The sequence below is a fragment of the Theropithecus gelada genome, chromosome 3, assembly GCF_003255815.1.
Source record: "Theropithecus gelada isolate Dixy chromosome 3, Tgel_1.0, whole genome shotgun sequence".
NCBI lineage: Eukaryota > Metazoa > Chordata > Mammalia > Primates > Cercopithecidae > Theropithecus > Theropithecus gelada.
Window position 1 is genome coordinate 174,682,714 of NC_037670.1, and position 69,297 is coordinate 174,752,010.

A 69,297-nucleotide genomic window follows, 5' to 3' on the forward strand; every position below is an offset into this window, starting at 1 on the left:
ACTCTCCCTCAGCCCTTGATTCTGTCACATTTATTTTGGGTCCTTAGTTGCAAGACTGCCTTATTTTATCCATTATTTGTGACCTGTGCATCGTCTTATCCCTCCAACGACGCTGAGCTTGTTTCTTCTCAACAGTGTTCTCCGCACTGTGCACATGGAAGGGGCACCATGATGAACTGTACCGCTGAGTTGAGATGAGATCAAATGGGAAGGGCAGGGAGGGAAGGGCTGACAGTTTCCCGTCTGTGAGAAAGCAAGGCTGCTGTCGCACTGACTGCCGCAGCAAGCAACATGCTCTGGAGATCCCTTTTTATGTCGGACTCCATGGCCTCAGTTTCCTTTATGAGTTTATACTCACTGACAAAGGCAGGCGGTGTAAGGTAAGAAGTGCTGGTCTGGAGCATGGTCCCTCCTCCCTGGGCTGCCCCACAGTCTAGCCAAGACCCATTCCTGGACACATGGTCACCTGGGCCAGCTCTGTCACAGCCCAGTGTCCATCCACTTCCCATCACATCCTCTACATCCAGGTTTTCTGACTGAAGCCTCAGACCCTCAGAGCCAGGCTCCCTCCTCCTTCCAGAGCCACCTCATTTATAGAAAAGCTGCCTCAGGTGACTGAGATGACACCAACTCTGCTACCATCTCCTTTCCCTTTGGGAACCAAGATGCCTAAAGAGAGCTTGTGAGCTCTGGGCCTTTGGGTGTGGGAGACAAGACACCAACATCATGAATAAAAGCACAGAAAAGACAATGAAAGATGAATGGGACATTCTAGACAATTCTCTCAGGGGCTGTTTCAGGTTATAGGCTAACAGGTGGGGGTTCTCACGACAAAGCCCCTGGACAGATTCCATGATGTCCTGATCCCTGAACAGGGGGTCTTCTCTTCTCCCTAAAAATATCTGTATGTGGGCCAGGCGCAGTGGCTCACGTCTGTAATCCCAGCACTTTGGGGAGCTGAGGTGGGGGGAACACGAGGTCAGGAGATCGAGATCATCCTGGCTAACACGGTGAAACCCTGTCTCTACTAAAAATACAAAAAAAATTAGTTGTGCGTGGTGATGGGTGCCTGTAGTCCCAGCTACTCGGGAGGCTGAGGCAGGAGAATGGCGTGAACCCGGAGGCAGAGCTTGTAGTGAGCTGAGATTGTGCCACTGCACTCCAGCCTGGACAACAGAGTGAGACTCCGTCTCAAAAGAAAAAAAAAGAAAAGAAAAGAAAAAGAAAAAAAAACTGTATGTTACAATTTTTTTGAATTTAAATTGCTTCTCTGGGGTTTGGAATTCATATATTGCCATGTTGCAGATGTGACGATAATAATTATCAACAGTGTCATCTTTATCCTCTTCTGAATTCTCTCTATGAAGCAATTTATCATCTTTAAAGTTCTCTTATCTCTATTGTTTTAGCATGCCCTCTAACATCCCTCTGATATCGTCTAAATAGATATTAAAATCTGCTTTTAAAATATTCAAAAACTGAGCATCACAAGATGTGTTAAAGCCATACAGTTGGTTATGAAGCCAGTATGTTCTTAATAAAAAATCCATTCTAAATAATATTTGCAATGAGGTATACTAAGGAGATAACACAAAACAAGATTGACAAGATGAACCCTTGCACTAAAACCAGCTAGATAATTATTTTGAAAATTCTTAAGTGATAGTTTTTCTAACAATAAATCTTAGAAGAATAGACTGGAGGCATTCTAAATAGGATAATTTCCATGGAAAATAACCTGGAGCTTTTGGCTGAGCCAAAATCAATAAGAACGAATGGTGCAAAAAACCTGTCACCAAAAAAGCCCCTTTAGCTCATGCTTTCTTAACAGAAGCCCTGGATCCAACAGGAAATAATATTCCCAACTCTCTGTAAGTTTAACAGAAACATAGATCGATTCCAGAGACTAGACTATAGGAAATATTGGCAATTTGGAGTGTTCAGTGGAGTGTAGCAAAGAATATGAAGGGAGTTTGTAAAATAATTATATATTATTATACAGTACACAGAAAATAGTGAATGAACTAAATAAAGACTTCAGAAAAAAGCTGCTTGGCAGTTATACAGATCTGAAGAAATTTGCTATCTGTTGATATGCAAAGCAGAAAACAGACAAATGGGTACATGTTTCAGAAATTTCTTCACCATGAAAGGAAATCTAAATAAGATATCCAAAGATGAAAGTGCGTAATGACAGCAAGAGAAGACTAGTGTTTGAAAACAGAACTTAGAAAGCTTGATAACTTTGCCATAAAGCTTGATGATTTCAACCACGAGTAAAACAGAAGTTAGAGTTCATGCAGGAGAGTGACGTGAGGTGAGCTAATGTACCTTCCCATTTTACTAGTTGGGAATTCTGACTTTTGATCTCACTGTAGGTCATCTGCAGGATTGGGACCACATAAAAACTTCCATGCGGTTTTTGAGAGCAAATTTTTAAATCTGCCCCCTTCACCCTCGGAAGTATCTCCTCCAGGAATCTACTCCAGTGCTTACATTTCAAACTCTTGGGATTTAGGGTTTTATTAATCAAGACTCTGTAAAACCTGTGGTTTAGCCCACATGAAACTATTCACTAACACCTGAAGCATGGACATGGGAGGCGATGTGAGTATCAGGGAGAGAGAAACGGGCTTGAGAAAGTGCATGCACATGAGCAGGTCAGGGTTGAATCTCCAGGCAGCAGAGACAGTACAGCCATCTCTCCCACCCTCTCCCCAAGGAGACCTTGCAAAGGCATTATCCTTCCCAGCCAGTCTTGACCTATAGGGTGGAGGGTTGAGTAGCGAGCTATCGCATGGGAAAATCGTGCAGTACAGCCTCACCTGACGGTATGATTTTAAGGATGTATGTAGGCCTCTGTGAATTCAGTTTTCAGATCTTCCAGTGGCATTTCTCCATTTTTGCTCATGTGTTTAGCATTTGCCCAGTTTTGCACTGTGTCATTTCACAAAGATCAAATGGGATGTGAAAAGGACAATAAAATTATTTAAATGATTAAATAATATAAAGAATAATTCAAAGACATGCTGAAGAAATAGCTATTTTCCAAACGTCCAGTAATCTTTCAGCAACTTGACTGGCAGATTTCACTCTAAACACCTCACATGAGCAGTTGATGGGACACATTTACCAACCGTGCCCACTGTTAGCAACCTTGCCCAAAACCTAAATTCAGTCTGTTCTAGTCCACACCTTAAGCCCATTTTCTCCTCTCCTTTAGTTGTGCAATGAATGATATTAAGGTATTCCTTGTGCCCCACCTAAGGATTTATTATTTTCTCTTAGGCTGGTCTCCAGCTCCTTGTGGGCCAGTCCCTGGGTCCCCATGATGACTCATGAGCTCCAATAAAGAATCACTGGCGATAGGTCTTGTATTAATTCCAAACATTATTTTCATTAGATGGAGAGTTTGCCTGAGGTCAGAGATTCATGACTATCTTGTGGACATGTGATTTGCAGAGCCCAGCAGAGTAAACACAAAAAAATTATTAAGTAAATAAATTGTTACATACCCTTTACACAGAAAAATTATTTTCCCTAGCAGAAAAATTGAGTAAATAAAATTTATTCCATAGCCTTTAAACACAAAAAAAACCCTATCTTTTCCACAGTGTAAATAGGTCTATGCAGAGGTTTTTTTTGTTTGTTTTTTTTTTGTTTGCTTTTTAAAACTTTGTTTCAATATAACTATGCTTACAGAAATACACTCATATTGGTTAATAGAATGCAATTTAAGTTTAACTTATCTTACACAATTTGGATCAAAAACCTGGTACATGGTTTAAGATTTTAAAAAAGGATTTGCAATCTGGTTTATTTTTATCTAGTACAAATGTATAAAAGATCCTCAATACAATGCTGCTAAACAAGGCAGCAAGAACCTTGAGAAATTTACCTTTGGTTTGCTTCAGAAAAATAACATGTATTGCACTGCCTAAGTTTATAAAATTGGTGCAACGAAACATTGTCGTATGCCAAAGACATTGTTTCAATGCCAGTTTAGAACGTTCAATAACTAGTGGGTATGGAAGGGACTGGGAGAGAACCTATGTACACATGTGAAACTATAAAAGCTATCTGATTTAGTTAGTATTGCACGTAGATTGTAAATTTACACAAACCAAAATTCAGATAATTTCTAAAAGCAGAACTACCATCCAACCCTGAAATCTCATTACTTGGTATATACCCAGAGGCATATAAATCATTCTACCATACAGACACATGCACACATATGTTTATTGCCGCACTATTTACAATAGCAAAGACTTGGAACCAACCCAAATGTCCATCAGTGATAGACTGGATAAAGAAAATGTGGCCATATGCACCATGGAATACCATGCAGCCATAACAAGGAACAAGTTCATGCCCTTTGCAGGCACATGGATGGGCTGGAGGCCACTATCATCATCAAACTAACACAGGGACAGAAAACCAAATACCGCATGTCCATACTTATAAATGGGAGCTGAACAATGAGAATACATGGACACAGGGAGGGGAACAACACACACTGGGGCCTGTGGGTGGGGCAGTGGGAGAGAGAACACCAGGATAAACAGCTAATGCATGTTGGGCTTAATACCTAGGTGATGGGTTGATAGGTGCAGCAAACTACCATGGCACACATTTACCTATGTAACAAACCTGCATGCCTGCACATATATCCTGAAACAAAAAATAAAATAAAATAAAATAAAATAAGAAAGAATGTAGGTTATCATTGCTTCCAAATAGGCAGTAAATCTAAAACTAAAACTGTCAGCAGTTTAGGCTTTCAGAACTCAGTTGTCAGATTCCTGCATGGCAGGTTAGGGCAGAGGCACATGCTTCAACTAAGTGGTCATCTTGCCTACTCCTGAGGAAGTCAGAAATGGTCATTGTTGTGTCTGTCTGAATGAGGCCATGTGTGGGTCTGCAGACTCAGAGAAAAACTCTCCTGTCACCCTTGGGTCAGCACCAGCCTGAGGAGGGTCTACAGAGGGGCCTGAGCACAATTCCCCAAGATTTCCATGGAGAGACTCCTCCTCATCCCAGTCTGGCCTTCCAGTCATCCAGGGCACATCCCATGTGCAGGGAGGGAACAGGGGCCCCAATTCTAACTCTGTCCTGTGTGGAAACCACACTGTATGTGAAGGCTAAGACAATAGATGGAGGAGGTGAGACAGGAAATGGCTGTTGCAGCCACAGGAAGTAGTGTTGCTGCATACACAGGTAAATTTACAATAAATAGTCTTGCTTTCACATCTTGAGAAGGTTCTGGGAAATGGGCTGACATCAGTTGTAGACCACAGACTTCCTGGGGACAGGCTGAGATGCACAAGAACAAAAAAACCCATACACTGTATAATAAAGAGGTACAAGCTTCTGCAAATGGTGGGTAACACTGGTTTAAGAAAAATGCTACATTGCCAAAGCAAAGGAAGAACTGAAACTAGGAGGAGACATTGTCCAAACCTAAGTGCAAAGCCCTTGGGGTGGAGGCGATCCTGACTCTTGAGGCCTTTTCTTGCTGTCCTGACCCTCCTGGGCACACTTTGCTCCCCCCATGATATTGAGGAATAGGTCAGAAACCAGGGGCTTTCAAGGGAACAGTATGGTTTGTGGTGAGGTGAGATAGGGATTGGAACATGAGGAAATGGGGGCTGAGTGCCCATGTCTCTCAGCACAACCTACCTCCTTGGTTATTTTGCACCAAGACAGGGACAAAGCCGACATACTGGCCCCTCAGTCTCTGCAAGTCAACACTGTGTGGAACCAAAGGGGTCAGACCCCAGGACTTCATGGCTTTTATGAACATAGCTTCCTGGACAAGGCACTCTACTCCACACCTCCCAGGGTTGGCATTGTCACTCTCCTGGTCTGGTCACCAGGTATAGTCTCCATTAGGGATCACAGGTCCTCAGAACCAGCCCTGTGCAGTTCAGCTGTGTTCCCACAGCTCTCTGAGAACTGAGTCTGTGTTGATGGGTCATTTGGCCGGGCTGTGCTAATGGGTAAATAGAATTTCATGCTCACTGGGTAAGGTCAGAAACATCAGAGAACTTTGGATGTTGATGTGGGAAGAGAACTTAGATCATGTCCTGCAATTCTCACTTTAACCATAAAACAAGCATCCTACCCACCACCTTCATCTCCTGACGCCCGGGCTGCTGCTCTTTCCACAAGGTGGTGAACTTGTCAGTGGGAGGCACAGGTGCTAGAGCGCTAATGGCAAAGTCCATGCTGATGGGCTCCAGTGGAAAACCAGGGCCTCCATGCCAGTGAGGAGCCCTACTGATGCAAACACAGTCCTGATGGGTGCTACTGTGCCACTCAGAGAAGGAAAAAATGAATGTGTCAATGCACCGCAGCAGAGACAATGCCGGGGGAGGCAGGGGGAGAAACTCCCTACGTAATTTAATGCAGTACAACGAGGGTTTTTGGAATTGATACCCTTCCCTTTGTTAATGTCAATAAAATTCTCTTGGTAGGAAGTTCCAGTTTCTGTCACAGTATGAGAATGTCTCATGACCATGAGTCATGCTTACAGGCAAAGGGGCTTTGCAACCATCTCTGAATGCTCTAGCCTGGTAGTCTGCCTATGCCCTGAAATGTTCTCCACCACTCAGAGACAGAAATCATTGCCTATTCTCCAGATTAAATGAACTCCTAAAGCATTTTTCCCATAGAGATGCTAAACTCAGAAAGGATAAGACCTAAAAGTTGGAGAAGCTGGGAGGGGGCTGGGCCCTGCCATGGTGTGTACACATGTGCTCTCTGGGTGGAGGCAGAGCGGGCTCTAAGAGCAGACAGGCAGGGTCTGGAGTGGCCTTTTCGGGAAAGCCAGTGTCTCTGCTCTACTTTGTGACCTTCAGAACCCACTAATTCTGGGTGCAGGGTGGGACTGAGGGATGGGTGTCCCATAAGGTTGAATATTGCCTAAGGTAGTGGGGCTAGGAGCTGGGATCAGGATTAACAGGACACCACGCAAGAAAGACAGAGGAAAGAGGGAGGAGCAGTGAGACAGAAAGAGGCACAAACTGACAGTGGGAGAGTGAAGTATAGGGTTTAGGGAGCAAAGGAGAGGCAGGAAAGGGGGAAGAACAAGGAGACTTTCTGTAGCCAGAAAGAACTTCTCTCTTCACTTCTCTAATTAGTCTGCATCCAACAGATCAAGATTATGTAGCTCAGACCTACCATGTGTGTTTCTCAAGAGGCCATGATCACCTAGGTTACAGTTCACACTTCTTGGCCTGAAATTGACAGTTTTTATATCAGGCTGCAAACTTTCTTCACAGCCCCCTTGCTTCTATTCTACTACCTTATGAGCGTCACAGCAAGGGGCGTGGGGTAGACAGATGGGGTAGAATGGGGTAGAATGGAGTAGAGATGGGGTAGAATCCATCTCTGATTCTACACTCATTCTCTGAGTAACATTGGTCGAGTTACTCATCTTTCTGAGCCTTATTTTTACTTCTTTAGAAATGGAGATGATAATTTCTACTTCCTACTGTTACTGTAAGCATTAGAGAAGGAGATATAAAACCCAGGGCTGAGCCAGAAAGAATTAAGTGGTAGCTGTATCAGCTCTATGCCCGTTTACTGGCAGTCTGCCTATGCTTATTTTTACCTTAAAGGCAATGCTTATTTTTACCTTAAAGACATTCACACTATTTCCTTCCACCTATTTGTCTGTCCCCAAAGTTCTCCACATTTCCAAATCCTCCCTTCCTCTAGTGCAAAACTCCTGCATGAAAACCTCCACAACTTGAGAGTTTTGATCCTCTGCTGTCTGTCAATCAGACAATGTCTCTTGGACTCCATTTCTCCATGTGTGCTGGTTTCATTTCCTCAGCAACATGGGAAGACATCTGTAGAAATGATGCCGGGTTGGTTTCTTCTTCTTTTCCCCCTTGCTCCACCCTCTGCCACATGACAGACACTTCAGAGATTTTAAACCTTACTTGGAGTTCATGTAAATGGCCCAGGCATTCTAATGGTCCCCAGGGGTGCTAGTTTATTGTATTAGCTCCTTTTCAGACTTACTGTGTATTAGACTAGTGGTTCTCAAAATGTGGGCCATGGATCAGCAGCATCAGTATGAACTGGAAACTTGTTAGGAAGTATGGGCTCCATCCTTAACTCACTGAATCAGAAACTCTGGGGATGGAGTCCAGCAATCTAAGTTTCAGTAAACCCCCCAAGTGAGTCTGATGCCTGCTAAAGTCTGAGAACCACTGAGCTAAAGCTTTGTCTGTTAAAGGACTCTCACCTATGATTAAATCAGCTGAAATGGAGATCGTAAGAGAGTTTTTAAAAGAACATCTGAAATGTAAAAGTTTTAGGTGAGAAAAGTCAACATAAGACCCTCTCATCTAAGATCATCCTACAGGAAACAAAATGGAGAGGTGCTTTAGGCCATCAGGAAACAGCCTAAATGTCCCTGAAAGTTGAGATGCCTCAGAAATAAACCTCCAACTTTTATTTGTAGCTGGGCACAGGCCCCAATTCCACCAGTCATGGCAGTGGCCCAACTTCAACAGCGCAAATGATACAGCAATGCCCAAGAGCAGTGGTTCTCAAAGTGAGGTTCCCAAACTACTGGGAATTGTCAGAAATGCTATTTTCAGGCTCCATTCAAAACCTAGTAATACAGAAATTCCAGGGATGTTGACTAGCCATTTGTATTTTAATAAACTCTTTAGGTGATTCTGATGCAGGCTAAGGCTTGAAAACCTCTTTGCTAGCCACTGGGAATTCATCCTTTACAAGCACTTTTCCATGTAATTCAGACAATTCTACTGGATAGTTTAAATTGTTCCCATGTTAAGATGAAGGAAATTAGGCTCGAGTTTGAGTAAGGACACTTAGCTAGTTAGTGGCCCAGTAAGAATTGGAACTCAGTTCTAATTCCAGAACCCCAGTGAGAATGTGGAGGATGTATTTTGGGTATATGTGATCACTGATGGACTGAGCAGTTAAAAATTTATGTGGGAGAACTTCAGGGCAGGATGAAGAAGGTAGAGAAAGGCAAATAGAGCAGTCTCTGCTATTTTAATGGATGATCAAGCCCCAGATCTGTAGCAAGTTAAAACTATAGAGGTCATCTCTTTTACAAGATGTGGCCAAGATAACGGGCAACAGACTACATCAAAGAAACCTTCCACTGGAACCCCAGCATTTAAGGACTTGATTTTTTTGTTTGTTTGTTTTGAGGCAGAGTCTTGCTCTGTCACCCAGGCTAGAATGCAATGGCATGGTCTCAGCTCACTGCAACCTCTGCCTCCCAGATTCAAGCAATTATCTTGTCTCAGCCTCCCAAGTGGCTGGGATTATAGGCACCCACCACCACGTCTGGCTAATTTTTTGTATTTTTAGTAGAGATGGGGTTTCACCATGTTGGCCAGGCTGGTCTCAAACTCCTGACCTCATGATCTGCCCACCTTAGCCTCCCAAAGTGCTGGAATTACAGGCATGAGCCACGGTGCCCAGCCAAGGGCTTGAATTGTTAACTCTTCACTTGAGCTATTAATATTTGATCTGTATTCAGCTCCTTTGACTTCCTTATCAGTATCTCCCTGTGCATTATTTTCTCCTTACCTAACTGCTGTCCTGATAGAAAACATTTACCTCTGAGAGAGGAATGACAGCTCCAGATCAATGGGGTGCATGTTTTACAGAGGGGAATTTCAGCCCCTTCAGATCACACAGGATAAGACGGTTATCTACCCTCTCTGAGGACAGCTTGCTGCTATAGCAGCCCTGGGTCTTGTGGTTTCCTTTCACACACTGAAGTTATTTTTCACACTCGACAAAACATCTAGAAACCAAATGCCTCTGAATACTCAGGGAGATGAAACTCAGGAAGGACAGCAAGTGAAAATGAAAAGATACTATGGGAGAGTTTTTGGAAAGGAAATGGGGTAGGGGCTGACAGGTTTATGAGCAAAGGAAACAGAATGGGCTGGTGACTCCAGTGGGTTCACCTCAAAGTTTACAGCCAGGGTTCCTCTATGCTCGCTTTGACTCACTTGTTCTGTTTCCATGCACTGAGTGGGTGGGGTTGGTGGGAGGCAGAGCAAGTGGAAGAGGATCACAATTAAAGCAACTGAAATTCAGATCATATAAAGCCTGATGAGGGAGAAGGTTTTGAATTCATAATTCACACAGCCCACAATTACACATATCTGACTGTGACATACCCACATTCAAGACTGGAGTGTTTTTCCATTTTCCATAATAAAACATTCAGAATACAAACTTAGTTATGAGTTTCTGTAAAACATCATCTGCTCGAATCACCAGCCTCATTTCTACACAATTTGACTTCCCACCTCGAGGATCTAGCCATCCTTGGCTTTCTTTGATTAACTGAGAGCTCCAGGTTTTCACTTACCTTGGAATATGCATTATCTTCTTCCTGAAAATACTTCTAATCTCTTTCCCTAACTTCTACTCACTATTCAATTTCAGCTCAAACAATGTTGCTTTTTCTAAGAATTTTTTTCTGACTACTCCCACTATTGGTTTAGCAGATCCTCTATACACTCTTAAAACATCCTAGTGTTCTCCTTAATAACATTCATTATCCTACAGTTTTTGTTAACTGTCATGTTTGCCTGAGAAAGGAGGTAGTGATAGGGAAAAGGTGGTGATGGTAAAAATAGAAGAGGGAGGATTTTATAGGATGGGCACAGAAGGAAGTAAAATATTTGATTGATTCTAATTACACCGTTACCTTATTTGGTCTTCCCTGTTGTAAAGTCCATAGTTATGTTTGTTGGCTACTTCTATTAGTTGAGCTTAAGGTCTGCTTTTATTTAATATTAAACATTTACAAGAAATAGCTCAAGTTAAGTCTTGCTTATCTTTGCAAATCAAGCAAGGTTGAGGTCATTTGTAAGGCCTAACTGCTTTTGTCCGCTCAGGGATTCTCCGGGTCTGGTCTCCATTTTAACTTACTTTAACAAAAAGAGATGAGACCCTGAAACCAGGTCCAGCTAGAACTAGGGCAATTGAAGAGAGAATTGCTCTTAGAAATAGATAAGATTACTTAGGAATAGCAAGTCAAAAATCCTGAATTAGCTATTAACAAATAGAATCAAGCAATGCCTTGTATGATTAAGATTTGTCAAAGTATGCAAAGAATTCAATATTAGGAAATATTTTTATATAATGTAATGTATTACAAAGTTATGGAGCAACATAATCTGATCACCTCCTTAGCTGCTGAAAGGTAATTTGGTAAAATTAGATGTCTAATAATTGGTTCCTTTTCCCCATAATAAAATTTTCCATCTCAACCTCAAAGTCTGCATCTAGTTTAATGGTAAACATTGAGATATTGCCACAAAAGTTAAGAACAAGCTAAGGAAGCCTACCACCATTGTGATTACTTACTTAACATTCTCTTAGATACTAGCCACAATAAATTAACAGTGAAAGAAATGAGAAGTTGTTTTATTAAAAAATTCAAAAAAAAGAAGGTAAATTATCGTTTTTGACCCCATAAAGAACTTTTACAAATCAATATCAAAATTATTCCCATCATAATTGAAACATGGGCAATAAATATATAAGACAGATATCAATAAAAATATAGTTCTTTCTTTAATAAATAGACATATGACAAATGACTCAATCATATTCCCATTGAGTAATGTGTATGAAAATCACACTAATATCATCTTTCAGCTATCCGTTTGGCACAGATAAAATTATGAGCAATAATATCAGAAACTAATAAAATGCTGGTGAAACTAATTTGATCAAAACTTTTATTGTAAGCAATTCAGTAATATCTGTCAAAATTACAAATGCATGTACCAATTGTATAGCAATTCTCCTTGTAGGAACCCACTCAGGTGATCTGATTATCTGTTGCTGCATAAGAAACTACTCCAAAACTCAGCGGCTTAAAACAACATGTTTTCGTGTGTTAAGAATTTGGGCAGAGCACAGTGGGTACAACTTGACTTCACTCCTTGCAGACTGGGCCTCAGTTGGAGTGGCTCAAATGACTCAAGATGGGGTGGGGGACAGATCAATGAGGGCCACATGTGGGAGCCTCTGGTTGTCAACTGTGTCCCTAGCTTCTTCTCCACGTTGCACCTGCTGAGCCTAGAATATCCCAAATGGCTTCTACCCTCCTTCACCAAAGTAACAGACTCTTCTCCTGGTGGTTTTACTTTCCCAGGTTCATCATAGAATTGTAAAGTCAGCAGAACTTAAAGGTACTATTGATCAGCTTTATTCACTGTTTGACTCATAATAGCTAGGAAAACAGATTGTGTGCACAAAGCAGGCTCTCAGATGCTCAGAGATCTTTATAGAGCCCTGACTCACCCAAAACTCTTTTCCTTCATGGCCTGCTGAGTCTTTTACAATCCCACCCCATTACATCTCATAGTAGAGGAATCCCTTGCTCCAAATGTTATACATCCCCAAAAAAAGTTACATAGCAAAATTCCACCATAGGGGCTCTATATTTCATCATTTAAAGGGGAAAAGCTGCAATACATTTCTAGCCCATCCAAAAACCCCAACAATTTCCTCCAGATATCACTAAAACACTCTTAAACAATCAAAGCAATATAACAGTCAACAATGATATCTGCAAAATGGAAGGCCATTAAATGCCAATCAGATCATTGTTTAGCTGATTATTTGCCAGTTATTTAACACTACACTCATGTCTGTCTGCAGTGAGCAGTAATATCAATGCAAACATTCTTCTCTACTACACCTCTACAAGAATTCAGAAAAATTGATCAAATATAAAAATAGGTTCATATAGATAACAAATTCAAATTTCACTCACAAATTTAAAAAAAGTTTATTTACTAATTAGAATTGCCTAAAAGAGGTTTAGAGGAGAGGAGAGGGAGATCAGAGTCCTCACAGTGGCTGCTCAGTGGGATGAGTGTGTGAGATGAGCTGATGAAGGATGAGGTGGAATTGTTCATGCCTGGGGTTTGTCCATATCCAGTTCCAAGGGACTGGGAATTGTCTTTACAGCACTTGACCCTCCAGAAGGAGATGACTGTGGTTTGAATTAGTTCTCTGGCTGTAAGTCCTTTGCTATGTAAGGCTCATAGTTCTTCACATTTTTCACTGTACATGTCACCAATTCAGACCTCTTCAAAAAGATCCAAGAAGGGTTTTTCTGTTGGCGGTGTTGGTGTTGGTGTTGTTATTGTGTTGCTTTGCAGTCATCACTTCATGAAACTTTGGAAATCAGCAATAAATTGTCCCTTTCTCGTAGAATAAACTTTCACTTAATAATATGAAGAAAATGATTCTAACAATTAAAAACCAATTTAGACAACGTGGGAACAAGACAGGATCCTGTCAAGAAACAGCTGAGATATGACTGCAGTTCACTTCACTTTCACCCTACAGACTCAAGGGCAATATCAGTGTTTTACTGGTGTGCACAATCAGATTTCCTTCAGTGGAGTTTCAATTCAAATAATGAATTTTGGGTGAAATCAGTGGAAAGTTATTTATGGCAAATATTTAAATTTTGGGAGTTTAAATAGTGAGGGAGAGTTTGAGGTTAAAGAGCTCCTGAATTCTTAGTTATCCCAAAATATAATGATGAATTGAAAACTGCCTAGTAAGTCAGGAAGCTAAACAAGCCTAAAAGAAGTCACCATAATTTTTAAACTCATAGTAACAAGGCTCCCCACTCCATGTTTTGAAATTTGGGGATGTTAAATCCAATTGTTCCTTTTGTTTTGAAATTTCTCATTATATCTTTACCTGTGCACTCTTCTCCTTTCACAAACACAATGTTTTGTATCATCTTATTAAGAATGATATACTCTATAACTGCACTGTTCAGAACAGTAACCACTAGCCACATGTGGCCATTTAATTATATGATTTAAAATTAAAATGTAAAATTCAGTTTCTCCATCACATTAGCCACCTTGCAAGTGCTCAACAGCCACATGTGCTAGTGGCTGCCATGTTGGACAGGGCAGACAGTAAACATTTCCATCACAGAATTCTCTATTGAACAGTACTGCTTTATAAATAAACCCTTTACAAGAAATCACAGAACAATTGTCAAATACATCTCAATATCACTGCAGAAAATCTGTGGTCCATTCTTTTGTCTTGACCTATTGTCCAAAATTGCCTTGAACCATGGGAATAAAATGAATTTTAAAATGTCACAGTACTCTAAAACATGCACCTTTACTCAGCCACTGCCCTCTCCTTCCTCACCTCCTCCCAACATCTATCTTACCCCTAATTTAAGGCTGTACTCACATCACTTACTAGAAGCATGGGATGTAGGGGAAATGTTCCATGTATGCTCATGTTCAGAAGGGACAGCAGTGAGAAGGCTTGAACAAGAAGTTTAATCATGGAGATATTTAAAACTATGCTTGGAAGTCTCTACAGATGGTCTAAAAGATGAAGCAGGAGAAGCAACATTTGCATCTCCAAACCTAGAGGAACAGTGCAAAAACAGAAGGACCTATCTCCAGTTGCTGGGAGTGAGGCCAGCTGTTAGCTGTCAGCTGTTGAGCCATCAGACCTGTCCAGAAATTGGCTTCTGCTGAAGAAAGATGCCTCACGTAAGTCAAGTGTCTTTTCCAGGGGAAGTTTGCATCCAATGGGGATTATAAAGTCCTGCTAGCTCCCCTTCATTCTGAAACTCCAACCAAACTTTAGAACTCCCTGTAGAGTCCATATTTGTTGTGACTACATCTCAGTCTCACTTCTCCCTGCCTAATCCTAGGTTCTTCCCTTCCCCCTCTAGCACTTTTCCTGAGAGGATTCCCCAATAAACTTCCTTCATCCATTTCATCTTCATCTCAACAGTCTGTATTCCTTGGAACCCAAACTTTTGCACATGCACATGTACATATCACTTATGTTAGGAAACATAGTGATGCAATTTGCAATATTAGTAGGTCAAAAGGAAAAAGACATGGAATTATATCAGTCAACATTAAAATAAATTTTTCTAAATTTATATCTCAGATGAAAGACTTTAATGAAGTAGGACTAAGCAAAGTATAGCCACACTGATTTTAAAATAAACAGATTAATTGCCAATAACCAGCATCAATAATAATAAGATATTAGATGCCCTACAGTTAAATAAATAATAAAAACACATTAGCTCACTTTTGAAAAGGTAACAAGCAATGTAATTATACAAGAGAAAGAAACATAAGACTTTTTGGAAACAAGGAGAGAAAATTATCACTATTCGCAACTGAGTCTATGATAAACCTAGAAACTCCGAGAAAATCAAAAGGAAATTTTTTAAATGTTTTAAAATATTGAAATAAGTAAATTAGCTGTTTATGAAATTAATTTACTAATTTTATTGTATTTCTCTTTATAAAATAAAAGCCCTTTAGAAGATAGGGTAAAAGGATAAATTCTGATTTAGAATAGCAACTTAAAAAGTTAAATTCTCATGAACAAACTGGGTAAAAACCGTTATGTGCTCTATATGAAGAAAGACTTAATACTCTACCAAAGGGCACAAAACCTGCCACACATTTTTCCGAAGTGTTGTAACATTTTACACTCCCATCAACATTGTATGAGAGTTCTGATTGTTCAAAATTCTCACTTGTTGCCTGTCATTTTGGATTTTATTTTAACCACTCTGAGTAATGTGCAATGTTATCTCATTCTGAAATAAACTAAGTATTGAAGAAACATACTAAAAATAATAAGAGCCATCTATGAGGAACCCACAGCCAACATCATACTGAATGAGCCCAAGCTGGCAGCATTCCCCTTGAAAACTGTCACAAGGATGCCCTTTCTCACCACTACCATTCAACATAGGATTGGAAGTAATATTGGTTGGAGCAATCAGTCAAAAGAAGGAAATAAAGGACATCCAAATAGGAAGAGAGAAATTTACACTATCCTTGTTTGCAGACAAGGTTTCTATATCTAGAAACCCCCATAGTCTCTGCCCAAAAGCTTCTTCAGCTGATAAACAACTGCAACAGAATCTCAGAATACAAAAAAATCAATGTACAAAAATCACTAGCATTCTTATACACAAACAACAGTCAAGCCAAGAGCCAAATCAGGAATGCAATCCCGTTCACAATTGCCTCAAAGAGAGTAAAATACCTCGGAATACAGCTAACCAGGGAGGTGAAGAATCTCTGTAATGAGAACTACAAAAACAGCACTCAAAGAAATACGAGATGACACAAACAAATGAAAAAACATTCCAAGCTCATGGATAGGGAGAATAAATATTGTTAAAATGGCCATACTCTGCCTGTATTAGTCAGGGTTCTCTAGAGGCACAGAACTAATGGAATATACATATATATTTCACACAATGGCCATCTTCAGGCTGAGGAGGAAGGGGAGCCAGTCCAAGTTCCAAAACTGAAGAACTTAGAGTCTGATGTTTGAGGGTAGGAAGCATCCAGCATGGGAGAAAGATGTAGGCTGGGAGGCTAGGCCAGTCTCTCTTCAGATTTTTCTGCCTGGTCATATTTTAACCATGCTGACAGCTGATTAGATTGTTTCCACCCAGATTAAGGGTGGGTCTGCCTTTCCTGGCCCACTGATTCAAATGTTAATCTTTTGGGGAACACCTTTAGAGACCCAGGATCAATACCTTGTATCCTTCAATCCAATCAAGTTGACACTCAGTATTAACCATCACACTGCCCAAAGCAATTTAAAGCTTTAATGCTATTCCTATCAAACTACCAATGACATTCTTCACAGAATTAGGAAAAAAAAACTATTTTAAAATTCATATGGAATCAAAACAGAACCTGAATAGCCAAGGCGATACTAAGCAAAAAGAACAAAGCTGGAAGCACCATGCTACCCAACTTCAAACTATACTACAGAGCTACAGTAACCAAAACAGCATGGTACTGGTACAAATACAGGCACATAGACCAATGGAACAGAATAGAGAGCCCAGAAATAAGGCCACACACCTACAACTTCTGATCTTCAACAAAGCTGACAAAAACAAGTAATGGGAAAAGGACTCCCTATTCAATAAATGGTGCTGGGATAATTGGCTAGCCATATGCAGAAGATTGAGATTGGACCCCTTCCTCACACCATATACAAAAATCAGCTCATGCTGGATTAAAGACTTATACGTAAAACCCAAAACTATAAAATCCCTGGAACATAACCTAGGAAATACCATTCTGGACACAGGAACAGGCAAAGATTTTATAATGAATTTGCCAAAAGCAATTGCAACAAAAGTAAATTTGACAAATGGAATCTAATTAAACTAAAACGTTTCTCACAGCAAAAAAACTATCAACAGAATAAACAGACAACCTACAGAATAGGAGAAAATTTTTGCAATCTATTTTTTTCTTATACATGCTGGATATTAGATCTTTGCATCTGACAAAAGTCTAATATCCAGTATCTACAAGGAACTTAAACGAATGTACAAGAAAAAAACAAAAGACCCCATTAAAAAGTGGGCAAAAGAGGGGTGCGCCCAAGATGGCCAAATAGGAACAGCTCCAGCCTCCAGCTCCCAGCCTGAGCGACACAGAAGACGGGTGATTTCTGCATTTTCAACTGAGGTACCAGCTTCATCTCACTGGGGCATGTTGGACAGTTGGCGCTGGTCCGCGGGTGCAGCCTGACCAGCAAGAGCTGAAGCAGGGTGAGGCATCGCCTCACCTGGGAAGCCCAAGGGGGAAGGGAATTCCCTTTCCTGGCCAAAGGAAATTGAGACACACAACACCTGGAAAATCAGGTAACTCCCACCCTAATACTGTGCTTTACCAAGGGTCTTAGCAAATGGTACACCAGGAGATTACATCCCATGACTGGCCCGGAGGGTCCCACGCCCATGAAATCTCCCTCATTGCTAGTACAGCAGTCTGAGATCTAACTGCAAGGCAGCAGTGAGGCTGGGGGAGGGGCGCCCACCATTGCTGAGGCTTAAGTAGGTAAACGAAGCCACCTGGATGCTCAAATTGGGTGGAGCCCACCACAGCTCAAGGAGGCTGGCCTGCCTCTTGTAGACTCCTCCTCTGGGGACAGGGCATAGCTAAACAAAAAGCAGCAGAAACCTCTGCAGATGTAAATGTCCCTGTCTGACAGCTTTGAAGAGAGCACTGGATTTCCCAGCATGGAGGTTGAGACCTAAGAACGGACAGACTGCCTGCTCAAGTGGGTCCCTGACCCCCGCCCTGAGTAGCCTAACTGGGAGACATCCCCACTAGGTGCAGACCGACACCTCACACCTCACACGGTGGGGTACACCCCTGAGATGAAGCTTCCACAGCAAGAATCAGACAGCAACACTCACTGTTCAGCAGTATTCTATCTTCTGCAGCCTCTGCTGCTGATACCCAGGCAAACAGGGTCTGGAGTAGACCTCAAGCAAACTCCGACAGACCTACAGCTGAGGGTCCTGACTATTAGAAGGAAAACTAACAAACAGAAAGGACATCCACAACAAAACCCCATCGGTATGTCACCATCATAAAAGACCAACGGCAGACAAAACCACAAAGATGGGGAAAAAGCAGTGCAGAAAAGCTGGAAATTCAAAAAATCAGAGCACATCTGCCCCTCCAAAAGAACGCAGCTCATCACCAGCAATGGAACAAAGCTGGACAGAGGATGACTTTGATGAGTTGAGAGAAGAAGGCTTCAGTCAATCAAATTTCTCAAAGCTAAAGGAGGAACTATGTACACAGTGCAAAGAAACTAAAAACCTTGAAAAAAGAATGGATGAATGGATAACTAGAATAATCAATGCAGAAGAGACCTTAAAAGAACTGATAGAGATGAAAACCATAACACGAGAACTACATGACAAATGCACAACCTTCAGTAACCGACTCGATCAACTGGAAGAAAGAGTATCAGCGATTGAAGATGAAATGAATGAAATGAAGCGAGAAGAGCAGTGCAGAGAAAAAAGAGTAAAAAGAAATGAACAAAGCCTCCAAGAAATATGGGATTATGTGAAAAGACCAAATCTATGTCTGACTGGTGTGCCTGAAAGTGATGGGGAAAATGGAACCAAGTTGAAAAACACTCTTCAGGATATCATCCAGGAGAACTTCTCCAACCTCGTAAGGCAGGCCAACATTCACATTCAGAAAATACAGAGAACACCACAAAGATACTCCTCAAGAAGAGCAACTCCAAGATACGTAATTGTCAGATTCACCAAAGTTGAAATGAAGGAAAAAATGTTAAGGGCAGCCAGAGAGTAAGGTCGGGTTACACACAAAGGGAAACCCATCAGACTAACAGCAGATCTCTTGGCAGAAACTCTACAAGCCAGAAGAGAGTGGGGGCCAATATTCAACATTCTTAAAGAAAAGAATTTTAAACCCAGAATTTCATATCCAGCCAAACTAAGTTTCATAAGTGAAGGAGAAATAAAATCCTTTACAGACAAGCAAATGCTTAGAGATTTTGTCACCACCAGGCCTGCCCTACAAGACATCCTGAAGGAAGCACTAAACATGGAAAGGAACAACAGGTACCAGCCATTGCAAAAACATGCCAAAATTTAAAGTCCATTGATGCTAGGAAGAAACTGCATCAACTAACAAGCAAAATAACCAGCTAATATCATAATGACAGGATCAAGTTCACACATAACAATATTAGCCTTAAATGTAAATGGACTAAATGGTCCAATTAAAAGACACAGACTGGCAAATTGGATAAAGAGTCAAGACCCATCAGTTTCCTGTATTCAGGAGACCCATCTCACATGCAGAGACACACATAGGCTCAAAACAAAGGGATGGAGGAAGATCTACCAAGCAAATGGAAAACAGAAAAAAAGCAGGAGTTGCAATCCTAGTTTCTGATAAAACACACTTTAAACCATCAAAGATGAAAAGAGACAATGAAGGCCATTACATAATGGTAAAGGGATCGAATCACCAGAAAGAGCTAACTATCCTAAATATATATGCACCCAATACAGGAGCACCCAGATTCATAAAGCAAGTCCTTAGAGACTTACAAAGAGATTAGACTCCCATACAATAATAATAATGGGAGACTTTAACACCCCACTGTCAACATTAGACAGATCAACGAGACAGAAAGTTAACAAGGATATCCAGGAATTGAACTCACTCTGCACCAAGAGGACCTAATAGACATCTACAGACTCTCCACCCAAAATCAACAGAATATACATTCTTCTTAACACCACATCACACTTATTCCTAAATCGACCACATAGTTGGAAGTAAAGCACTCCTCAGCAAATGTACAAGAACAGAAATTATAACAAACTGTCTTTCAGACCACAGTGCAATCAAACTAGAATTCAGGACTAAGAAACTCTATCAAAACCACTCAACTACATGGAAACAGAACAACCTGCTCCTGAATGACTACTGGGTACATAACGAAATGAAGGCAGAAATAAAGATGTTCTTTGAAACCAATGAGAATCACAATCTCTGGGACACATTTAAAGCAGTGTGTAGAGGGAAATGTATAGCACTAAATGCCCACAAGAGAAACAGGAAAGATCTAAAACTGACACTCCAACATCACAACTAAAAGAACTAGAGAAGCAAGAGCAAACACATTCAAAAGGTAGCAGAAGGCAAGACATAACTAAGATTAGAGCAGAACTGAAGGAGATAGAGATGCAAAAAACCCTCTAAAAAATCAATGAATGCAGTAGCTGGTTTTTTGAAAACATCAACAAAACTGATAGACCGCTACCAAGACTAATAAAGAAAAAATGAGAGAAGAATCCAATAGACGCAATAAAAAAATGATAAAGGGGATATCACCACCGACCCCACAGAAATACAAACTACCATCAGAGAATACTATAAACACCTCTACGCAAATAAACTAGAAAACCTAGAAGAAATGGATAATTTCCTGGACACTTACAATCTCCCAAGACTAAACCAGGAAGAAGTTGAATCCCTGAATAGACCATTAGCAGGTTCTGAAATTAAGGCAATAATTAATAGACTACCAACCAAAAACATTCCAGGACCAGATGGATTCACAGCCGAATTCTACCAGAGGTACAAGGAGGAGTTGGTACCATTCCTTCTGAAACTATTCCAATCAATAGAAAAAGAGGGAATCCTTGCTAACTCGTTTTATGAGGCCAGTGTCACCTTGATACCAAAGCCTGACAGAGATACAACAAAAAAAGAGAATTTTAGACCAATATCCCTGATGAACATTGATGCAAAAATCCTCAATAAAATACTTGCAAACCAAATCCAGCCGCACATCAAAAAGCTTATCCACCACAATCAAGTGGGCTTTATCCCTGGGATGCAAGGCTGGTTCAACATATGCAAATCAATAAACGTAATCCAGCATATAAACAGAACCAAAGACAAAAACCACATGATTATCTCAATAGATGCAGAAAGGCCATCGACAAAATTCAACAGCCTTTCATGCTAAAAACTCTCAATAAATTCGGTATTGATGGAACATATCTCAAAATAATAAGAGCTATTTATGACAAACCCACAGTCAATATCATACTGAATGGGCAAAAACTGGAAGCATTCCCTTTGAAAACTGGCACAAGACAGGGATGCCCTCTCTCACCACTCCTATTCAACATAGTGTTGGAAGTTCTGGCTAGGGCAATCAGGCAAGAGAAAGAAATAAACTGTATTCAGTTAGGAAAAAAAGAAGTCAAATTGTCCCTCTTTGCAGGTGACATGATTGTATATTTAGAAAACCCCATCATCTCAGCCCAAAATCTCCTTAAGCTGATTAGCAACTTCAGCAAAGTCTCAGGATACAAAATTAATATGCAAAAATCACAAGCATTCTTATACACCAGTAACAGACAAACAGAGCCAAATCATGAATGAACTTCCATTAACAATTGCTTCAAAGAGAATAAAATACCTAGGAAACCAACTTACAAGGGATGTAAAGGACCTCTTCAAGGAGAACTACAAACCACTGCTCAGTGAAATAAAAGAGGACACAAACAAATGGAAGAACATACCATGCTCATGGATAGGAAGAATCAATATCGTGAAAATGGCCATACTGCCCAAGGTAATTTATAGATTCAATGCCATCCCCATCAAGCTACCAATGAGTTTCTTCACACAATTGGAAAAAATTGCTTTAAAGTTCATATGGAACCAAAAAAGAGCCCGCATTGCCAAGACAATCCTAAGCCAAAAGAACAAAGCTGGAGGCATCACGCTACCTGACTTCAAACTATATTACAAGGCTACGGTAACCAAAAGATTATGGTACTAGTACCAAAACAGAGATATAGACCAATGGAACAGAACAGAGCCCACAGAAATAACACCACACATCTACAGTTATCTGATCTTTGACAAACCTGACAAAAACAAGAAATGGGGAAAGGATTCCCTATTTAATAAATGGTGCTGGGAAAATTGGCTAGCCATAAGTAGAAAGCTGAAACTGGATCCTTTCCTTACTCCTTATATGAAAATTAATTCAAGATGGATTAGAGACTTAAATGTTAGACCTAATACCATAAAAATCCAAGAAGATAACCTAGGTAATACCATTCAGGACACAGGCATGGGCAAGGACTTCATGTCTAAAACACCAAAAGCAACAGCAACAAAAGCCAAAATTGATGAATGCGATCTAATTAAACTAAAGAGCTTCTGCACAGCAAAAGAAACTACTATCAGAGTGAACAGGCAACCTACAGAATGGGAGAAAATTTTTGCAATCTACTCATCTGATAAAGGGCTAATATCCAGAACCTACAAAGAACTCAAACAAATTTACAAGAAAAAAACAAACACCCCATCAAAAAGTGGGCAAAGGATATGAACAGACATTTCTCAAAAGAAGACATGCATACAGTCAACAGACACATGAAAAAATGCTCATCATCACTCACCATCAGAGAAATGCAAATCAAAACCACAATGAGATACCATCTCACACCAGTTAGAATGGCAATCATTAAAAAGTCAGAAAACAACAGGTGCTGGAGAGGATGTGGAGAAACAGGAACACTTTTACACTGTTGGTGGGATTGTAAACTAGTTCAATCATTATGAAAAACAGTATAGCGATTCCTCAAGGATCTAGAACTAGAAGTACCATATGACCCAGCCATCCCATTACTGGAGATATACCCAAAGGATTATAAATCATGCTGCTATAAAGACGCATGCACACGTATGTTCATTGTGGCACTATTCACAATAGCAAAGACGTGGAATCAATCCAAATGTCCGTCAGTGACAGACTGGATTAAGAAAACGTGGCGCATATACACCATGGAATACTATGCAGCCATAAAAAAGGATGAGTTTGTGTCCTTTGTAGGGACATGGATGCAGCTGGAAACCATCATTCTCAGCAAAGTATCGCAAGAACAGAAAACCAAACACCACATGTTCTCACCCATAGGTGGGAACTGAACAATGAGATCGCTTGGACTTGGGAAAGGGAACATCACACACCAGGGCCTATTATGGGGAGGGGGAAAGGGGGAGGGATTGCATTGGGAGTTATACCTGATGTAAATGATGAGCTGATGGGTGCTGATGAGTTGACGGGTGCAGCACACCAACATGGCACAAGCATACATATGTAACAAACCTGCACGTTATGCACATGTACCCTAGAACTTAAAGTATAATAAAAAAATGAATAAATAAATAAATTAAATTAAATAAAAAATAAAATATAATAATAATAAAAAAAAAGAAATGAAAATGGCCATACTGCCCAAGGTAATTTATAGATTCAATGCCATCCCCATTAAGCTACAAATGACTTTCTTCACAGAATTGGAAAAAACTGCTCTAAAGTTCATATGCAACCAAAAAAGACCCCGCATTGCCAAGACAATCCTAAGCCAAAAGAACAAAGCTGGAGGCATCATGCTACCTGACTTCAAACCATACTAAAAGGCTACAGTAACCAAAACAGCATGGTATTGGTACCAAAACAGAGATATAGACCAATGGAACAGAACAGAGCCCACAGAAATAATACCACACATCTCCAGCCATCTGATCTTTGACAAACCTGACAAAAACAAGAAATGGGGAAAGGATTCCCTATTTAATAAATGGTGCTGGGAAAATTGGCTAGCCATAAGTAGAAAGCTAAAACTGGATCCTTTCCTTACTCCTTATATGAAAATTAATTCAAGATGGATTAGAGACTTAAATGTTAGACCTAAAACCATAAAAACCCTAGAAGAAAACCTAGGAAATACCACTCAGGACACAGGCATGGGCAAGGACTTCATGTCTAAAACACCAAAAGCAACAGCAACAAAAGCCAAAATTGATGAATGCGATCTAATTAAACTAAAGAGCTTCTGCACAGCAAAAGAAACTACCATCAGAGTGAACAGGCAACCTACAGAATGGGAGAAAATCTTTGCAATCTACTCTCAGACAAAGGGCTAATATCCAGAACCTACAAAGAACTCAAACAAATTTACAAGAAAAAAACAAACACCCCATCAAAAAGTGGGCAAAGGATATGAACAGACATTTCTCAAAAGAAGACATGCATACAGCCAACAGACACATGAAAAAATGCTCATCATCACTCACCATCAGAGAAATGCAAATCAAAACCACAATGAGATACCATCTCACACCAGTTAGAATGGCAATCATTAAAAAGTCAGGAAACAACAGGTGCTGGAGAGGATGTGGAAAAATAGGAACACTTTTACACTATTAGTGGGACTGTAAACTAGTTCAACCATTGTGGAACACAATGTGACGATTCCTCAAGGATCTAGAACTTGAAATACCATTTGACCCAGCCATCCCATTACTGGGGATATACCCAAAGGATTATAAGTCATGTTGCTATAAAGACACATGGACACGTATGTTTATTGCGGCACTATTCACAATAGCAAAGACTTGGAATCAACCCAAATGTCCATCAGTGACAGACTGGATTAAGAAAATGTGGCACATACACACCATGGAATACTATGCAGCCATAAAAAAGGATGAGTTCATGTCGTTGGTAGGGACATGGATGCAGCTGAAAACCATCATTCTCAGCAAACTATCGCAAGAACAGAAAACCAAATACCGCATGTTCTCACTCATAGGTGGGAATTGAACAATGATATCACTTGGACACAGGAAGGGGATTATCACACACTGGGTCCTATCATGGGGAGCGGGGTGGGGAGGGATAGCATTAGGAGATATACCTAATGTAAATGACGAGTTAATGAGTGCAGCACACCAACATGGCACATGTATACATATGTAACAAACCTGCACGTTGTGCACATGTACCCTAGAACTTAAAGTATGAAAAAAAAAATGGGCAAAGGACATGAACAGACACTTTTCAAAAGAAGACATACATGCAGCCAACAAGCATATGAAAAAATGCTCAACATCACTGATCATTAGAGAAATGCAAATCAAAACAACAATGAGAGACCATCTCACACCAGTCCAAACGACTATTATTAAAAAATCAAAAATTAACATATGCTGGTGAGGTTGCAGAGAAAAGGGAACATTTATACACCATTGGTAGGAGTGTAAATTAATTCAACATTTGTGGAAAGCAATGTGGTATTTCCTCAAAGACCAGAACTACCATTTGACCCAGTAATCCCATTACTGGGTATATACTCAAAGAAATATAAATCATTCTGTCATAAAGACACATGTATGTTCACTGCAGCACTATTCACAGTAGCAAAGACATGGAATCAACCTAAATCCCCAATAATGGTAGACTGGATAAAGAAAATGCAGTACACATGCACCATAGAATACTCTGCAGCCATAAAAATGAATGAGATCATATCCTTTGCAGGAACATAGATGGAGCTGGAGGCCATTACCCTTAGCAAACTAACACAAGAACAGAAAGCCAAATACTGCATATTCTCACTTATGAGAACAGATGAACACATACAAGGGAACATCAGACACTGGGGATTACCAGAGGTTGAAGAGTAGGAGGAGGAGAGGATGAGAAAAAAGAATTATTGAGTACTAGGCTTAATACTTGGGTAATAAAATAATCTGTACAACAAACTTCTATGACACAGGTTTACCTATATCACTAACTTGCACATATACCCCTGAACTTAAAAGTTGAAAAAAAAAGATGTTAAGTAACTGGGTTATTCATGTATCTCCTTTTCTGAAGTATCTGTTCAATTTTTGCCCATTTTTATTAGGTTATGTGTCTTTTTTAAATTATTGCGTTATAAAAGTTCTTTATCATGAATAACATATTTTTCTAGATACATTTTTGAGAATGTTTTCTCCTAGCTGTAGCAAGGATTCCTTCCTTCCTTTCTCTTTCTCTTCCATACTTCCTTTCTTTCTTCCTTTCTATCTTTTTTATATAAACACAGCTATATACTGCCTTTTAAGCACTGATTTAACTACATTCAATGAGTTATGGTAAGTTTTGTTTTCATTATCAGTTTTCAAATTTTGACACATTTGGGCATTATCTAGACATCATATTGTTATTGATTTCTTTGCATCATCCAATTGTTGTCAGAGAACATACTTTGTATGGTTTCAGTAGTTTCAAATTTATTGAGACTATTTTCCATCATATTATGTCTTCATGAAGGTAGATGTTCACTTGAAAAAGAATACATATTCTGCAGTTGTAAAGCATAATGTTTTATAAGTATCAATTATCTCAAGATGGTTAATAGTACTTTTCTGATCTTCTATATCATCATGAATTTTTTATCAAGTTATTCTATCAATTACTAAAAAAGAAGTATTAAAATCTCCAGCTGCTTGTGGATTTCTTTCTCCCTCTAGTCCTGACAATTTTTGTTTTATGTATTTTGAATCTGTTATTATATACATATTTATCATTTTTGTTTTTTATTAAAGTTTACTTTTTCCTTAAAAAACAGTTACAGAAAAGGAAAATTACAAACTTTTCTCTAGACACTGCTGTTCCTGAGCATAATTTATGGAATTACAAATCCGTCTTTCCACCAAAGTAAGATAAAGCCAACGCTGAAAATGGATAGTTAGATGAAATGAACATGGGTCGTGTAGGTGATCCACTGAATTCATTAGACCTGTAGATGCCTTGCACTCCCACTTACATCATCCAATATTTTTTATTTATAAACCTAAATTATTGGGCCGGATGCAGTGGGTCACGCCTGTATTCCTAGCACTTTGGGAGGCCAAAGCGGGCGGATCATGAGGTTAGCAGATCAAGATCATCCTGGCTAACACAGTGAAACCCCGTCTCTATTAAAATAAATAAATAAATAAATACAAAAAAATAGCCCAGTGCCCATAATTCCAGCTACTTGGGAGACTGAGGCAGGCTAATCGCTTGAACCCAGGAGGTGGAGATTGCAGTGAGCCAAGATTGTGCCACTGCACTCCAGCCTGGGTGACAAGTGAGACTCCAAATCAAAATAAAATAAAATAAAATAAGCCTAAAGTATTTTTTTTTTTGGTATTCAGAGAAGCATATATTATAATTCTGGTATTCTAAGTTGACAGTTTTTTCTCATAAATTCTATTTATGATTTAGAAAATTGGTAAGCTTTCAGTTTGATGCATATTACATTACCTTGGTTTCACACATAAAACAATAAGAAATAGGCCCCAGTTAGTGTTTTTACATAGAATATTTCATTTTTAGGACTAAATTATAGACTTACCGATTATAGATATCAAGCAGGAGTTGCCTGTGTATTGTTCTTCAAGCACGCTTATGAGATTGTACAGTAAAGGATCTGGAAGAAAAAGAAACAGAGCAACAATTGTGTGTTATAAAGGTGGTAGTGTTCACCCAGGTTCCATAGGGCCCACTGCATTCCCCAGTCTCCCTCATAATGTGTCCAGAATTGATGGGTTCTTGGTCTCACTGACTTCAAGAATGAAACTGTGGACCCTCACGGTGAGTGTTACAGTTCTTAAAGATAGTGTGTCCCCAGTTTCTTCCTTCTGGTTGGTTCTTGGTCTCACTGGCTTCAGGAGTGAAGCTGCAGACCTTCGAGGTGAGTGCTACAGATCTTAAAAGCAGCACGTCTGGAATTGTTTGTTCTTCCCGGAGGGTTTGTGGTCTCACTGGCTTCAGGAGTGAAACTGCAGACCTTCAGGGTGAGTGTTACAGCTCATAAAAGCAGTGTGGACCGAAAGAGTGAGTGGCAGCAAGATTTACTGCAGAGGGGAAACACAAAGCCTACACCACGTGGAAGGATACGGGATCGGGTTGCGGAAGCTGCCTGGCGGGACAGACTGCTTTTATTCCCTCATCTGGCCCCACCCACATCCTGCTGATTGGTCCATTTTGACAGAGTGCTGATTGGTGTGTTTACAATCCCTGAGCTAGACACAGAGCACTTGGTGCACTTACAATCCTCTAGCTAGACATAAAAGTTCTCCAAGTCCCCACTAGCTTAGCTAGATACAGAGTACTGATTGATGTATTTACAAACCTTGAGCTAGACACAGTGCTGATTGGTGTATTTACAATCCCTTAGCTAGACATAAAAGTTCTCCAAGTCCCCACTAGACTCAGGAGCCCAGCTGGCTTCACCTAGTGGATTCCGCCGGTGGAGCTGCCCTGCCAGTCCCCCGGAATCCACTTCTCAGGGGGTCATTTGCACCTGTACTCTTCAGCCCCTGGGTGGTTGATGGCACTGAGTGCTGTGGAGCAGGGGGCAGCGCACGAAGAGGCAGCTGAGGCCCCGCGAGAGCTCGAGCACAGCACCGGCCGCCGGCACTGCTCGGGACCCGGCCCACCCACCGCAGCTGCTGGCCCAGGTGCTAAGCCTCTCACTGCCCTGGGCTGGAGGCACCGGTCAGCCGCTCTGAGTGCTGGGCCCCCGAGTCGCGCCCACGCCTGCCGGAACTGGCGCTGGACTCCGTGCAGCACGCAGCCCGTGCCTCTCCCTCCACACCTCCCTGCAAGCAGAGGGAGCCGGCTGCAGCCTCGGCCAGCCCAGAGAGGGACTCCCACAGTGCCGTGGCGGGCTGAAGCGCTCCTCAAGCGCTGCCAGAGTGGACGCTGAGGCTGAGGAGGCACCGAGAGCGAGGGCTGCTAGCATGTTGTCACCTCTCAATAGGAGAGCCATGTGATTAGGAGCCTAGGGCTTTGTGATTAGGAGCCTAGGGCTATGTGATTATTCTTGACCAATGAGTTTGGAAAGAAAGCAATGCATATCACTACTAATCTGGGAGTATTTAAAGACAATACAAATTCCATGTCTTTCTTCCCCTGTGTGGCAACTGCCCTATGTATAAGAAAAAGAATATTTGGACGATTTCAACTGTAATTATTTGCGTTATTCTTCTTCAATATAAACCACTCCAGATTATTACTATAGATATTTGCTAGACAATTTCTCCCCACAGGGAGGTTCTCTGAAATTATAGAGCTGGACAGGGAAGAAAGGCCCAGAAACCTAGAAGCCATGAATGAATTATGTAAAAACGTTTTGATGGTTAATGGTCCTTACAATCAGACTCGTACAACACCGGCCCCTCTCAGGTTCCTCTTTCTGTGCCCTTCTTCCCCTGGGCAGTGCCTATCAGAGGCTCCTCTTCTCTCCCAGTGGCATCTGCTTTAGAACAATCCCTGCTGCCAGTGTGAATGAGGTTTAAGCCCTTCTGGGGGGGTCATTTGCATCTAGACAAACTTCTAACTGTTAGGACATATCCCAGCTGGGAAGGACTGAAGTCTACCAACTTCCTTGGCATTCGTGCCTTTCTTTCTAGTACAGATGAAATAATTAAAACACTCTTTTTTCGCTTTTGAGAAGAGACAGTTGGCCCACATGACAGTAAATAACTACTGATTAACTTTCCATTTAAACTTTATTTTGTTTAATGGCATGAAAGAGAATTTCAGACATAGGCACGTGGTGGGGTTTGTTAGCAGTCAGGAAGCTCAGTGAAGATTCAAGAGAGGAAGAAGACCAACTGGAGTTTCAGTTTTACTTTCTTTTTCTCTTGGAGCTGAGCTACAAGATAACAGGACTGAACAGGGAGCCAACTGTTTCTTTGGACAGTAAATCAGGTAAGCCAAGATTTACAAAAAGTTCTGCAGTGTTGATTTCTAGGTTCCAAGCCATGCACAAACATTTTCATTTTTCTTAGAACAAATTTGTCCTATTTTAAGAGAAACAATTTAGAGTGACTGCCTTTTCCTTAGGTGAAGCCAGTTTACAGGAAACCAATGCAATTTGCTTTACACATCGCTGGCAAAGAAAGAATTTCCATAGTATAAAGCCAATAAAAAGTGCTAACTGGGAAGAATCTGGGCATTAACATGTGGCTTTCAGTTTTCTGTGCTTGTAGTCTTGGTCTATGCCTGCCAGATTTAAGCAAGAGAAACTAGCTGATGAAAATGTACCGATACTTCTCACTGCATAGTAGTTCCTAGATTGCAAGGGCTTCATAACCAATGGCTGTTGGGGAATGAGGAAAATTCAAGCAATTGATGGATCAAGTGAAGTGTATTTCTGGCTTAAAGGATTGCACGGTTTCCCAGAGTCATAATCTTAATTCATTGAGTCTGTCAGCAAAGACTCAACATGAGGGAGGAGGTTTGGAGAGAGTAGAGGAGGGAAGGAGGCAAGGTGGAAAAAGAAAGAGAGGGAAAGGGAGGACTGAGCCTCAGGTGTAAGGGAAGGCACACCTACAAAGAAAGCTGACAGAAGGGAAGAGTGTGCAGGCAAAACAAAAACAGAAGGGAGCCAGGCTGACCTGTGAGAGGATGGGAGGAAGGAAGCGAGAGAGAACTGGGCGTGAGGCTTACGAACGAAACCCACTTCTCAGCTCCTCAGCAAGTGATTCCAGTTCTCTGTAAAGTAGGAAGTCATTCTTTTCCCAACCATCTTGTCCCTTATTAGTAGACAAATGAAGCATGGTTGTTTAGAAATATAAGGATCTTGGCCTAGTGCGGTGGCTTATGCTTTTAATTCCAGCACTTTGGGAGGCCGAGGCGGGTGGATCAATTGAGGTCAGGAGTTCGAGACCAGCCTGGCCAACATGGTCAAACCCTGTCTCTACTAAAACTACAAAAATTAGCCAGGGGTGGTGGTGCACACTTGTAATCCCACCTACTTGGGAGTCTGAGGCAGGAGAATCGCTTGAACCCAGGATGTGGAGGTTGCAGTGAGCCAAGATCGCACCACTGCACTCCAGCCTGGGTGACAGAGTGAAATTGTGTCTCAAAAAAAAAAAGAAAAAAATAAAGAAAGAAAAAGAAAAGAAAAATAAAGATCTTTCAGGATTTAGAACTGAAAAATAAGTTTCTTGTCTGTCTGTTTCTCAGGAACACCAATGGACCAAAATGAACACAATCACTGGGGTAAGAAAGTGACTTCTCTTGTGTGTGTGTGTGTGTGTGTGTGTGTGTGTGTCTTCTGATGATGTTGGGGCAAAATAAAAAAGAATGAAGGATCTTATTCTAACTCCCACAGCTACCACCACCGGCAGCTGAAAATTGCAGGTTTTTGTTTTGGTTTTGTTGTTGTTGTTCATTTGTTTGTTTTGAGATGGAGTCTCGCTCTGTCACCCAGGCTGGAGTGCAGTGGCGCAATCTCGGCTCACTGCAACCTCCACCACTCAGGTTCAAGTGATTCTCCTGCCTCAGCCTCCTGAGTAGCTGGGACTAAAGGCACACACCACCATGCCCAGCTATTTTTTTAAAATTATTATTATTTTTAGTAGAGACGGGGTTTCCGCCAGCCTCGACCTTGCAAAGTTCTGGGATTACAGGCATGAACCACCACATCTGGCCTGAAAATTGTTAAAATACTCACCAGGATCCAAAATATGCATCCAGGCTTTTCCCTTATGCACAAATCTTTCAGATCTCTTTGATATACTCCTTCTCCTACCATTCAGTCTTCTCTTCCTTCTCTCACACTTCTATAGATTCTTTGTCTCTCTCTCTCTCTCTCTGTCTCTGACTCTATCATTCCCTTTCTTTCCCTTGTCCTCTCTCTCTCTCCCCTCTTCTTGCACCTGTTTCTGCTATCTGTATGGTATGGGTGTCTTTCTCTCTGTATCTTGACCTCCTCCTTTCCCACTCCCTCCTCCTCACTCTCTGCCCCTCGCCAGCCCTATCTTCAGTCTCTTACATCAAGAAGAGCCCAGATCTTCCTCCCTTCCAAGTTCCCTTCACACTCAACCCTCACCTGTGAGAAATAGGAGGTCTCTGGCTTCATTGTGTATGGAACTTGTTTATTAACAAGCTGAACTCTGCGATCCAAATGAGAAACAACTTTTTTTCCTCCCATCACTGCCTCTTACTATGCAATCTTGATTTCCTTTTGTTTTGGTTGGGGGGGTGGTGATGGAGTCTTGCTCTGTGGCCCAGTCTCACTCTGTGGCTCACTGTAACCTCTGCCTCTCAGGTTCAAGTGATTCTCCTGCCTCAGCCTCCTGAGTAGCTGGGATTACAGGCATGTGTCACTATGCCTGGCTAATTTTTGTATTTTTAGTAGAGACAGGGTTTCACCATGTGGGCCAGGTTGATCTACAACTCCTGACCTCAAGTGATCTGCCTGCCTCAGCCTCGCAAAGTGCTGGGATTACAGGTATGAGCCACCGCGCCTGGCCACAATCTTGATTTATTGATGCCATCTCAGGCAGTTGCCTTTATGATTAATGCAGACTAGAAGAATAGTCTATTAAAGTCCCTATGACACATATATCAGGTGTTGCATTGTTCGGTGCCATCTAATATCAAACTTACATTCAGTATGAGTTTCTCCTTCCTCTACCTCAGCCTCAGCCTCAGCCTGAACTCTGGGACCTTCCAAAAGTCCTCCTCTCCCTTCCAGCTCTGCCTCCTCAACCCTTGTGCTAGTCCTTCTTTCCCCATCAGGCAGGAGGATGGGTGACTGGAGAAAGAAAGTGGAGTGCTTGAGTCCCATTGTCTTTGCAGTCGTCTCCTGGCTGGTCCTCACCACCATCCCATGCCCCATTACAGCAGACACCCTCCACTGTGCGAGGACACTGTGGCGGCCCCATGGGGCTGATGCTTTGCACACTTCCTGCCAGAGGCTGTGCCCTCTCTGGCTGAATTATCCAACTAGACCTCTGCTCCCACCCTCATGGCACCCCTGGCTTCCTCTTACTATTGCACTCCCTTTGCCATACAAGGCAGGCCTTTGGCAGGGCCTCATCAAGGCAGCTGTGCTTCGTTATTTTCTGTAAGATCCCTTCTGTCCATGGGAAACCCCCTAAGCCATTGCTTCTTACACCTTATCCTGGTCTCCTAGTTGGCTCTAGTCTGCCTTCAAAATTTAGAATTCTCCAGAAAGGAAATAGACACCAATTTCCATGTTTATACATGTCTCCAAACTCCAGGTAATATCTTACTTCTCTCTAAATTTGCTCAAGAATTCTCTTCACTTTGCTGCACTTGGATAGGCTTACCAGTTTCTGTCATTCAGCAGACACCCATCTGGGAAATGACCTATCTATCTCTCAACTTCGGTGACGTGCCCAATATTTATGAGTGGATGTTTTAGAGACCCTCTCACTTGGCTTTGGATGCAGAGAATTCTCTTCCCTATACCCTCCCCACGGGAGAGAATGAGGCTGCACTTCCTAGGAGGCCAGAAACTCAGGACTCCCACCGGTTCTCTTCAGTGACTCCCTTGATTTCTGTTTTCATAGGCGAGAGGAAGGTTAAAGGTGCAGTTTGGCTACCTCTAAGCAAGCACCAGCAAGGTGTATCAGGAGCTGCTTGGCTGCTGTTTTCAGAATATAGAAATCTGTAATGTAATGCCTGCTTCCTTTTAAGTAAAAGTGTACATTGCCTGCCCACTGTGAGGCCATAACTTCACTGGCATACAGAAAATAAGAATAAATGTCCATAAGTTTTGGCCAATTTGGCTGGAAGAGAAAATACTTAAATATACGCAACAAGTATTAGTGTAGCAGCATGGCAAAGCACTAATACTTCAGGCATAGAAAATGGGCTGGTTCAACTGCCAGCTTTTTCATTTACAAAACTGGTTAATTTTAATAGCTCTAAGTTCTTGGCCAAGTTGCAGATTCATGTGTAAAATAAGGTGAATAAAAGAAACCCATGGGTAAAAAGGTTGACAAACCATTTCCCTTTCTGCCTGAGAATTTAATCTTTGGTTAAACGTTTTAGCTCAGATTCTCTAGTAATTTAATAAGAGTAAAATGTCTATAACATTATTAGGAACTTTGCTTATGGTTGAAAACTTCTCTTGATGGGTGAATTATATCTATGCTGAAAGAACTATAAATAGATGCTAGGAAGCTGTTTGGAACTTCCCTGAGCAGAGTGACTCTTGTAACTCTCATGTTCCTTGCAGGGAATCTGGAAGCTAAACCCCTAGGGTTGCTACAAGAGACACTGGCTCCTGTGAGTCCGGGTGGCTTCTCTAACTGCTCAAGATGCCATCTCCTTGCCCTGGGACATCCCCAGGTGACCGTTTGCAGTGTTCCATGAATTGCTGCATAGACTTCCACTAGGTGGAAGGCCCAACATTGTCCCTCTGGCAAGCTAAGATTTCCATTAAAGTAGACTAGTGTCCCAGTGAGGCCCATGGCAGTTCTGTGAGCCCAAGACGTCATTTGAACCAAATAAGAACAAGACCCCTGGTGGGCATTGCAGCACCTAACTCATACCATTGCTAGAAGGAGTACATTAGGTAATGAAGGTAAACCACTTGGAACAGATCCTGGCACATTAAAAGTTCTCAATAAATGGTAGATTTCACTAACTATTTAGGACTTTGTCCAAGTTACTTAACCACTGCATGCAAGTTACTTCCTCTATAAGGAGGTTGCTATAAACAATCCTAGCCTAATTTTCACTAAGTGCTTTAGTGCACCAGCACTCTTTTAAGTTCTTTACATATATTAACTTATTTAATACTTAGAACACCACCACATGGAGTAAACCGTCATCTTCTCCAGATGCAGAGAAATTAATCAGTTGTCCAAGATCATATGACTAGCAATGGAAAGACAATTAAAACTAAGCAATCCAGCTCCAGATTCTTTATTCTTCAGCACTGCATGCTGCCTCTCAGAAAGCTCATTTTCTTTGTACAGTCTAAGTTCCTTCTAAGCTCTGATATTCTGTAGTCAATGTAGATGTTCTTTCTCCAACTTTATTTCTGCAACATGAGAGTAAGGAACAGCTAAACCCCAAAAGGCAATGGGCTTAGCAGAAGAGTCTTAGTTTGTTTGGATATTCCCTCCAGAAAGATTCTTCTGTTATCATGGTATTCCATTTCATTCATACAGGTCAAATGTTCCTCCCTTACAGTAAAGGAATCAAGGAGTTAACCCTCAGGAGTCAGAGTACCCCTACCTTGCAAGTTAAATAACTCATCTCTCCACTACAAAGCTGCATCTTGAGTCTTCCATGAACCCGCCCTAGACAAGTCATTCCTTTCACTGCCATGTGGACCAGCAGAAATGGCACCATGGCTCCTATGCCTTCCCCTTTAGGGGGAATGAATGAAACACATTCTCCTTCATACCTCTGTCCCCATTCACTCCTCTCCCCAGAACCTTACCCACGTTGAAGGGAAATGGGGAAAGAGAGAGGGAAGTTTACCGTATTCTGTGACTATCTTATAAAAAAATTATGCCATCCTTTCTAAGCAAAATTATGATATCCTTTATAAGATCTCAGTTATTTCTTCACTAATAAAAATAATTTTACAGTGCTCATTCTAATATTTTGCTGGTCTAGACACTTCCCTGGTAGTCATGACCCCACTCTGCCCAGCAAAGGTCAGAGGAGAAACCTCTGGCCTTGAAACAGAGCCAGGTCACTTGACCCACATTGAGATGCAACCCATGGCCTTGCCTACACATCTCTGATCTCCAGAGAACTTTTCTTCTAGAGATCCAGGACTGAGTGATTCAGGCAACCACTGCATGATGAGAAATGTTTCTAAATCCATCTCATCCCCAAGTGTGTTTTCCTAGGCTCCAAATGGCAATATCCTGCAGTCCTAGAGAAATCAAGTTAGTTTTCATTTCATACATGAAATAGATATGAGAGTATCCTTTTACATAATGGGGAATACCTCCTTACCATTAAAAAATATTCCACTGCCAGCCGGGCGCGGTGGCTCACACCTGTAATCCCAGCACTTTGGGAGGCGGAGGTGGGCAGATCACGTCAGGAGATCGAGACCATGGGGTGAAACCCCATCTCTACTAAAAATACAAAAAAAAAAAAAATTAGCCGGGCGCGGTGGTGGGCGCCTATAGTCCCAGTTACTCGGGAGACTGAGGCAGGAGAATGGCGTGAAACCAGGAGGTGGAGCTTGCAGTGAGCCTAGATTGTGACACTGCACTCCAGCCTGGGTGACAGAGTGAGACTTGGTCTCAAAAAAAAGACAGAAAAAGAAAAAAAAAAAATTCCACTGCCATGATCAATGTGGTGATAAACACAGTAAACTTGCTCCTCACAGGATCACATGCAAAGGGCCAATGTGCCAGCAGATCTGAGCTGAGAATCATCCTTGTGGGCAAAACAGGAGCCGGCAAAAGTGCTGCAGGGAACAGCATCCTCAGGAAGCAAGCATTTGAATCGAAGCTGAGTTCCCGGACCTTGACTAAGACTTGCAGCAAAAGTCAGGGAAGCTGGGGAGATAGAGAGATTGTCATTATTGACACACCAGATATGTTTTCTTGGAAGGACCACTATGAAGCTCTGTACAAAGAGGTGCAGAGGTGCTACTTGCTCTCTGCACCAGGACCCCATGTGCTGCTCCTGGTGACTCAGCTGGGCCGCTACACCTCACAGGACCAGGAGGCTGCACAGAGGGTGAAGGAGATCTTTGGAGGGGATGCCATGGGACACACAATTGTCCTCTTTACCCACAAGGAAGACCTCAGTGGTGGCTCCCTGATGGATTACACGCGCAACTCTGATAACAAAGCCCTAAGCAAGCTGGTGGCAGCATGTGGTGGGCGAATCTGTGCCTTTAATAACCGTGCTGAAGGGAGAAATCAGGATGACCAAGTGAAGGAGCTAATGGACTTGATTGAGGATCTGTTGATGGAGAAAAATGGTGATCACTATACCAATGGGCTGTACAGCCTAATACAGAGGTCTAAATGTGGATCTGTGGGATCAGATCAAAAATTAAAGGAATTCAAAGAGAGCCTTATAAAGTACATGGAAACTCAGAGAAGTTACACAGCCTTGGCTGAAGCAAATTGCCTGAAAAGAGCCTTAATCAAAACACAACTGTGTGTTTTATTTTGTATTCAGTTGTGTCTCAGATTGCTAATTCTGTTGCTTTGCATATTGCACAGCATGTGCACTTTGTTTTGTTGCTTACTCTTTAGTATGTGCAATTTACTCTGCAGCTTGCTGTTTATTATACCCAAAAAGTTAATGATAGTTTCAAGAACAGTTATTAGACTAGAACGCAGGACTCCTAGGTTATAGTTACAGATCCCAGTTATTATTTACTCACTAGTGGGTGAATCACAGTGCTTTCCCTGTAAAATGTGGTACCTGATGTCATATTTGAGATTCTATGAAATGTTTAAATCTTAACATCACTCCAATTATTAATGAACCAAATCATATGGTAAGTTACTGTCTGCATTGAAATATAATATCAAAGCCTTTTGAAATCTGTAAGCATAAAATTCCTCTGATTTTCAAATATTTAAAGCCAGTTTTATGTTCCTAAAAACTCATTTTCTTCTTTCTAGTACTACTGTTTCTACTGAATATAATGAAAATGGCAATAAAATAATATTACATAAACTGTAAAGTTCCTTTGATCATATGTTGTTAATTCTCTTCTATAGTTTTCTCCTTAGAAAATGATAAGTGGACACATGACTCATTTTAGCCAGATTTTAGCCCGGACGTCCTTCGGATTGATCACTGAAACATAGGTAAAGACAAATGTCAGAAAAGATAGTAAATTGGACTGGATATTCTGAAGCATCATCTTGCTAGGTGCAAATAGAGGCTACATTTATTAAAAGAAACAGAATTTTTATAATTGATGAGCTCACCAGAAAAATAAAGAAAATTCCAAAGATGGAGCAAACAATTTTTTTTTAAATGAGGAGCACAAACTGGAGTTGAGGCCCATGAGGAATACATGAACAAGGAAGGCAGAGCTGACCAATAGACAAATGCTGGTACCAATCCTGAGATGAAGAAATCAATCTTGGGTTGTCAGTAAAATTGGAGAGCTGATTTGGAGTGTTCTGTATTAATTTAGGACCTTCCAGGAGACTAAAGTTATCCAAAATTAGTTGAATTCTTGACATCCAGTAGAAGCAAATGCAATCTTCTCTACAGGAAACCATCTCCAATTCACTTGAGTATTCAGATGGAATTAATTCAGTAAAGTGAACCTAAATCATGTCCCTATGAACAAGATCAAAAAGATTTAAAAACCCAACGGAAGTAGACTCAGAAACTTTAATATCACAGTACTAGTTACAGTGTACTAAGTAGCTATGAAATATTTCTTAAAATATCATACACACACAGCCCAAATTAAAAAGGAACAAAAAACTACCAACGATGATGAACTGTATTTGAAAAAACTCATGAAATTTTAATAAATCAAATTATAATTGATTTTTAAAAAGTTAATGATGAATACTCCTATTAATGATGGGGAAGTGAATTGATTACATAAACTCCTCCGTGAGTAGCAGTTATAAAAACTTTTAAAATTTTTAAATCAATGTAAAGATACTGAAAAACATCTAAAAGTGGACAGATGAAAAAAGGGAATTTCTCTCAAACATTGCAGGCATTTGTATTAAAATTTAGAACAACAAAAGATGCAGACTATCACTGCTTCTTTTAGCATTTTACCACAGGTCTCATCTATCTAATAACTTTAAAAACAGAAATAAAAATAAAAGGTATGAGTACTGATGAGAAAGAAAAATAATAATTTTAGATAGATAATTAGAGGTAATAAAAGTAAAGCAACGAATCTCAATATAATATCAACTTTTTAAAAGCTACAACACTTCCATACCCTGACAACAGACAGAAAAACTAAATTTAAAAATCAAAATCCTTGTCAGATCAAAATAGCATAACAAGGATCAGATACCCACTTCCTGCCCCATGTGAAACAACCAAAAAATGGACAAATGATATAAAATGACAGTGTTGAAGACACTGAACAGAGTAATCACTGAGAATTGGAAAACAAGACAAGACTTTCAATTGTCCCAGCCTCCTGTCTTGAGAGAGTTTTCAGGTCACAACACAGAGAGGGTATAGCAGACAGACCCTATGATGACTTCAAATGATTCCTGGCTCCTGGTGTTCACACCTTTGTAGAACTCCTCCACTTGAGTGTGAGTGGGATCTGAGACCTACTTCTAACCAATAGAACATGGCATGGGGTGACAGAATGTCACTCCAGTGATTTATATGGCTGCACAAAGACTTGCTTTTCCTCTCCTGCTGGCCTTCAAGGAGCAAATTTCTATTTTGTGAATTGCCTATGAACAGGGCTAACATGGCAGAGAACTGCAGGTGGCCTCTAGCCAACATCCAGGAAAAAGTCAAAACCCTTAGTAACAGTCACAAAGAAACAAATTCTGTCAACATCCTGAGGGTTCAGATCTTTCCCTAGTCAAGCCTCTGATTAGACTTAAGCTAGCATTACAGGCTGGTGAAACCCTAAAGCAGAGAACATACAGTTAAGCTATGTCTACACTCCTTGCCCACACTTATCTTGAGATAATAAATCTATGCTGTTTTAAGTTGCTAAGTTTGTGGTAATTTGTTATGCAGCGTTAAAAAAAACTAACATTTATGGAAACCAGGTAGAACTGGCAGACTCCCTGATTTGAGAAGATAGAGCTGGGATTCTGGAGATACAAAGGTGGCTAAGAGTTCACATAACAGTCTGAGAGATGAGACAGCTACACAGAGAGAGAAATCCAGACACCTACAGAGAGTCCCCGTTGAGTCTTCAATTGAATACTGATCACCACATGCATGTGGTGAAGCCCCCTGAGGTGACAAAAAGAACCAGTCAAGAATATTACAGAAGACAGTGTCCTGCACTCACCACAGACCATAAAAACTAAGAGAGCCTATGATTTGTGGGGTATTGGGTAGAGTTCACAGAAGAGCCGTGCCTCGCTAGTGGGAAATAATTGGTTCCAGACTAAAAACTTATCAAGTATGCCTACTAGATATTAAAAGCAAGACCTGAAGGATCAAATTGTTTCCAAGTAACTTAAATGCATCCCATAAGAAAGCTCAAGAATATTTACAGGAGTACGAAAATGTTCAGTACATAAGAAGGTCAAAACCAGATGTCTGGCATCCAGTAAAAAATTACCAAACATGAAAATTAGCAAGAAAATATGACCAATGGTGAAGAGATAAATCAATGAATAAATACCAGCCCAGACTGACAAAAGCATTAGAATTATCGGCCAAAGACATTAACACAGTTATTAAAATGGTATGCTATATGTTAAAACAGTTAAGTAGTAAGATGGAAGACATGAAAAAGATCCAAATTTAACCTCTAGAGATAAAAAACCACCATAAAAGATATAAGAAATACATTGAATAGGGCTAGCAAAACATTAGGCTGAAAAAGAAAAGATTAGTGAACATATGATCATCTAAATAGATGCATAAAAGGCTTTTGATAAAATTCAAAAATCCCTTCATGTTAAAAACTCTCAATAAACTAGGTATTGAAGAAACATACCTCCAAAATAGTAAGAGCTATCTATGACAAACCCACAGCCAACATTCTGAATGGGCAAAACCTGAAAGTATTCCCTTTGAAAACTGGCACAAGACAAGGATGTCCTCTCTCACCACTCCCATTCAACATAGTATTGAAAGTCCTGGCCAGAGCAATCAGACAAGAGAGAGAAATAAAAGAAAGTAACAAAAGAGAGTTTGTTTCTCTCTTCCAAATGAGAAGAGAGAAATTTACACTATCCTTGTTTGCAGAAAACAGGAGCCTATATCTAAAAAATCCCATAGTCCCAGCACAAAAGCACCTTCAGCTAATAAAGAACTTCAGCAAAGCCTCAGGATACAAAATCAATGTACAAAAGTCACTAGCATTCCTATTTACCAACACCAGTCACGTCGAAAGCTAAATCAGGAATGCAATCCCATTCACAACTGCCTCAAAAATAATAAATATTTAGGAACACAGCTAACTAGGGAGGTGAAAGATCTCTATAATGAGAACTACAAAACACTGCTTAAAGAAATCAGAGATGACACAAACAAATGAAAAAACATTCTATGCTCATGGATAAGAGGAATCAATATCGTTTAAATGACCATAGTGCCCAATGCAATTTATAAATTCAATCCTATTCCTATCAAACTACCGATGACATTCTTCACAGAACTAGAAAAAATACTATTTTAAAATTCATACAGAATCAAAACAGACTTAATAGCCAAGGTGATCCCAAGCAAAAAGAACAAAGTTGGAGGCATCATGCTACCTACCTTCAAACTATACTACAGAGCTACAGTAATCAAAATAGCATGGTACTGGCACAAAAACAGACACATAGCCAATGGAACAGAATAGAGAGGCCAAAAATAAGGCCACACACGTACAACCATCTGCCAAAAATAAACAATGGGGAAAGGACTCCCTATTCAATAAATGGTGCTAGAATAATTGTCTAATCAGGCTAGCCATATGCAGAAGATTGAAGCTGAACCCCTTCCTTACACCATATACAAAAATCAACTCAAGATGAATTAAAGACTTAAATGTAAAACCCAAAAACTATAAAAACCCTGGAAAACAACCTGGACAATATTATTCTGGACATAGGAACTGGCAAAAATTTCATGATGAAGATGCCAAAAGCAATTGCAACAAAAGCAAAAATTGACAAATAGAATTCAATTAAGGAGCTTCTGCACAGCAAAAGAAACTATCAACAAAGTAAACAGACAACCTACAGAATGGGAGAAAATTTTTACAAATTATGCACCTGACAAAGAAAGCTCTAATATCCAGCATCTGTAAGAAACTTAAGCAAATTTATAAGAAAAAAAGACAACCCCGTTAAAAAGTGGGCAAAGGACATGAATAGACACTTTTCAAAACAAGACATACATGTGACCAGCAAGTATATGAAAAAAAGCTCAATATCACTGATCTTTAGAGAAATACAAAATAAAACTACAATGAGATACCATCACGCATCAGTCCAAATGGCTATTACTAAAAAGTCAAAAATAACAAATGCTGGCAAGGTTGCAGAGAAAAGGGAACACTGATACACTGTTGGTGAGAGTGTAAATTAGTTCAACCATTGTGGAAAGCAGTGTGGCAATTCCTCAAAGAGCTCAAAACAGAACTACCACTCAACCCAGCAATCCCATTGCTGGGTATATACTCAAAGGAAAATAATCATTCTATCATAAAGACACACATGCATATGGATGTTCATTGCAGCACTATTCACAATAGCAAAGACATGGAATCAACCTAAATGCCCATCAATGGTAGACTGGATAAAGAAAATGTGGTACATATATGCTATGGAATACTACACAGCCACAAAATGAATGAGATCATGTCTTTTGCAGGAGCATGAATGGAACTGGAGGCCATTATCCTCAGCAAACTAACCCAGGAACAGAAAACCAAATACCACAAGTTCTCCTATGGGCACTAAATGATGAGAACACATGGACACAAAGAGAAGAACAACAGTCACTGGGGCCTGCTTGAGGGTGGAGGATGGAAGGAGGAAAAGGAGCAGAAAAAACAACTATTGGGTACTAGGCTTAGTATCTGGGTGACAAAACAATCGGTAAAACAAACCCTTGTGACATGAGTTTACCTATATAACAAACCTGCATATTTACCCCGACCCTAGAAATTTTAAAAAGAGAAAAGATTAATGAACTTGAAGACACAGCAATAGAAATGTCCCAACATAGAAAACACACACACACAAAAAAAGAATAATAGTCACTTTCAAAGAACATAGCTTCGATTAGCTCTGGGACAACCTCAAGTGGAATGTGTATGTAACTGGATTCACTAAAAATAAAAGGGGGTCAGGACAGAAAAAATATTGGAATCAATAATGGCCAAAAGTTTTCCAAATTTTATGAAAACTGTAAGCACACAACCCAAGAAGTTCAATGAACCCCAAGCAAATAAAACATCTACACGAAGGAACATTATAATCAGGTTGATCAAAATGAATCATAAAAGGACAATCCTTAAAGCCACTAGAGGAAAAAAACATATGTTATGACCAGAGACACAAAGGTAAGGATGACAACAGATTTTTCTGAAGAATTAATGTGACAGAGAGGACAGTGAAACAACATTTACAAAGTACAATCATGTGTCACTTAACAATGGGGATATATTCTGAGAAGTGCACCATTAAGCTACTTCATCATTGTGTGAACATCATAGAGTGTACTTACACAAACCAAAATGGTACAACCTACTACACACCTAGGCTATATGATATGGCCTATTGCTCCTAGACTACAAACCTGTATAGCATGTTACTGTAGTGAACACTGTAGGCAACTGTAACACAGTGGTAAGTATTTGTGTATCTAAACATATCTAAACACAGAAAAAAATACAGTAAAAATAGAGTGTTAACTTTTGTGGGACCAACATTGCATATGTGGTCTGTCGTTGACCAAAACATCATTATGTGACACATGACTGTATTAGAAGAAAAATTGTCAAATTAGAATTATTTTTCAAAATTACCTGTCAAAAATGAAGGCAAAATAAAAACTTTTCCAGACATTCGGTAGCTCAGTTTGTTGCCAGCAGACCTGAACTACAAAAAAAAAGTTAAAAAGGGAGAACAATATCAGAGAAAAATACTGATGTGTTCAAAGGAATTAAGATCATCAAAAATGGTAACCTCATGAGTAAATATGTAAGGTATTTTTCTTATTAATTAAATACCTTTAAAATATTATTGACTGCTTAAACAAAAATACTAACAATATAGATTGAGGTCTGTAATATATGTAAAAGTAAAACATGTGACAACAATAGGACAAAAAATCAGGAGAGGAAAAAAGAAATGATACTATTATAAAATGTTTATGCTCTATGTAAAGTGATATATCACTTGAAGGTGAACTGAGGTAAGTGGAGGCTCTATACGATAAACTCAAAGTCAACAAATAAAATAACAAAACAAAGAGTTATAGATAATAAGCCAACAGACAGAGAAAAAATGGAATTTTCTAAAAGTTCAATTAATATAAATGAAGGCAGTAAAACGGGAAACAAAGAACAAATGAGACAAATTTTTAAAACAGTAAGATGATAGATTTAAATCTAAAGAAGTCAATAATCTAAATATTAAATACATGATCTACATATTCTCAGTTAAAAGGCAGCGACTGTCAGAGTGGGTTTAAAAAACAAAGCTTATCTATATTTTGCCTACATGAATCTTGCAATAAATATAAAGACAGCTGGCTTAAGCAGAAAAGGATGAAAAAAGGTATTATATGATGAGACTAATCAAAAGATACTTGGAAGGACAATATTAATATCAGACAAAGTGGACTTCAAAGGAAAAAATATTACCAGGAATGAAGGACATTCTACAATGATAAAGCCATCAATTCATCAAGAGGACATAACAATCTAAAACTTTTATGTGTCTAATAACAGAATTCTAAAACACATGAAGTAAAAATGGACAGAATTGCAATAATAAAAAGAAAAACTGACAAACATGGTCAGAAATTCTAATGCCCCTCTCAATAATTAATAGTATGGAAGATAGGTATGGAAATAATAATAATAATAGTACAAGTAGACAAAAAAATCTGTAAAGATAGAGCAGATTTGAACACCATTGTATTAGTCATTGTATTAGTTTCCTATGGCTGCTGCAAGAAATTCATACAAGCTTAGTGTCTTAATACAACCCATTTATTCTCTCACAGTTCTGGAAATCAAAAGTCCAAAATCAGTTTCTTGGGGCTGAAATCAAAGTGATGGTAGGGCCCTACTTCTCCAAAATCTCTAGGGAAATTATTTTTTTGCCTTTTCCAGCTTTTAGAGCTGCTCATGGCCCCTACCTTAATCTTCAAAGCCAGCAGCACAGCATCTTACTTCAGTCCTCCCATTGCCCTCTTTTTCTGTGGTTTCCCTGTGCTTTTCTCTTACAATTTATATTTAGAGTCCATCTGGACAATCAAAAATAATCTCTTTATCTCAAGATACTTAACTCAATTACATCTGCAATATCCCTTTTTGACATATAAGGTAACGTCCACAGGTATGTCCTGGGCAATAAGACATGGATATCTTTGGGGGCATTATTCGGTGTGCCAACATTGTCAACCAACTTGATCTAATTGACATTTATAGAACATTCCACTTAATAACAGCAGAATACACATTTTCAAGCCCAATACACTTAGTTTCCTGTTGCTACTGTTACCATAAATTTAGTAGCTTAAAACAATAAACATTTATTATCTTACAATTTTGGAACTTAGAGGTTCAAAATGAGTCTCAAGGTGTTGGTAAGGATGAGTTCTTTTCTGGAGGCTGTACTGAAAAATCAATTTCCTTGCCTTTTGCAGCTTCTAGAGATCACCTACATTCCTTGGCTCATGGCCCACTTCCATCTTCAAAGCCAATGACGGTAGATTGAGTCCTTCCATTTTGATTACATCAGGCCATTTTGATTACACTGGGGGTACCCAGACAATCCAAAATAATCTATTTTAAAGGCAGATAATTAGCAACCTTTTCCCTCCAGATTACTCCAGCAGTAAAACCAAGCCTCCAGCTTCTGCCTGGAAGGGGCTTATCTATACATTGAGCACCCCAACTTGTACAGCTCCCACTTGAGGGACTAGCACCTAAATCACTTATCTCTAGGAACTGACATGACTTGGCATTTACAAGTCCCACCAGACCACAGAGAACAAAGAATTGATTTGATTATAAATGGGAATGGGAAGACTTGTAGTGGCTATTTCCCCTGGCTCGGCAGAGAGCAAGAAGGGAAAACACCCAGTTTCCAGTTTCTCCCTGGAAGGGGTTCAACTGCGCACCTAGCATCTCAACTTTCACAGCTGCTTTCCAGGGTTAGGCCTTTAATTATCCTGCATCTTGAAGCTGATGGGGCAGGCAAAAAGTAGTTCTCTGGGCACCTGAATGGAACTATAGGCACTTCCCACAAATCCTCTTCTCGGCTTGATCTAGAGATAGTACCAAGCCTCCATCTGACTCACCTGTCTCTGACAGCTGATGGGAATCAATATTCATTAGGCCCCTGGGGGAAACAAAGAGAAGACCGGTGGGTTGAAAGAGTGTACAGTCTGAATTAGAGTGCAGGAATCTGACACAGATGGTCTCCATGCCGTATTCCAGAACAAGGGCAGAAAAACTTCAGTTCCAAGCTTCTCCCTGAAGAGAAAAAGAAAACTGGGCCACACATCTAGCACCACAAATTTTCCAGCTTCTTCTCAAAGTATTGACTTCTTTTTCAATTGTCTCAGGGCACTAATAGAATCTGGAACACATTAATCCCCCATGAGGGATACAGACAGTGGTTTGGACAAGCACAAAGGTTTGGGAGGCACCCAGAATCACTGGCCAGACTGATTTGTGTGGTTTATTCCTACACGAAACTGGAGAGGTGACTGTTTTATCTAATGCACAGAAACCAACACAGAATCACGGAAAATGAAGAAACAGGAAAATATGTTTCAAACGACAACAACACAAGATAAAACTCCAGAAGTCAAGCTAATAAAATGGTAACAAGTCATTTACCCAGCAGAGAATTCAAAATAATGGTCTTAAAAATATTCACTGAGGTCAGGAGAGCAAGGCATAAACAAAGTTTTTTCAATACACAGATAAAAAATATTTAAACGTACCAAAGAGAAGTGATACAGCTTAAGAATACAATGCCTGAACTGGAAAATTCAACAAAGGAGTTCAGCAGCATACTAAACTAAGCAAAAGAATCAGTGAACTTGAAGACAGACCATTGGAAATCATCCAGTCAGAGGAGTAAAAAGAAATAAGAATGAAAGAGTGAAGATACCTTGAGAGACTTATGGGACACCATAAAGCTGACCAATGTATACATTATTAGAGACCCAAAAGAAGAGAAAAAAGAAAGTGAAAGAAAGTATTCAGTTTGTGCAAAAGTAATTGCAGGTTTTGCAATACATCTACAAAAAAATGCAATTACTCTTGCACCAACCTAATATATTCAAAGAGATAATAGCTAAAAGCATCCCAAGCCTGGGGGAATAAATAGAAACCCAGATCCAGGAATCCCAAAGGATACCAAATAAGGTGAATCCAAAAAGACCCATTATAATTAAATTGTCAGAAGTTAAAGACAGAGAATTTTGAAATCAGAAAGAGAAAAGCAACTTACTACATACAGGAGAATCTTCCTAAAACTATTAGCAGATTTTTCAGCAGTAACCTTGCAGGCCAGAAGTGCATGGAATGATATATTCAGGGTGCTGGGAGTGGGGAACTGCCAATCAAGAATACTATATCAAGTACATCTAACCTTAAAAAATGAAAAAGAGATTAAGACTTTCTCAGAAAAACAAAAACTCAGGGAGTTTATTACTGCTAGACCTACCTTACAAGAAATGCTAAAGAGAGCTCTTCAAGTTTAATTAAAAGGGTACTAAACAGCAACACACATGCATAAGAAGAAATGAAGCTCACTGGTAAAGGTAAATATAGACAAAAACAGAATATTGCATTACTATAATAGAGGTGGTAAATCACTTTTAATTCTACTATAAAAGCTAAAAGACAAAAATATTAAAAAGTCTATAACTAAATTATATTAATAGATACATAATACAAATAGATGTACATTGTTACATCAACAGAATATAATGTGGATGGAAGAGAGATCAAAGCAGTTATTGTATGCAAATGAAGTTATTATCAGCTCAAAATAGACTGTTACAACTATAAGACGTTTTATGCAAGCTCCTTGGTAGCCACAAATAAAATACCTACAGAAGTTACACAAAAGAAAAACAAAAAGAAATCAAAACCAATTAATTAAAAATGAAAAGAGAAAAAGAGAACAGAGATAAAAATGGGACAAAAGAGCTGTAAGACAAAGAGAAAAGAGTTAATAAAATGGTAATAATAAATCCCTCCTTATCAGTAATAATTTTAAACGTAAATGAGCTAAACTTCCCAATAAAATGATATAGAGTCATTAAATGGATAAAAAAATCAAGATCAAACTATCTGCTGTCAACAAGAAATTCACTTTAGATTTAAGGACACACAGAGGCTGAAAGGAAAGGGATAAGAAAGGATATTTCATACAAATGGTAACCAAAGGACAGCAGGAATGGCTCTGCTTATATAAGATAAAGCAGAATTTTGGTTAAAAAAAAAAAACTGTCTTTAGATACAAAAAAGATCATTACATAATGGTAAAGGAGTCAATTTAACAGAAACATATAACAATAGTAAATATAAATGCGTCCAACATCAGAGCATCTAAGTATATAAAGCAAATATTGACAGATTGGAAAGGAGAGCTTGACAGCAATACAATAATAGTAGAAGACTTCAATATCCTACTTTCAATAGTGAATAGGACATCCAGACATAAAATCAACAAAGAAACAATGGAACTGAACTACACTATAGGCCAAATGGACCTAATAGACTTATATAGAACTTTTTATCCAACAGCAGAAGAATATATATTCTTCTCAATCATACATGGAACATTCTCCAAAATAGATCACATTTCAGGTCACAAAGCAAATCTTAACAAATTTAAGAAGATTGAAATCATTCCAGGTATATTATCCAACCACAAGAGAATGAAGTTAGAAATCAATAACATCTGGAAAAAGGGAAAATTCACAAATACATGAAAACTAACACACTCTTGAATAGCCACTGGGTAAAAGAAGAAATCAAAGAAATTTTAAAACTATCTTGAGAAAAGCAAAAATGAAAATATAATTTATCAAAAGTTACAGGATACAGCAAAAGGAGTACCAAGAGGGAAATTTATAGCAACATGGATGCATCTGAAGACCATTATCTTAAGCAAACTAACACAGGAACAGAAAACCAAATACCATATGTTCTCACTTATAACGGGAGCTAAACATTGAATACACATGGACACAAAAATGGGAACAATAGACACTGGGGATTACTTGAGTGGGGAGGGTGGGAAGGAGGAGAGATTGGAAGGCTACCTATTGAGTACTGTGCTCACTACCTTGATGATGAGATCATTCATATACCAAGCCTCAGTGACACACACTGTACTCATGTAAAAAACTTGTACATATACCCCCTCAACCCAAAATAAAACTAGAAAAAAAGAAGAGCAATCTCAAATAAGCAACATAACTTTACACCTCAAATTACTACAATGACAACAAATTGATAGGGATAGCATTGAATCTATAAATTACTTTGAGCAGTATGGCCATTTTCACACTAAACAAAAAGAACAAAACTGGAGGCACCATGCTACCTGACTTCAAACTATACTACAAGGCTACAGTAAACAAAACAGCATGGTAGTGGTACCAAAATAGATAAATAGACAAATGGAACAGAACAGAGGCCTCAGAAATAACACTACATATCTACAACTATCTGATCTTTGACAATCCTGACAAAAACAAGAAATGGGGAAAGGATTCCCTATTTAATAAATGGTGTTGGGAAAACTGACTAGCCATATGCAGAAAACTGAAATTGGACCCCTTCCTTATACCTTATACAAAAATTAACTCAAGATGGATTAAAGACTTAAACGTCAAACCCAAAACCATAAAAACCCTAGAAGAAAACCTACACAATATCATTCAGTACGTAGGCATGGGCAAAGACTTCATGACTAAAACATCAAAAGCAATGGCAACAAAAGCCAAAATTGACAAATGGGATCTAATTAAACTAAACAGTGTCTGCACAGCAAAAGAAACTATTATCAGAGTGAACAGACAACCTACAGAATGGGAGAAAAATTTTGCAATCTATCCATCTGACAAAGGGCTAATATCCAGAATCTACAAAGAACTTAAATGAATTTACAAGAAAAACCTCATCAAAAAGTGGGCAAATGATATGAACAGACACTTTCCACAAAAAAAGACATTTATGCAGCCAACAAACATATGAAGAAAAGCTCATCATCACTGGTCATTAGAGAAATGCAAATCAAAACCACAATGAGATACCATCCCACACCAGTTAGAATGGCAAACATTAAAAAGTCAGGAAATGACAGATGTTGGACAGGATGTGAAGAAATAGTAACACTTTTACACCGATAGTAGGAGTGTAAATTAGTTCAACCACTGTGGAAGACAGTGTGATGATTCCTCAAGGATCTAGAACCAGAAACACCATTTGACCCAGCAATCCCATTGCTGGGTATATACCCAAAGAATTATAAATCATTCTACTATAAAAATACATGCACACACATGTTTATTGTGGCACTGTTCACAAGAACAAAGACTTGGAACCAACCCAAATGCCCATCAATGATAAAATGGATAAAGGAAATGTGGCCCATATACACCATGGAATACTATGCAGTCATAAAAAGGATAAGTTCATGTTCTTTGTAGGGACATGGATGAAGCTGGAAACCATCATTCTCAGCAAACTAACACAAGAACAGAAAACCAAACACCACATGTTCTCACTCAAAAGTGGGAGCTGAACAATGAGAACACATGGACACAGGGAGGAGAACATCACACACTGGGGCCCTTCGTGGGGTGGGAGGTTAGGGGAGGGATAGCATTAGCAGAAATACCTAATGTAGATGACGGATTGATGGGTGCAGCAAACCACCATGGCACGTGTATACTTATGTGACAAACCTGCACGTTCTGCACATGTATCCCAGAACTTGAAGCATAATTTTAAAAAATTTAAAAAAGAAAAAAGGAAAAAAGAACAAATAAAACCCAAAGGTGGCAGAAGGAAGAAAATAATAAAGATCAGAATGGAAATAAATTAAAGAGAAAACAGACAAACCATAGAAAAAAACCGAAAATTAAGAGTTGGTTTTTCAAAAATAAATAAAGTCAATAAACCTCTAGTTAGACTGAAAAAAAAGAGAAGACTTAAATAAAAAATGTCAGAAATGAAACAGAAGACATTACAACAGATGCCTAGGAAATTAAAAGAATCATAAAGGACTACTTGAAAAATTATATGTCAACAAACTGGATAACCTAGAAGAAGTGTATAAATTCCTAGAAATACACAACCTACAAAGATTGAATCAAGAAGAAATAGAAATCCTAAACAGATCAGTAACACATGAGATTGAAGCAGTAATAAAAATCCTCCCAACAAAGAAAAATCCAGGACCAGACAACTTCAAAGCTAAATTTTACTAAACATTCCAAAAATAATTAATACCAACGATTTTTAAACTCTTCCAAAAACAGAATTAGAGATTGGACTTCCAAACTCATTTTATGAGACCAGCATAACCCTGATGTCAAAGCCATGCAAAATTACAAGGAAAGAAAACTACAAGCTAATATCTCTGGTGAACACAGATGCAAAAATCCTCAATAAAATATTAGCAAACCAAATTCAACAACACATCAAAAAGATTATACACCATTACCAAGTGGGATTTATCCCTGGAATGCAAGGTTTGTTTAACGTATGCAAATCAATGTGTTATACCACATTAAGAAAACGAAAGATGAAGACCACATGATCACCTCAATAGACACAGAAAAAAGAACATTTGACAAAGTTAAACATCCTTTTGTGATAAAAACCCTCAACAAAACAGTCATAGAATAAAATTTCCCAGACACAATAAAGGCCACTTATTTAAAGCTCACAGATAACATTATAATCAGTGGAGAAAAACTGAAAGCTTTTCCTCTAAGATCAGGTACAAGTCAAAGTTGCTCACTCTCACCACTTCTATTCAACATAGCACAGGAAGTACTAACAAGAGCAATCATACAAGAAAAAGAAATAAAAGGCAATCCAGTCAGAAACGAAAAGGTAAAATGATCCCTGTTTGCAGATGATGTAATCTTATGTGTAGAAAACTATATAAACACTCCACAAAAAAAAAAAAAAAACTGTTGGAAATGACAAGTGAATTCAGTAAAGTTGCAGGATACAAAATCAACCCATAAAATTCAGTTGCATTTCTTTACCACAATAACAATCTATGCAGAATGGAAATAATGAAATAATCCCATTTTGACAGCATCAAAAAGAATGAACAATGAATAAATTTAACCAAGGAGGTGATAGATCTGTACACTGAAAACTGTAAAACATTGACAAAAGTATCTGAAGAATATACAAATAAATGGAAAGATAGCCATGTATATGGTTTGGAAGAATTAACATTTCTAAAATGTCCATACTAACCAAAGTAATATATACATTCAATATAATCCATATCAAAATTCCAATGGCCTTTTCCAGAAATAAAACAATTGGATGTACCTATAATCCTCTGTATGTATGTAACTACAAAAGACTGAACAGCCAAAGCAATCTTTAGGGAAAAAGAGCAACGTTGGAGGTATCACATTATATTACAAGGCTATAGTAATCAAAACAGTAAGATACTAACATAAAACAGATACATACACCAATAGAACAGAATAGAGAGCCCAAAAAGAAATCCACTCATGTATTATCAACTAAATTTTTACCTGGGTGCCAAGAAGACAGAATGGGAAAAGAATAGTCTCTTAAATAATGTTGGGAAAACTGGATGTCCACATGCAGAAGAATGAAATTAAAAACTTTAACATAAGGCCCGAAACCATAAAACTCTTACAAACAAAAACACAGAGAAAAAGCTCCTTGATATTGGCCTTGGCAATGATTTTTTGAATATGACACCAAAAGGTTAGGCAACAAAAGGAAAAATAAAAAAATGGGACTATATCAAACTAAAAAGAACTTTTGCACAGCAAAGGAATCAATCAATAAAACAAAAAGGCAACCTAAAGATTGGGAGAAAACATTTGCAAACCATGTATCTGATAAGGCATTAATTTCCAAAGTACATAAGGAACTCACACAACTCAATAACAAGAAAACAAATAATCTGATTTTTTAAATGAGCAAATGACCTGAATAGATACTTTTCCAAAGAAGGCATATAAAAGGCCAATAGGTATATTAAAAGGTACCCAATATCACTAACTATCAGGGAAGTGCAAATCAAAACCATCATGAGATACCACCTCACACCTGATGTCCACTATCAAAAAGACAATAGATAACAAGTGATGGGGAGGGTGTGGAGAAAAAGGAAGATTTGTACACTGTTGATGGGACTGTAAATTGGTACAGTGATTATGGAAAACAGAGTGAAAGTTCCTCAAAAGAATTAAAAATAGAACTACCATATGGTTCAGAAATTCCTCTTCCGAGTATATATCCAAAGGAAAACTGACCATGTTAATCGCAGCATTATTCACAATAGCCAAGATTTGGAAACAACCTAAATGTATGTCAGTGGACAAGCTGATAACCATGTCTTATCTGCTCATCCACTCATGTCCTCTTAGAATATTATTCTCCCTTCAAAAAGAGAGGTTCTGCCATTTGCAACAACATGGATGAAACTGGAAGACACATGCTAAATGAAATAACCCAATTATCCAGATACAGAAAGAAAAATGGTGCATGATGTCACGTATATGTGGAATCTAAAAAAGTTGAATATATGGAAGCAGAGGGTAGAACAGTGGTTACCAAGGGCAGTTATTACAGTTAATAATAGTGTATTATATCCTGGAAATTTGCTAACAGAGTAGATCTCAGGTGCTCCTACCCTTTAAAAAAGGTAACTATGTGAAGAGAGACACATTTGTTAACTTGTAATCATTTCACTATGTATGTGTATATCAAAACATCATGTTGTACCTCTTAAATATATACCATTGTTATTTTTAAAAAATGGAAAAACAATAGAGAAAATCAATGAAACCAAAATTGATTATTTGAGATTAATAAAACTGATCAACCTCTGGCCAGACCAATCAGGAGAAAAGAAAAAACACAAATTACGAATATCAGAAATGAGAAAGAGGACATCACTACAAGCTCTACACATGTTAAAATGTAACAGAATATTATGAACAACTTCCTGCCAATAAATTTGACTATGTAGATGAAATGTGCAACTTCCTTGAAAGAAATAAATTTCCAAAGCTCAATCAAAAAGAAATAACCCAAATAGTCCTGTATCTATGAAAGACACTTGATTTATAGTTACAAACCTTTCTACAAAAAAAAAAAAAAAAAAAAAAAAAAACCGCTCCACACACAGATAGCTTCACTGCTAAATTCTATGAAATCTTTTAGGAAGATATACCAACTCTATAAAAACTGTTGTAGAAAGTTGAAAAGGAAGGAAAACCTCCCAGCTGCTCACCTGAGGTCAGCATAGACCTCCTCTGCTACACAACATGAAGAAGGGGTTTTCACTAAGGAACTACCAACATGTAGCATGCTTTAAATGATAATGAATGAACCACCTGGAAATAAATAGTGAAAAATGACATAAAAAGACCTGAGCGTTCACCTTTTCTTTGCCACTAAATTTAAGGGTCAACTGGCACAGGCCGTTTAACTTTCAGCCATAATGTAATCATCTCTAATATTGATCTGTTAAATTATATGAGTGATATTCAAATATTAAGAGAGTATAGAGGAGAAATGTATACTCATTTCAAAGGTTCCATGGTTTGATAATGTCTGTTCAACCTTACGATTTTCTGTTTCAAAGATACCCACCACTTTTTTTTGCAGTTCAAAAGAAAACAGTTAAGACCTAATTTTTTAATGCCCTGATAAAAATTCACAGAAGATAGAGACTCCTTTGAAAAGCAAAGCACAATCCCTGAGAGTGTAAAGCTTTGTATATCAGAGACATGAATTTATTTTTTAAAAAAATAAGTTTGTGAAAAACCAACTAGATGTTTCCCTAAGCAGTTTTCAATTCTCCCACTCTTTTACCTAATTGTCCCCAGCACCTCTGCCTCTTGCCTCTTCTCAGATGTCCCATCCCTACAGAGGTCAGAAGGGAGGTTGAGGTAGCTGAGGCTGTGGGTTTCCTGAAGAGAATACAGGACTTATGACCCCAGGTGGCTTCCTATTGGATGGCTCCTGAAACATTTCCAACGCTTCTGTATGGAAAACCTTCATGGGACATCTTCCTTCCATGGCAGGTTTAATTTTAGTTTTCACCATGCCAACTGATTCAACATCTGCTGTCTTCCTCCAGACCAAATGGGAAATGGAGTCAGCCCAGGGGAGAATCTACAACCATCCTACAACACAAAATAGTTGGGGCCCAGATACATTTGTAATTTTTTGACACAAGGTTATTAAGCCTGGCATTAAGCCTATCAAGGTTATGATGCCTCTACTGAGTTGGAAAGTTCCCCTCCTCCTCTATTTTATAAGAGATGCATAAAACTGGAGTAATTTCTCCCTAAGTGTTGGACCAAATTAATCAGCAAAGCTATCTGAATCTAGACTTTTCTTGGTGAGAAAACCTTTAATTACAAATTCAATTTTTAAACTAAATATATAAAGCTGTTCTTATTTTTTATTTCCTCGTGCTTATTTTGGTAAGTATCCTTGTAAAGGAATTAGTTGATTATATTAAAATTATTGAATTTCTTTGGACAAACTCATAAAATCTTATTATCCCTTAAATACATACAGGAACTATAGTAATTTTCCTCTTTGAATTCTGGTATTAAAAATTCAGACTTGGAGGTGGCACCCAAGATGGCCGAATAGGAGCAGCTCCAGTCTCCAGCTCCCAGCCTGAGTGACACAGAAGATGGGTGATTACTGCATTTTCAACTGAGTTACCAGGTTCATCTCACTGGGGCACGTTAGACAGTCGGTGCTGATCAGTGGGTGCAGCCCAACCAGCGAGAGCGGAAGCAGGGCGAGGCAAATGGCACACCAGGAGATTATATCCTACACCTAGCCTGGAGGGTCCCACGCCCACGGAGCCTCCCTCATTGCTAGCAGAGCAGTCTGAGATCTAACTGCAAGGTGGCAGCGATGCTGGGGGAGGGGCGCCCACCATTGCAGAGGCTTAAGTAGGTAAACAAAGATGCCTGGATGCTCGAATTGGGTGGAGCCCACCGCAGCTCAAAGAGCCCTGCCTGACTCTATAGACTCCACCTTTGGGGACAGGGCATACCTAAACAAAAAGCAGCAGAAACCTCTGCAGATGTAAATGTCCCTCTCTGACAGCTTTGAAGAGAGCAGTGGTTCTCCCAGCACAGAGGTTGAGATCTGAGAATGGACAGAATGCCTGCTCAAGTGGGTCCCTGACCCCTGAGTAGCATAACTGGGAGACATCCTCCACTAGTTGCAGACCAACACCTCACACCTCACACGGCGGGGTACACCTGTGAGACAAAGCTTCCAGAGCAAGAATCAGACAGTGAGGCTTGCTGTTCAGCAATATTCTATCCTCTGCAGCCTCTGATGCTGATTCCCAGGCAAACAGGGTCTGGAGTAGACCTCAAGCAAACTCCAACAGACCTGCAGCTGAGGGTCCTGACTGTTAGAAGGAAAACTAACAAATAGAAAGGACACCCACACCAAAACCCCATCGGTACATCACCATCATCAAAGACCTAAGGCAGATAAAACCACAAAGATGGGGAAAAAGCAGTGCAGAAAAGCTGGAAATTCAAAAAATCACAGTGCATCTCCCCTCCAAAGGAATGCAGCTCATCACCAGCAATGGAACAAAGCTGGACGGAGAATGACTTTGACGAGTTGAGAGAAGAAGGCTTCAGTCGATCAAACTTCTCAGAGCTAAAGGAGGAACTATGTACCCAGCACAAAGAAACTAAAAACCTTGAAAAAAGAATGGAAGAATGGATAACTAGAATAATCAATGCAGAGAAGACCATAAACGAACTGATAGAGATGAAAATCATGACACGAGAACCACATGACAAATGCACAAGCTTCAGTAACTGACTCGATCAACTGAAAGAAAGAGTATCAGTGATTGAAGATCAAATGAATGAAATGAAGTGAGAAGAGAAGTGTAGAGAAAACAGAGTAAACAGAAATGAACAAAGCCTCCAAGAAATATGGGATTATGTGAAAAGACCAAATCTACGTCTGATTGATGTGCCTGAAAGTGACGGGGAAAATGGAACCAAGTTGGAAAACACTCTGCAGGATATCATCCAGGAGAACTTCCCCAACCTAGTAAGGCAGGCCAACATTCACATTCAGGAAATACAGAGAACGCCACAAAGATACTCCTCGAGAAGAGCAACTCCAAGACACATAATTGTCAGATTCACCAAAGTTGACTTGAAGGAAAAAATGTTAAGGGCAGCCAGAGAGAAAGGTTGGGTTACCCACAAAGTGAAGCCCATCAGACTAGCAGCAGATCTCTCAGCAGAAACTCTATAAACCAGAAGAGAGTGGGGGCCAATATTCAACATTCTTAAAGAAAAGAATTTTCAACCCAGAATTTCATATCCAGCCAAACTAAGTTTCATAAGTGAAGGAGAAATAAAATCCTTTACAGACAAGCAAATGCTTAGAGATTTTGTCACCACCTGGCCTGCCCTACAAGAGATACTGAAGGAAGCACTAAACATGGAAAGGAACAACTGGTACCAGCCATTGCAAAAACATGCCAAAATGCTAAGACCATTGATGCTAGGAAGAAACTACATCAACTAATGAGCAAAATAAACAGCTAATGTCACAATGACAGGATCAAGTTCACACATAACAATATTAAGCTTAAATATACATGGACTAAATGGTCTAATTAAAAGACACAGACTGGCAAATTGGATAAAGGGTCAAGACCCATCAGTTTGCTGTATACAGGAGACATATCTCACAGCAGAGACACACATAGGCTCAAAATAAAGGGATGGAGGAAGTTCTACCAAGCAAATGGAAAACAAAAAAAAGCAGGGGTTGCAATCCTATTCTCTGACAAAACAGACTTTAAATCATCAAAGATCAAAAGAGACAAAGAAGGCCATTACATAATGGTAAAGGGATCAATTCATCAGGAAGAGCTAACTATCCTAAATATATATGCACCCAATACAGGAGCACCCAGATTCATAAAGTGAGTCCTTAGAGACTTACAAAGAGACTTAGACTCCCATACAATAATAATGGGAGACTTTAACACCCCACTGTCAACATTAGACAGATCAATGAAACAGAAAGTTAACAAGCATATCCAGGAATTGAACTCAACTCCACAGCAAGTGGATCTAATAGACATCTACAGAACTCTCCACTCCAAATCAACAGAATATACATTCTTCTCAGCACCACATCGCACTTATTCCAAAATTGACCACATAGTTGGAAGCAAAGCACTCCTCAGCAAATGTAAAAGAACAGATATTATAACAAACTGTCTCTCAGACCACAGTGCAATCAAACTAGAACTCAGGACTAAGAAACTCTATCAAAACCGCTCAACTACATGGAAACTGAACAACCTGCTCCTGAATGACTACTGGGTACACAACGAAATGAAGGCAGAAATAAAGATGTTCTTTGAAACCAATGAGAACAAAGATACAACATACCAGAATCTCTGGGACACATTTAAAGCAGTGTGTAGAGGGAAATTTATAGCACTAAATGCCCACAAGAGAAAGCAGGAAAGATCTAAAATTGACACCCTAACATCACAATTAAAAGAACTAGAGAAGCAAGAGCAAACACATTCAAAAGCTAGCAGAAGGCAAAAATAACTAAGATCAGAGCAGAACTGAAGGAGATAGAGACACAAAAAACCTCCAAAAAATCAATGAATCCAGGAGCTGGTTTTTTGAAAAGATCAACAAAATTGATAGACTGCTAGCAAGACTGATAAAGAAGAAAGGAGAGAAGAATCAAATAGACACAATAAAAAACGATAAAGGGGATATCACCACAGACCCCACAGAAATACAAACTACCATCAGAGCATACTATAAACACCTCTATGCAAATAAACTAGAAAACCTAGAAGAAATGGATAATTTCCTGGATGCTTACACTCTCCCAAGACTAAACCAGGAAGAAGTTGAATCCCTGAATAGACCAATAGCAGGCTCTGAAACTGAGTCAATAATTAATAGCCTACCAACCAAAAACAGTCCAGGACCAGACGGATTCACAGCCGAATTCTACCAGAGGTACAAGGCAGAGTTGGTACCATTCCTTCTGAAACTGTTCCAATCAATAGAAAAAGAGGGAATCCTCCCTAACTCATTTTATGAGGCCAGCATCATCCTGATGCCAAAGCCTGGCAGAAACACAACAAAAAAAGAGAATTTTAGACCAATATCCCTGATGAACATCGATGCAAAAATCCTCAATAAAATACTGGCAAACTGAATCCAGCAGCACATCAAAAAGCTTATCCACCATGATCAAGTGGGCTTCATCCCTGGGATGCAAGGCTGGCACAACATATGCAAATCAATAAATCTAATCCAGCATATAAACAGAACCAAAGACAAAGACCACATGATTATCTCCATAGATGCAGAAAAGGCCTTTGACAAAATTCAACAGCCCTTCATGCTAAACACTCTCAATACATTTGGTATTGATGGAACGTATCCCAAAATAATAAGAGCTATTTATGATAAACCCACAGCCAATATCATACTGAATAGGCAAAAACTGGAAGCATTCCCTTTGAAAACTGGCACAAGACAGGGATGCCCTCTCTCACCACTCCTATTCAATATAGTGTTGGAAGTTCTGGCTAGGGCAATCAGGCAAGAGAAAGAAATAAACGGTATTCAGTTAGGAAAAGAAAAAATCAAATTGTCCCTGTTTGCAAATGACATGATTGTATATTTATAAAACCCCATCATCTCAGCCCAAAGTCTCCTTAAGCTGATAAGCACCTTCAGCAAAGTCTCAGGATACAAAATCAATGTGCAAAAATCACAAGCATTCTTATACACCAGTAACAGACAAATAGAGAGCCAAATCATGGATGAACTCCCATTCACAATAGCTATGAAGAGAATAAAATACCTAGGAATCCAACTTACAAATGATGTAAAGGACCTCTTCAAGGAGAACTACAAATCACTGCTCACTGAAATAAAAGAGGACACAAACAAATGGAAGAACATTCCATGCTCATGGAGAGGAAGAATCAATATTGTGAAAATGGCCATACTACCCAAGGTAATTTATAGATTCAATGCCATCCCCATTAAGCTACAAATGACTTTCTTCACAGAATTGGAAAAAACTGCTCTAAAGTTCATATGCAACCAAAAAAGACCCCGCATTGCCAAGACAATCCAAAGCCAAAAGAACAAAGCTGGAAGCATCATGCTCCCTGACTTCAAACCATACTAAAAGGCTACAGTAACCAAAACAGCATGGTACTGGTACCAAAACAGAGATATAGGCCAATGGAACAGAACAGAGTCCTCAGAAATAATACCACACATCTACAGTTATCTGATCTTTGACAAACCTGACAAAAACAAGAAATAGGGAAAGGATTCCCTATTTAATAAATGGTGCTGGGAAAACTGGCTAGCCATAAGTAGAAAGCTGAAACTGGATCCTTTCATTACTCCTTATATGAAAATAATTCAAGATGGATTAGAGACTTAAATGTTAGACCTAAAACCATAAAAACCCTAGAAGAAAACCTAGGAAATACCATTCAGGACATAGGCATGGGCAACGGCTTCATGTCTAAAACACCAAAAGCAATGCCAACAAAAGCCAAAATTGATAAATGAGATCTAATTAAACTAAAGAGCCTCTGCACAGCAAAAGAAACTACCATCAGAGTCAACAGGCAGCCTACAGAATGGGAGAAAATCTTTGCAATCTACTCATCAGACAAAGGGCTAATATCCAGAACCTACAAAGAACTCAAACAAATTTACAAGAAAAAAACAACCCCATCAAAAAGTGAGCAAAGGATATGAACAGACATTTCTCAAAAGAAGACATTCATACAGCCAACAGACACATGAAAAAATGCTCATCATCACTCACCATCAGAGAAATGCAAATCAAAACCACAATGAGATACTACCTCACACCAGTTAGAATGGTAATCATTAAAAAGTCAGGAAACAACAGGTGCTGGAGAGGATGTGGAGAAATAAGAACACTTTTACACTGTTGGTGGGACTGTAAACTAGTTCAACCATTGTGGAAAACAGTGTGGCGATTCCTCAAGGATCTAGAACTAGAAATACCATTTGACCCAGCCATCCCATTACTGGGTATATACCCAAAGGATTATAAATCATCCTGCTATAAAGACATATGCACACATATGTTTATTGCAGCACTATTCACAATAGCAAAGACTTGGAATCAACCCAGTGTCCAACAATGACAGACTGGATTAAGAAAATGTGGCACGTATACACCATGGAATACTATGCAGCCATAAAAAAGGATGAATTCGTGGGCTTTGTAGGGACATGGCTACAGCTGGAAACCATCATTCTCAGAATATCGCAAGAACAGAAAACCAAACACCGCATGTTCTCACTCATAGGTGGAAATTGAACAATGAGATCACTTGGACACAGGAAGGGGAACATCACACACTGGGGCCTATTGTGAGGAGGGGGGAAGGGGGAGGGATAGCATTAGGAGATATACCTAATGCAAATGACGAGTTAATGGGAGCAGCATACCAACATGGCATATGTATACATATGTAACAAACCTGCACATTGTGCACATGTACCCTAGAACTTAAAGTATAATAAAAAAAAAGAAAAAGAAAGAAAGAAAGAAAGAAAGAAAGAGAGAGAGAGAGAAAGAAAGAAAGAAAGAAAGAAAGAAAGAAAGAAAGAAAGAAAGAAAAGCATCCAATCTCTGGCCATCAAATATATGTTATTTTTTTTAAATAAATGTTTTCATCAAAAAAAAAAAACCTCAGACTTCATCTCTTTTCTTCTTGATCAACCTAACTAGAAGTTTATCTATTATTTTAAACTTTATAAAAATCTAGCTTTGTTTTTCTCTATTGTATTTTCTGTGTTCTGTTTTGTTATGTTCTTAAAAGTGTCTCTTGAAGAACAGAAGTTTTTTATTTCATTGAAGTCCAACTTACCAATTTTTTTCTTTCATGAATTTGACTTTTGGTATTTTGTATAAAATGTTATCTCTAAACTCAAGGTCACCTAGATTTGCCCCAGTGTTATCTTCTAGGAGTTCTATAGTTCTGCGCACTTTACATTTACATCTATGATTTATTTTGAGTTAGTAAATGTACAGTTGTTCCAGAGTCATTTGTTAAAAAGACCATCCTTTCTCCATTGAATTAATTCTGTTCCTTTGTCAAAAATCAGTTACATTTAATGCAAGCAGAGCTATGGTTGGATTTCAGTCTACCATCTTGCTCATGCTTTCTGTTTACCCCATCTTTTCTTTGTTCTCTTTTTTCTCATTCTTTTCTATTAATTGGTTTTTAAAATTATTCCATTTTATCACCTCTTGGGGCTTTTATTGTTTTAGTGGTTGGTCTAGGGACTAAGGTATTTATCCTTAACTTATTATTCTCTACCTTGAGTTAATGGTGTTCCACTTCAAATAAAATGTAAGAACCTGAAAGTGGTGTAGCTCTAGTTAACTGCTACCCTTCCTTAATGATAGTGTAGTTATTTTTCACTCATTCATATGTTTAAAACTCACAATATGTTATTATTTTGTTTTAGTCAATTTAATTTTAAAGAAATTAAATAATAATCAAAATAATAATTTTTTCCCATTTCCCACATATTTTAAATTTCGAGCAATCTTTATTCTTTCTTGTTGATCTAAGTTTCTGTCTGATATCATTCTTCTTCAACCTGGACAATTTCTTTAATTTCTTGTAATACAAGCCTTGTGAAACAAGATAACTTATCTCTTGTTTTCATTTGTCTTTTAAAATTTTCAATTGTCTTTTTTAAATTTTCAATTATTTAAGGGTAGTTTTGCTGAATATAAATATCTAAGTTGATGTTACTTTTCTTCAGCAAAGTATGAACATATGCCAGTGTTTTCTCACTTAAATTGTTTCTTATGTTTTTTTAAAAAGCAGCCATTATTCTTATGTCATTGCCCTGTGTGTAATGTGTCTTTTTATCCTCCTCTCCTTTATTCAACACTTTTATCTTTTTCTTTGGTTTTCAGCAATTTACCTATAAAATATCTGTGTTTGTTTTTCTTTGTATTTCCTACTTAAGGTTCATTAAGATGTTTGGATTCATGAGTTTAAGTTTTTCAAGAAATTTTAAACATTTTGTCTATTATCTCCTCAAATATTTTTTTCTAGCCAGTTTATTCTTTTTTTCTCTTTCTTACATTTTATTTATATTAGATTGCTTGATATGATCCCACTGATCATTAATGCCATGTTCATTTTTTTCAAATTTTTTTCATTTTATACTTCAGTCCAAATTCTCCTGAACTTCCTTCAAATTCATGTATCATTTCAACAATATCCAACATGCTATTAGATCCATCCACTTAAGCTTGTTCATTTCAGATATTTTATTTTCTAGTTCCAGAATTAGTTCTTTTCAGAGTTTATATTTCTGTCCTGAAATTCTTCATCTCTTAAACCATTATATTTATTTTTCTTTAAATTCTTTATCACATTTATTATAAAGTCCTTATATGGTGATTACAATGAATGAGTCATCTGTGGTTCTGTTTCTACTAACTGTTTAATCTTTTGATTATGAGTCATATTTTCCTGATTCTTCATATGCCATGTAAATTTTTATTGTATTCCACACAATAAAGCTGAAATCTAAGGTACATGTTTAGTCTGCTTCAGTTTTTCCTGGAGAATGCAAGTTCATTTATCTGCCTAGTGGTTAGAGTGACCACACCATTTGCTCCTAAATTTGAGTTGAAGTTTGACTAAGCCATCATTTTACATAGATTTAGTTCATTTCTGATTCATGCAACCCACGACAACCTCCTATGCAACTACTGCCTGTTTTTCTATGTAGTCAACATTTGAACTAGGAGGGTAAAGGACTTCAATTTTAAAAATGGCTTTACTTCACTAGTAAGATCTATTGATAATATATTAAAAGGAATAATTTCTGTCTGATTTTTTGATCTTTCATTGCTGCTCTCCAGGAAAAAAATTGTAATGGGGGAGGGAGGATCATGTAGATTCCAATCTATTTTAATAACACACATTTTTATCAAAGGCTTATATAATTTCTCCACTCTGCAAAGTCTGTCTGTAGCAGGCCAGTGCCTCCATTTACTTATATCCAGGGTAGACATAGAAAGCACCTCAGCCCTCTGATCACCTACATCGAGCTCTCTTCCCTCTGGAATTCGGCATGTCAATGCTTCACCACTCTTGGCTACCCATAAGTGTGTTTTGATTCTTTCTATTTCTCGTTGTCAGTGTGGAAGGTACAGGCTTTTCCATCTTTCTCTAACTTAACCAGAAGAAAAACCAATTTAACTTATTTTTCCCTTTTTGTTTTCCAACTTGCTTTAGCCTTGTTTTTAATAACACACTCTCCAGCTATCATCCTGCTTTTCAGTTATCACCCTCTAACATTTGCAACACTCTCCCACTAATGGCTCCAGACTTATAAGGGTCTTTGGGGTTCTGCTTTCCGTTCTTTTTTTTAATATTGTACATATTTTATCTGAGTGATTTTCCTCATTCATTTGTCTTTTTCATGGCATTCTGATGTTCTTTAAATACACCTCCAGCTGAGTCCTTTCTCTTGGTCCTTTATTAACTGAAACTCATCTTAGATTATTGAGCAAGTGTAGGTTTATTGTTATGCTGTGTCTCTCTCATTCTGAACTTTTTTTACATCTTTGACTTCAGTGTCCCATTGGACCTGGTATTTGAAGACAAAATACACAGCATTTAACTTCTGAATCGGTTTACAAATGTCCATAGCCTCTTTTTTTTAGATGGAATCTTGATCTGTTACCCAGGCTGGAGTACAATGGCATGATCTCAACTAACTGCAACTTCCACCTCCCAGGCTCAAGCAATTCTCCCAGCTCAGCTTCCTGATAGCTGGGACTACAGGTGTGCACCATCACACCCAGCTAATTTTTGTATTTTTAGTAGAGATGGGGTTTCACCATGTTGGCCAGGCTGGTCTTGAACTCCTGACCTCAAGCAATCCGACTGTTTCAGCCTCCCAAAGTGCTGGGATTATAGGTATGAGCCACTGTGCCTGGCCGCATATCCTTTATATCATGCTGTCAACCCTGGTTTCTCTCCTGGGAAACTGAATCCTGAATTCTATCTACTTGGTTGGTACTTACAACAGGTAAACCTTGATTGCCAGAATCTCTTCCCCTACCCCTCCAAAAAGAAAGCAGGATCTACATGGACACTGAAATAGTGCTTCTATAAGTTGGGGCACAGTGGAGCTAGTGTCTTTCAGATAATCAATATTTGATTGAAGTCATTTCCCTACAGCCTTATCCTCTGAAATGCTATTTGGACTATGTGTGAAGTCCCTTATTCCTTTGTGGCCTTGGGGATTCTTCTGGTTGAGCTCTGGGCATATCAAGAAAAGACAAGGAAGACACCAGGGCTGAAGGATGACCTCAAAAGGTTTGAACTTCTTATTACTGAAGGTCTATTCAAGAAGGAAGTTTTCCTTAATATTAATGAATTCAATGTTTTCCATATCTTCTGATTATGGTTTGGATTTGTGTCCCACCAAATCTCATATCAAATTGTAATCCCCAGTGTTGGAGGGGTGATTAGATTACAGGGGTAGATTTCTCATGAATGGTTTAGCACCCTTTCCCTTGGTACTGTCCTCACGAGAGTGAGCAAGTTCTCATGAGATGTGGTTAAAAGTGTGCAGTACTGGGCAAGATGGCCAAATAGGAGCAGCTCCGGCCTGCAGCTCCCAGCAAGACCAATGCAGAAGGCAGGTGAATTCTGCATTTCCAACTGAGGTACCCAATTCATCTCACTGGGACTAGTCAGATAGTAGGTGCAACCCACAGAGGGCAAGCAGAAGAAGAGTGGAGCGCCACCTCACCCAGGAAGTGCAAAGGGCTGGGGAACTACCTCCTCTAGCCAAGGAAAGCCATGAGGGACTGTGCTATCTGGCCCAGATACTATGCTTTTCCCATGGTTTTCACAAACTGCAGACCAGGAGATTCCCTCGTGTGTCTACACCACCAGGGCCCCAGGTTTCAAGCACAAAACTTGGCAGCTGTTTGAGCAGACACCAAGCTAGCTGCAGGACTTTTATTCCATGCCCCAGTGGCAACTGACACCCCAGTGAAACAGAACCGTTCAGTCCCCAGGAAAAGGGGCTGAAGCCAGGGAGCCAAGTAGTCTTGCTCAGTGGGTCCCACTCCCACAGAGCCCAGCAAGCTATAAACCACTGGCTTGAAATTCTCACTGCCAGCACAGCAGTCTGAAGTCAACCTGGTACAATCCAGCTCAGAGGAGGGAGGGGCGTCCACCAGTACTGAGGCTTGAGTAGCCAGTTTTCCCCTGACAATGTTAAGGAAACCAGGAAGTTCAAACTGTGCGGAAATCATCACAGTGCAGCAAAGTGGCTGGGGCCAGACTGACTCTCCAGACTCCTCCCTACTGGGCAGGGCATCTTTGAAAGAAAGGCAGCAGCCTCAGTCAAGGGCTTATAGATAAAACTCCCATGTCCCTGGGATAGAACACCTAGGGTAAGGGGCAGCTCTAGGTGCAGCTTCAGCCAACTTAAATGTTCCTGCCTGCCAGCTCTGGAGAGAGCAGCAGATTACCCAGCACAGTGCTCAAGCTCTGCTAAGGGAGACTGCCAGCTCAAGTGGGTCCCTGACTGCCATGCCTCCTGACTGGGAGACACCTGCCAGCAGAGGTTGACAGACACCTCATACAGGAGAGCTCTAGCTGGCATCAGGCAGGTGCCCCTCTGGGACAGAGCTTCCAGAGGAAGGAGCAGGCAGCAATCTTTGCTGTTCTGCAGCCTCTGCTGGTGATACGCCAGCAAACAGGGTCTGGAGTGGACCTCCAGCAAACTGCAGCAGACCTGCAGCAGAGGGGGGTGAATGTTACAAGGAAAGCTACCAAACAGAAAGCAATAACATCAACATCAACAAACAGGACACCCACACAAAAACCCCATCAAAAGGCCATCAGCATCAAAGATCAAAGGCAGATAAATACATGAAGATGAGGAAAAACTAGCACAAAAATGCTGAAAATTACAAAAACCAGAATGCCTCTTCTCCAAATGATTGCAACTCCTCTCCAGCAAGGGCACAAAACTGGACAAAGAATGAGTTTGACAAACTGACAGAAGTAGGCTTCAGAAGGTGGGTAATAACAAACTCCTCTGAGCTAAAGGAGATTGTTCTAACCCAATGCAAGGAAAGTAAGAACCTTGATAAAATGTTACAGGAACTGATAACTTGAATAACCAGTTTAAAGAAGAACATAAATGACCCAATGGAGCTAAAAAAACACAGCACGAGAACTTCCTGAAGCATATACAAGTATCAATAGCCAAACAGATCAAGCAGAAGAAAGGATATCAGAGATTGAAGATCAATTTAATGCAATAAAGTGTGAATACAAGATTAGAGAAAAAAGAATGAAAAGAAATGAACAAAGCCTCCAAGAAATGTGGGACTATATGAAAAGACCAAACCTACAATTGACTGGTGTTCTTGAAGGTAACAGGGAGAATGGAACCAAGTTGGAAAACACACTTCAGGATATTATCCAGGAGAACTTCCCCAATCTAGCAAGACAGGGCAACATGGGCAATATTCAAATTCGGGAAATACAAAAAACACCCATAAGATACTCCTCAAGAAGAGCAACCCCAAGATACATAATTGTCAGATTCTCCAAGGTTGAAATGAAAGAAAAAATGTTAAGGGCAGCCAGAGAGAAAGGTCAGGTTACCTACAAAGGGAAGCCCATCAGACTAACAGTGGATCTCTCTGCAGAAACCTTACAAGCCAGAAGAGAGCAGGCGCCAATATTCAACATTCTTAAAGAAAAGAATTTTCAACCCAGAATTTCATATCCAGACAAACTAAGCTTCATAAGCAAAGGAGAAATAAAATCTTTTACAGACAAACAAATGCTGAGGAATTTTGTCACCACCAAGACTGCCTTACAAGACCTCCTGAAGGATGTACTAAATATGGAAAGGAAAAAACAGTACCAGCCACTGCAAAAACACACCAAAATATAAAGACCAAAGATACTATTAAGAAACTGCATCAATTATTGTGCAAAATAAACAGCTAGCATCATGATGACAGGATGAAATTAACACATAACAATATTAACTTTAAATGTAGTTGGGATAAATGCCCCCAATTAAAACACACAGACTGCCAAATTGGATAAAGAGTCAAGACCCATTTGTGTGCTGTATTCAGGAGACCCATCTCACATGGAAAGACACACATAGGCTCAAAACAAAAGGATGGAAAAATATTTACCAAATGAAAAGCAAAAAAAGCAGAGGTTGCAATCCTGGTCTCTGATACAACAGACTTTAAAAAAACAAAAATCAGAAAAGACAAAGAAGGTTATTACATAATGGTAAAGGGGTCAATGCAACAAAAAGAGCTAACTATCCTAAATATATATGCACCCAATACAGGAGCACCCAGATTCATAAAGCAAGTTCTTAGATACGTACAAAAACACTTAGACTCTGACACAATAATAATGGGAGACTTTAGCACCCCACTGTCAATATTACACAGATCAATCAGACAGAACATTAACAAGGATATTCAGGACTTGAACTGAGCTCTGGACCAAGCAGACCTAATAGATATCTACAGAACTCTTCACCTCAAATCAACATAATATACATTGTTATCAGCATCATATAGCACTTATTCTAAAATTGACCACATAATTGGATGTAAAACACTCCTCAGCAAATGCAAAAGAACAGAAATCATAACAAGTACTCTCTCAGACCACAGTGCAATCAAATTAGAACTCAGGATTAAGAAACTCACTCAAGGGGGGGCGGAGCAAGATGGCCGAATAGGAACAGCTCCAGTCTCCAACTCCCAGCGCGAGCGACACAGAAGACCGGTGATTTCTGCATTTTCAACTGAGGTACTGGGTTCATCTCACTGGGGAGTGCCGGACGATCGGTGCTGGTCAGCTGCTGCAGCCCGACCAGCGAGAGCTGAAGCAGGGCGAGGCGCCTCACCTGGGAAGCGCAAGGGGAAAGGGAATCCCTTTTCCTAGCCAGGGGAACTGAGACACACAACACCTGGAAAATCGGGTAACTCCCACCCCAATA

At 39.3% G+C, this 69,297-nt stretch overlaps 1 protein-coding gene across 1 annotated transcript; it reads left to right on the top strand.

Moving 5' to 3' along the window:
• The first annotated feature begins 29,923 nt into the window (after window positions 1–29,923).
• On the top strand, window positions 29,924–37,735 carry GIMAP2 (GTPase, IMAP family member 2). The gene is made up of 3 exons (XM_025380075.1): window positions 29,924–30,003; window positions 31,264–31,299; window positions 36,416–37,735. The coding sequence occupies exons 2-3, from the start codon at window positions 31,272–31,274 to the stop codon at window positions 37,399–37,401; spliced, it is 1,014 nt and encodes a 337-aa protein (XP_025235860.1). The 5' UTR covers window positions 29,924–30,003; window positions 31,264–31,271; the 3' UTR covers window positions 37,402–37,735.
• Window positions 37,736–69,297: the final 31,562 nt, after the last annotated feature.

Excerpts from the sequence above, each read along its gene's own strand:
- GIMAP2 (XM_025380075.1), top strand. The coding sequence starts at position 31,272 with ATGGACCAAAATGAACACAATCACTGGG. Across the intron at positions 31,300-36,415 it reads AAATGAACACAATCACTGGG|GATCACATGCAAAGGGCCAA; the intron begins GTAAGAAAGTGA and ends TGCTCCTCACAG.